Raw genomic sequence first — 72,089 nt, 5'->3', positions numbered from 1 at the left:
ATAGAAATATATTTTTTAAAGAAAATAATCAAAAAAAATATTAATAAATAATCTGCATCGTGAAATTAATCTGCGAATAAGAAAGGAAAATAAATATTTATTTGTATACAATACTATCCTTCAAATTTGAAAGTCTGTATCTGTGAATCATTCCTCCTCTCCCCCCCCCCCAAAATAAACGCCTCATTTTGCATAATATCAGGTGAACTATTTAAAGTCTCATTTGTTTTGCGATATTTGTCGCTTAAAGCAACTCTCATTGAAGTGAAGAATTTTGTTGTTTGCTTTCGACTGGCGTCGATTTGCAACATTTACAATATAAAAAGCATTTATTATTGAATATGCTTTAATAAAATCATTTAAGACTAAAGCGTGTTTTGACTAAAAAAAAAAGGGAATTTATTCCTGCTATTGTATATAATAATACACTTACGGGAGTAAATTTTTTTCGTCCCTGTAGTAAAAAATCTGGGAAAAAGCTCAATTTGATGAGTCATTTCCTCCTCTACTCTCCAAATCTAATTAGTAATACATTTGATATAAATTTGATAATATTTGATTAAAAATTAAAAAAATCTGCAAAATGAGCCGTCGAATAATATGATAACTTAATTAGTTCAGAAGTAAATTTTTCATAGTTGCAAATTTGGAAAAAATATTTTTTTTTCGTTCTTTTTTGAATAAATTTTCTGGAATTCTACTGAATTAAGTGTTGCATACCAAACACTAATGTAAAAATTCCAGAGTCATTTCTTAAAATATTCAAAATTAACAAAAGAAAAAAAAGGATACTCGAGAATGCCTGTAAGTAATTTCCTATAGGTCAAAATTCGAGGATCGAGAATAAGTTCTTTCCTAAAAATGTTTCTTGATATTGATGTTTGATTTTCAGAGAAAAGCGGGAAACTTAACATTTCCGCTTTTTTTTTTATTATTCAACTATTTCTAACGAATTTTTTTTCTATTTCAAGTTTAATTTTCACTCTTGCGTAAAAATTATGAGCCTTTTGCAAAGTTTTGAACACCCTGAGTGCTCAGATTCAGAGTTCTACGCACGAGCGTTTCTTCCTCTTGTTGGGAAGAAAACTGAATATACATTTTGGGCACTTTTTGCCTAGAGATTGAAGCCAAATCTTTTTTCTGGCATTATTTTTTCATTATGATTTTTTGAAGTCTTCTCGAAATCATGGCCCACTCTATTATTCAAAAAGCTGATTGTTAGACCTAGATCTATCAGATATATAGGCCGTCATTATTTCTTGGGTAGCAAGTGTGCACTAAAAAAAAAGATTTTTCAAATTTTTAATTTTTTTTGCGATTTTTAATTCTTTTAAATCTTTCTTCAATGATTAATTTTTTAGTTACCTTAAAATATATCGTAACATTACTTATTAATATCAATGAATTAATTTTCAATGAAATTAATGGGGTTTTTTTCGTATCTTTTTTCTAATTTTTATATATCTTAAATTATTGACTATCTCTATTTATAGTCTTTTTTTATACACTTTTTCTTTCTATATTCTTTTTAAAATGTATTTTTAGTAAATTTGAAAAAAATAATATAAAGACTGTCGAGTCAATTTTAAAACATTATCGTGATATGATGATATGGACGAGATTTTCGACCCTACCTTAAATTTTTTCATTAATACTTGCCTTGATAAAATATTCTCCAAAATACTTTAATCATCAAATGTTAAAAGGCGTCTTACGTTCCCTGCATTCCAAACATTAATATAAGGATCATTAAGATTTCTTCCAAGGAAGTATACAGCATATAATGAAAAAAAAATCTATAAACTTGGAGCTCTCATTTGATTTGCTAATTTCAGTTCAAATAAAAAAAAATCCGAATCGTGCTGATATTCATTTAATAAAAAGAAATTGGAAAGAATTTTAAAATAAATAGAAATGATAGGAAACAATAAGACGAAAACCCACATGTTAATAAAAAATGTCCCCTCTTCTAGATTTTTGCATTAAAGATAAAGGCAGCAGATAGTTTGCTGAAAGATAAATACTTTTCCATGAGCAAAAATTCAAAATAAAAAAGAAACTTCACCCCTTTCTCTAAAAGGGAAAAAGGAAGGTACACAAGAAAAAAAAATGATACCTACTAAGTGAAGATATTTTTATAACGCTTCCCATTTAAAACGTAAAAAAGAAGAAATGCTCTCATCAATTGTATTTTTTCCTACAAATGATCCTTCTTTTGGATTATAAACAACCGAAAGAAAGAAATGAGATAAGCTGTTTTGAATAGGAAGGCAAAAAGGAACTGAAACTCATTATGCTGGTTGGTGGGGAGATTCATTAGACTGGAAATATTCGAAGTTAAATCTTAGTTTTTAAGAATAAATTTTAGATGGCATTTTTCTAAAGAGACATAGTCAACGCAAATAACCTATAATATGTAATTAAATAGAAATTTTAAAACAGCGTATAGCATGATATTCATAAAGAGTACCATTTGCTATTAATTAAGTCATAAATCGACCCATTTTGAACCATGGAAATGTCAAACCGTAAAATTTTGAAATTGCATTTACTTGGATAATGAAACATTAGATAACAAACTCTTTCCGAACATCCGCATAGCATCATTGGGAGTAAGCTTCTCTCCTGTAAAAATGCTTCTCCTTTTTACATCGGATTATGTGACTGCTCATAGTTGTTGTTGTGGTACAAGTGCAATAAAAAAATAAGAAAAAAAAAGGGAGAGAAGAGGGGGGATTAGATTGGGCCGAAAGCATGCAGAACAGCCCTGGCCATATCTTCAGCTTTATCGGAATAATGAATATCCTTGGTGCAGTCAATTTCTGAAGAGGACTGGAAAATAGAACGGCAGCTAAAAATATGCTCCGGATCCAGCTGCACTTCTGGACAGTATCTGCATTCTTCATAGAGTCTGGAACCATCGGGCATGAGCCTCATGCCCCTCAGTTGTCCTGTTCAGAGTCTTGCAATTGTGATTGTGATGTCTCTTGTATAATTTAGATTTGTCAGGGAGAATTTATTTCGATTGGTACAGAGCCTCTGTGACATTGCCACTGCATTAGCATCCAGAGAAGTAGTAGATAGAGGGGTGGAATCCACCGCTTTGGTCGGCCTGATCGTTTCCTTCAATGCCCACGTGGGATAGGATCCACTGCAAGATGCACGACTTTTTCATTGTCACGATAGAGAACAGGATAGTATTAATATTCTGGGAACGCCCTGTCTCTTCATCTTGAGTAGTCTCTAAGGCGGATTTGCAATCTGAGAAGATCAAGATCCCATCTGAAGGAATCTGCGTTGCCTGTGCAAGCAACTTGCTCCGAAGCTTCTTTATCAGCGATGGTTGACAGCTTCTTTGTGAGCGATAGCGAAGCAGTTGTATAAAGCTTCTTTGATAGCGATGAATTCATTTGTGAAGCTAGAGGCAATCTTGCCAGCCGGGACTTCGCGCTTGGAAGTTGTTTTGTTTGGAAAAACAAAAAAGAACCTTGATCCTCCTCTGTCACATGCTGATAGTTTATTAGAAAACCTACCAAAAAGCAAAAGTCACATCGACAAGTATAGGAATCTCTTGCCTTCTTGAATGGATTAATGCTATAAAATGTATCAACTACGATGTGTGATCAAATTTCGGACTTTTTTAATGAAATTGTCTTGGAAATTCTGGACATCCGTTATAAATCATGAGATTTGACCACCAGATCGCCGTGTCTCTTCCAGCAATATTCAGATTATGAGCTAAACGAAACCTCTAGCATTCTTCGAAAACGGAAACTTTAGTGATAGAAAACGGAAAGCTCTTTCATGTCAGTCAAATATTACATTTTGGTCGCTTTCTATTTCCTTTACTATGAAACTTGTCTTCTTTCATTAGGACTTTTAGTTATTACATATTTGAATATAGCGGAAAAGAGTTAAAATTTAGATTCAAATTTTTTACGATGTAAAAATCAAATGAAAATTCAAAAACTTTGAATAGAGGAGATTGAGGCAAGTATAAGTTCACATGACTCAATTTCACCATCTTATGGATCCACACATCTAGACACTAACATCGCGCACAGTGAACTCACGGTAGCCATTTCGTTTGCTTGTTAGTTGATGATGTTTTCACGTTTCTCAATTTAAGATATCCTACACTAAATGGGAATGTATTTGGTTATTCTTCTCCATACATGAATACCTAGACAATGAGCTTTTCACAACCTCAATTTATTTGTATGTTACAAAGACCGGGATGGCCTGGTTGGTAGGACGTTGGATTCGCATTCCGTGGATTATGAGTTCGAACCCCAACGGTCGAAAGCTACCCGTGTATGTAATAACCAGTGGCGGAATAAATCTGCCGTGGCCAAAAAATCCTCCATGTCGAAACAATTCCACTAGGGATAATAGTTCAGCGGTGATCGTTCTCTGATTTAGATCTAAATTACAATCTGTGGGTGAGTGAATGAAATGCATGAATGAAGTCTGCCCCGTAAAGAGGGTTATGCCGCATGCATAACTAAGTTGAACTCTTGACCCGAATTATTGCTACTGAAATAAGAGATTCTCTTTCTGCTTAAAATCCTTGATAATCCTCTATAACAAGTGCCATAAGAAACAACAATATTTTTGTTTTAATTTTTCAAAGAAGGATTTTTACCGTTTCTAATCGAGTCAACATGAGCAGGATAAATTGACGATCTTCTTATCTTGCACTAGGCGCTTTTTATTGTTTTCTATTATAGGGTTTATGTATTTATTTCATGTTAGTTTTTATGTACTTGATACACAAGCTGTCACATGCCATACTCTGAAGCCATAGACCTATAGATAATGTATCGCTACTAATGATAAAGTGTGTGTGCGTTGGCACTCTACAAGTCGGACCATTTGACCTACAGCTATCACATTTGGCGCATGTATAACTTGGAGGGGCAAATGTGCACTTCAGAGCGATATTTTTAGAACTAAAATAGTTAATTAAATATAAAATAAATTTTTGTATTTATTTGCGACAGCTTCCGGAAATATTATTGCAGAAAAATAAATTTTTTACTGTTCCAAATTTTAAAAAATCGTCTTTTTAATGATACTAATTTAATAGTCGTATAAAGTTTTTCCGAATTTCTGAAATTTTTTAAAAACATATTTTTTTTAATTTCAGGCAACTGTCTACATTATTGTCGTGCTCGATGTGCGCTCGATACGGTTTGACGTATGATTCGATAATTTATCGAGATACACACGATTGCCTCATTTGCTGTGTGGAAAATACTCATTTGATTCTTTAAGTACAGTGTATTGTCAATAGGATGCGGTATGTTGTGGATCCATTGTAAAATGTATGTTGAGTTTCCTTTGAATAATTAGCCCTGAGAGGCGTAGTGACGTCTTTTCCTTAACTGGAAAAATTTATACGTCGCTACTGGGAAATAGCATTGCCCTTGCATGGCAAGCACACAAGTTCTTTAACAAAGAAACTTAACAAATTCCTTAACAAAGTAATTTCATCTGTTCCTTAACAAAGTAACTTCAAGATGGATAGAGATCCTTATACAAGGGTATTTATAATAAAAGTGTGTTTGGAAAGTGTGATGGTTTACAGAAGAACGTGTAATCATACGTCATTTTAAGATATGTTTGATCGTTCAACCTGAATCCTCATTCCGTTTGGCTCCGTGACTGTTTGTTGAAAAAGTCGATTGGCTTTGTTAGAACTCAGGAACAGAATTTCTCGTAGGGGCCGCAATATATGTTGGAATTTTATATGAATGACTGTTAGTTTGATATTTCAAAGAAATACTGACGAAAAGGGTAAGTTTAATGCACAATTTGTATTCGCTGACTGTGTAATTGTAATAATCAGTAATATGCCCTCTGAGGGCAAATTTTGTAAAAGAATTTCTTTTAACTAAATATCGGCCACATTTTTTTCTATAAAGATTTTAGCCGACTTTAATAATTTTCATGTGAATAATTACATATGAATATAATACTACTCTATTTCAATATTATTTTGGATGCTATTCATCTAGATTTTAAAAAAAACCGTCAATTATATTTATATACATAAAATTATAAGCCGAAGTATCTATTAGATTGTTGAGTCACGAATATGAAAGGCAATATTTTGAGCTTAATATAAATCCTAAGCAGATGTGTAATTTCAATATTATTTACTATGCAGCAGTATTATAATGTCAAAATATTATTGTACTTTAAAATTGTAGATTAAAACGTGTTTCCTTTAAAATAAGAGTAGTTTCTAAGTTTCATATCCGAAAATTGGAACACAGTTTAAGTAGTAACATACTGTTTAGTTTTGACAAATGTAATATGAACGATACAATTCATAAATTTATTTTTTCGTTCTCTCGCTTTCAAATTGAGAAGAATCATAATTAACGAATTATTCTTATTGTTTATGTTCTACATCTAATGTATTGCTAGTGGAACGCGTAATTTTTTAAAAATTAAAACCGGTGAAGGTAACTCTTTAATAGATAAAGCTATCAAAAGTTTGTTGCCGGGCTTATGTTTCTTTACACTATGGGAAGGTGCAGCTACAAGAACGCTCACATGTAAACCCAGTTAAACTTGTACACTCAGATGACAATAATTGGAATAGGGTCACTCGTCTGGGATCTCAAAGCAATCCGTAATTTCTATAGAAGTGCGATATGCAATTGACTTTTGTTTTTTTGGGAAAAAAATCCGGATCCTCTCATCTAGCTCTAAAAACGACATCACATTAAAAAAATGTCGTCAAAAAATAATGTATCAAAGCATGAAACAATACTTTGTAACATAGGAAAAAGTAAGGAGATCTCGTTTGATAAAATGATTATATTATTAAAAGTTCTTTCCTTCTTATAATCGACGGATAAAGTGTTCGTGAGTTGCATTTTTATGTTAGAGTTTAAACAAAAAAAAAAACACTGGTTACTCAATTATTCAAATAAAAACTCCGTTATTAAAAAAAGATGAATAATTTAAGACATTTAAAGACAAGTCCACATTTCATCCTGATTAGATTACAAAAAAGAATATAATTCTTATATTAATTAGGTGAGACAGGAAAAAATTCACAAAATAAATAAAATATCTGTTTTGAAATTCTTCAACTGAACGTTAATTACTTATTTTGTTTGTGAGTGAAAGTATTTCTTTAATCGAAAATTTACAAGAAAAAACTTTTTCTGGGATGTGTTTTTGAAAAAGTAATTACTGTTCTGTGCACGTTTTTGTTAGGAGAATTGAATTAGTTTTTTATCGCCAGTAAAAAATTGTTATTTTTATTCAATTAAAAGAAAATATCTGAATTTCTTCTTAATAAATTATTTATTATTTAACGAAATCAAGCTACGTTGATTGTTTTTGAAACTCTTTTTCAGAAGACGCAATATAATATCCGATACATTTTGAAACGAACAATCATTTTTGTTTCAAAATTGAAGAAATTCATGTACAATATATATATGAAATTCATGTAGAATATACTATATATATGAAGAAATTCAAATATATAATTCTTGCATGTTCCTATACACAATTAATTCGCATGGTATGGCTGATTAATCACCCACTATATTATTATGAATCTGTAATGTTGCTGCACCGTTACTTACATCATAAGAAAGTTAGTTTTACACTCAGCTTTACTGGATATTGATAGTATGTCGGATCAATGATCGTCCTAGTTGGACGGCCAGTTGGTGACATGGTGACAAACTCGGCGACTTTTGCGGCAAAATGTAAAATTCTAAAATCTGCAAGAATGTTTGCGATAGGACCAACAAGAAGTGAATTACAGTGACCTTTGAGAACTCTCTGTACCCTGATTCGGAACCTATAAAAGGCCCTGATGACCAAGCTGAAGTCAGTCGTATAGTAATTGAGTCACAGTCGTAGTGACGTGCGCTGCAGTCAGCGACGAGTCGTACAGTAAATCAGTATTGAGTCAGCGACTAGTAAGTTGAGTCAGTCCAGCTGTGAGTGGAGCTCAAAAGATTAGAGGGGCTGCGATAGTGACCTGGTAGTTAGATCTCGGCTTCGCAGTCGAGGGTTTCAGGTTCGAGACCCGATTCCACCGAAAAAATGTAAGTGGGTCTAGTACACATTAAATCCGCCGGAACCAAACATCCTCCCCTTTGGTGTGATGTGGAGGCTTAGAGAAGTGGATGTCGTCTCAGGTGTCGTCCTCGTCATCTGACCACGGTTCAAAATTACGAGGTTCGTCCCAAATACTGTTGATTTAAAACAAGATGTTAATATAACTAAAACTAAACCAACTATTAGAGAATTGAGGATTGAGCCATGCACCGAGTCTTGGAGTCAAGTATTGAAGCACTATTGTGTCATGTGTTGAATAGCCAGTCGTATAGTAGTAAGTCGGCAATTGGGACAGTTAAAAGTTAGAGACAGTGGTGGATTTGAGATGTTTGGAGGGACATAAATCACTCTTGAGTGCTTTTGGTTATTCGCTTTGAGTGCTGTAGTAGTTATTTACTACCAATTAGCTGGTTGTGGGCTGTTGTTTAGTGCTAGTGTAAGTCTCGATGATCTTATTTAGTGTCCATAAACGTCGTTATTGCTACAGAAGCCTGTTGACTCTGACGTCTACTGCAGCTAACCCGTTGATGTTATGGAATTTTGTATGGAGAATTTTCCCTAGCAATATGTTGGCTACAGATTTAATGCAAAAATTTACAAGGTAGAATCTGCGATTGGTTAGTATAAGCATTTTTTTTTATCCTATTGAATACTGACAATGACGGCTCGTCGCTTAGATTGCAAAGCTATCAGTGCCCTAAAATTATCTTTGAAAATAACATTCTTATTTTTATAATAATTTGCTTATTTTTACACTCGGGAACATTCAAGGCTCTTTGCTTTTTTCTTTTTTTTTTAAAGTTCATTGATAAAAAAAAAGTGGAAAAAAAACACTAAAACGTGAAAAGAATAAAAGACCGAGCAAGAAAAAGCAGATCGTGCGATCGATGAGCAACGCACTCACGGAGCACACAAATAATTGATTGATTTAAACACAAAAAGCAACCCTTTCTCTGTATTAAGATGTATCACAGCAGTAATTCGACCAGACCCGATTTGAAGTGTAGACAAACGGCCTTTTTTTCACTCCCATTCAAAGTTAGCAAATTCCTCTTCGATTTCTCAGTGCTTTTCTTCTTTCTTCCCTTTTTTTCTGCTTTTTCTTATTGGCTACTTAAGAAATTCAGTTTTGCTTCTTATCTCTTTAATAGTTTATAATTGGTGTGTTTTTTTTTAAATATTCATTCCATTTATTAGAGGCTACTCTTAAAAAACAAAAGTGCATGGATAATTTTTAAAATATATACTCAGGTGAAAATTTTTATAACAAATAATCAAATGTTATTAATTATTGAATGCGGAAAATGATGAAAGTTTTGGTTGTTCATTCAATTTTCATTATTGGATGAACGTTAAAGAGGGGACTGGTCGAAGTCTACAGGGAAACAAACCCGTCTAAAATGCAGATTCATCTTTATTAGAAAGTATGCGAGAAAGTTTTTGGGAGACAACTTCCGCTAGTTTAAAATTGCAATCTCCTGATTGAAACTTTTTGCAACATTATTTATTTCTAAGATGTGGAGAGGCGAGTGCTTGGCGCAAATATTCATTGTAGTTCAATTAAAATATAATATTTCAGTAATAAAAGAAACGAAATAACAGAAAATATCAGCATAAATCCCTTAAAAATTCAAAAATATTTTATTTCAGGAAAAATCAGCCTTGATAGTAAATACAAGGTGATTATAATTAAAGTTCCGCTTTGAAATGGTCATAAAAGGAAAAATACCAGACCAGAAGTTATCAAACTTGGTATTAATTTAAAGGAGGGCGTGGAAATTTCTTTTCCACCAAAAAAATCACCACCAGCGTGGCGCTATATCCAATATTGTTAAACAAAATAGGACATGAAGACAATGTTTTAAAATGTGTTTAATCGTTTCTGAAATGTGTTTTCAAAACATGTTCAATGTGGCATTTATCATTTTCTGAAAGCAAATTAAATCACATTACTGTATTCTCATCAAAGCATATCCCTCAGCGTATTCGTTTTCTGAATGATACATTTGCAAAACACGCCAATCAATGCTATCGCATGCATAATAACATTTAACGAGAAAAGCATGGTCTTGCATGGCTGAGACATTGTCGATTCGTAACGATGAGAAACTCTGACAAACAGGCTCACTTTTATTTGGAAAATCCAATGACATGTAAAGCGCATCCTGCCGTAAGCCAATTACAAGACATTGCAGTTTTATATAACCCCACAAACAGTTTCGTTTAAAAAACGATTAAATACATTTTAAACCGATGTGTACATGTCTTATTTTGTTTAAAAATATTGCATGCAGCGCCATTTCACCTCCCGGTGGTGAGTTTTTGAACTGAAAAAAAATTCTCATGACCTCCTTTAAATTATTACCAAGTTTGATAACTTCTGATCCAATAGTTTTCCTTTTATAACCATTTCAAAGTGGAACTTTAAATATAACCACCCTGTACTTTCAAAAATGAAATTTGTTATAAAAATTTGGGTTTATGAAACAACGCGCCATAATTTAAGACTTATGAAGTTTTTTGTCTCATTAGGTACACCAGCCAAATCAAGAATGTTTTCAAAAGTTTTTTACTGCCTGTGTATTTTGACATCAAAACACACCAATAATGGAACGAATATGTCTAGAATATGTCTAGTAGATATCAAAAGAATATCTGTCTAAAAGTATACAATTTCAGATACCATTCTTCAAAGAGGAGAGTACCCGCCTGTTTCTCCATGAGCACCTCGATTCAATAACTCAAGAACAGAACAAGCTGAAGGAATTCAATGAGGCAAGCATTCTTTATATAAAACATTTTAAAGGGTATCAAATTTTAGATCCAAGTCATCAAAGATCAAATGTTTGTCAATCTGTGTGTGTATTGGAATTCATTGATTTAGAAACTTTATAAATTTAAATAATACCATTCTTATTTGAATATACTCTGATCTCTTTTTAGAAATGAAGGCCGACTTACATGTATAAAAAACTTGTATTTTCGTACTGCTCTCATTTCATAGTATGTGGAGTAAACTGTCTACAAGATATTTCCTATATAATAAAATGATGAATTGAGTGCGATAAATACCTTTTTTTCTTCGCTTATTCCAAAATATGTTTTAGCATTCGTTTTTCTGTTCTGTCTGTTATCTTTTTCATTCTATTTTCATTTAGGGAAATTCTCATAGTATGTTTAGTTATCGTTAATTTGATCGATTCTTTTTCATTTCAATAGCTGTAAAGTAAGTCTGAATTTAAAAATATCTCGAAAATTTCCCATTAAATAACTCAAAAAGTAATTTTAAAACATTTCTTATAAATATGAATATTAAAAGAAATTTTAAATATGGCAAAATATCAAACAACAAAAAATATTTTATAGCTCTTTGCATGACCCCTAATAATGCATCGAGGTTATTATTGTATTTTAAAATTTTGTATATGAAAGTTATCTTGGGGGGGGGGGGGAATATGGCGGATGCTTGCATCAGACTTCAGAGATTTAAGCCCAAAACATATTTTAATAAGTGCGAACTAAAAATATTTCCACTCTATTGTTTTATTCTATTTCAATTCATTCACGAATTTTTTATGAAAAAAAAAATTAATTTTATTTATAATTAAAATATTCTAATTTTATTTTATTAATGTATTAATGCTTTTATTAAGGTACTATACACTCATAATTTCAGAATATATTTATTATACGTAAACAGTACAAACAACAAATGTTTTTTTTAAATATTTTAATGTTATTTACATATTGCTCCATAAGAATTAAAAAATAGTTAGTAAATTAGCATTAGTAATTAATTTTAATTATTAATTAGTAAAATTATTTTAAATTAATCCTTAATATAAATCAAACTCAGGTATAGAATGTTCCTTTTGATATTTTGAAACAGTTCGTTTTAAGATTTGAAGCCAATATGGTTCTTGATGATTTCCAAATTCTTCAAAGCGTTTTTCTCCGAATCCTCGCTTTTCTCCAAAGCCACGTTTTTCTCCGAATCCTCGCTTTTCTCCAAAGCCACGTTTTTCTCCGAATCCTCGCTTTTCTCCAAAGCCACGCTTTTCTCCGAGTCCTCTCTTTTCCCCAAAGCCACGCTTTTCTCCAAATCCTCTCTTTTTTCCAAAGCCACGCTTTTCTCCAAATTCTCGCTTTTCTCCAAAACCTCGCTTTTCCCCAAATCCTCTCTTTTCACCAGAACCACGTTTTTCTCCGAATCCTCTCTTTCCTCCAAAACCTCGCTTTTCTCCAAAGCCCCGCTTTTCTCCGAATCCTCGTTTCTCTCCAAAACCGCGTTTTTCTCCAAATCCTTTCTTTTGCAATGCATTTTGCTCCCCTTCAGCTGCGTCCTCGTCTTCGTCGTCTTGTAAAATGTTACTCAAGAGTGGACTGTCGTCTTGGACGTCATTTTCAGCTCTATGTGCGTAGGAAGGAGGATAATTTTGTTCTGCAAAATCCGATATACTGCCATCTTCTGGTAAGCAAAACACTAGCTGAATTTCCAGCAAAGTTATAACTGCTAAGAAAAGGAATGCCAATTTTGTCATTCTGGAAAAAAATTAAAATAGGTAAAGTTCAATTTTTATGTGCAATCTTGAATAATAATACAAATAATACATACATATTGAATAACAATACATATACTTGAAAGTTTTGTAATTCCCTATCTTTTTTTTTTTTCAAATCTCGTTTAATATTTCTCATTTTAAAAAATAATACAGATACAAAATTTAAAAGAAAAAACTCAAACAATAGAAATAAAAAAAATATCCATTGTTATTCAAAAATTATCCGAAAATTATGTTAGGAATGTAGTGTGGTGAAATTTTCCACCTTTTGCCACGTAAAATTGCATTTGGAAGTCGACAATAACGACATCAGTGAGATGCTGGACTCACATAAATTTAGAGCTGAGCTTCTGAGGACACCTGAATAAATCGCTGATAATGATGCCAGCAGCTTGGATTCGGATCTACCAGAAACGCGAAACAGAATCGAAGGTGCAATGTTGTAAATGATGAGGCTGCAATTTAAAAAAAAAATTTGCAAGAAAAGAAATGTAAGGAATTTTTTTATCCTCTCTACACATAGCACACAGTAATGCAATCATTCATTTTTTCTCTTTTATTTCAGTTAAGTATTTTGGCCATACAACAGATCAAATTGTAAAACGTTTATTCAACGAGCATATTTAAATCATTATCATTATCATCATTCATAATCCCTATCATAAAATTATTTGGTTCCTTCCTTAATAAAATTTAATTCATTAAATTGTCCTACATAATCTGTTCCGACCTGTCACTGTGCTGCCCTCTTGCGGCAAAGGGAAAAAGACTTCTGTGTATCGTGTAGCGTTAGCGAGTGTGTGTGCGGTAGCAAGGCTGCGCCTGCTATGCAATGATGACCAGAATAAAAGGAAAAAGAGTCCAAATTTATTCTTGTGTTGTAATTATTTAATAATGTGAGAGCTATCGACATAAATTTAGTGCTTGTGTAATCATAATCGTTCTTCAAAATCATTTCATTCTTCAAAAGTTTGTTAGATTTTATGGTTTTTAGATTTTATGCTCTTTTTAAGCAAAACCTTTTCAAACATGAAATATTTTGTATCGCTAAGTATAAAATTTTTAATGCAATTTTTCGTTAATAATTTTATATAAAAAACTGACTTTATTTCTAACCACTAATTAATAAACCTTTCTTGCACTTGAAACTTTTTGCCAGTTCCATCAATCATGTAACATCAGGTATTTTCCTGTAATGTTACTTACAATATAAGTGAGGAAAAGAGCAGTCAAAAAAAATTCCGAAATTCATATCATTAAAACAGAAAAATGAAAAAGAAACAGAAAATAAAAAATATGTACACTTACGTATACCCAATAATAAATTTAAATGAGAAAATCTAATATATTTTCATTAATGAAGAAAGTATTTTGAAATACTGATTTCGCAAATTAGAATACCATACAGAAAAGAAAATGAAAGTCAAGAAATTCGTGCATTTGTACAATAAAACATGCTCATATATCAAAACGAAAAAAAACTGTTTGTTCAGTAAAATAAATCACATTATCAGTGTTTGTAAATTATTACATTTTTACATCTGTTGCATCAGCGCACACAAGATGTTTAGGAGTCTTCTCGGATAAAGTGAGATGTAAATAAGACAATCGAAAGCCAATCCGAATGGAATCATGCACCATCTTAACTAATTATAAGAAAAGAGAGTCAAAATACTTTCTTATATAAGGTCAAAATTTGCATTTTAAAAAAAGGTATTTTAAAATATTTTGTGGAATTAAAATCTGAATTAACTTAGCAGTTTTTGTATGTGCCCTCACAGAAATTATTTAATATCCCATAATTAAAAATTTAATGTAAAAGAAATAAAATGCGAGCAAAAACATTCAGTTGGATATCAAAAATTACAAAAACATTTTCCTTCACAAGAATTAACAAAGAAATATTTTCAAGCTATTTTTCATTCTAAATCAAGTTAACATAAAATACTAGAGAAATCAAATTCAAAAACTGATAATTTTACCACTTGTAGATTCTTGTGATATATTATTCGTTTGTTACCTATTTATTAATTTAGTTGATATATAAAAATCGTTTGTATACCTTACATCACACAGAAAGCTTAAAAAAAAAAATTCAAAGACGTGTGAAAAATAATGTAAAAGAAATAAAGTCCTTAAAATAGTAAGATTAAAATTTCAAACTAATCCCGAAAAACTCTTGTTTCTTACTTGTCATACAATGTGTAGAAATGCATAAAACTTACTTCATTGATTTCTTCAAAGTACTTGTAGAAGAAGGTTTGCCACTGTTCTCGGCGAGTATCATTCCCTTATATATATTTGTCCTATACAGCTTCCATTACTGACCTAAATGACTTCCTCGAGGGAATGTCTATTTTTAATCATTTAGCTTTAAACAGAAAAAAAAATCAAATAAGCCATATGAAATGGAAACGCTCTATAGCAATTTCCAGTTAACGAGTTCGAAATCCCTGAGGGAAATCTTCGAGATGCTGCATGTTGCATCTTCCGGATGAAGCAGGACTTTCAGAGTTAAATTCAAAACTAATTATAAGTCAGATACAACCTTTTTTTTTTTTTTTTTTTTTTTTTTTTGCTGTTAAAGGAAATGAAGTAATTTTCAGTCTCTCGTATGCGATGTATAGGAAAAGTATTGTAATCATCAACATATTCGAAGTGAAGAATTTGTATTTCGTCTTCACATTTACATACCCCATTTTTGGCATTATCTCTATCTGACATTGAATACGATAGCTCAGAGACGCTTTGAACTATATGGATGAAATTTGGTCTGCGGGCTTACCAATGGAAATAGATAGATGTAGGTTTCTATCAATTTTAAACGAAATTCATTAACAGGAAATGAAATAAACAGAGGCCGTTCGTGTACGAGGAAATTCTATCATTGCTAAACGCAAAGAGGTAAGTAGATAAAATTTGATATAAATATCATCTGTCTGTCTGTACTTCCGCATGAATGTAGACATGATAATTTATAAATCTTAAATCAATGTTATATGTTATCTCATGGCTTCATAAATGTCTGTTTGCTCTATGTACATTCATCCGTCTATCTGTAACAAAGATAACTCAAAAACCATTAGAGCTAGATGGATGAAATTTAGTAGTTATACCATAGTTCTAGATTTCTACCGAATTTTTACTGCATTCAGAAGAAATCTGTTTGCCCCATCGTTCGAATATAAGTTAACAAACTAACTACAATACAAAAGGAGCTAGATGCATAAAATTCGGTACACATATTTAGCGTCTATAGTGTAAAATTTTGAGCCAAATCCAAAAAGGAGGTGATTGTCTGTCAATGCAGTGCAAAACTCGAAAACGGAATGACTTAAATATATTAAATTTGGTATGTGATTTTATGATTGCAATTTTAGTTTTATGTCAAATTTTGGTATCAACGGACTGGAAAAAATTAAATTTAAAGCACAAATTAACCTTTATTAAGAATATGCGCTAAAGTTTTAAGCAGACCACTCTCGCTGGCACCCCAATATGTTAATTGCTACACCATCATAACGAAGTGTTTAAAAATTATTCATGTCAGTATCATTATCTTTCATCTTCTTCATTCGAAAAAAATATTTCATTGGAAGCTCCATTCGCCAAGCTGTTACTTAAGCAACATATCGTCTACCTGGCACAGCGTGCTTCGTGCCTCCTTGCTTTTCCTTACATTTCAACTTCTTTTAGGTTTTTGAAAGATACAATTATCATCAAAGCTTATTCCCTTTTCAGTGATCAGGTTCTAGTCTTGCATGACAGTTCGAAAATTTTTGTTCTCAAAAGGTAGCGCATGGTTTCTATCATCAGGCGGACTAAACTGAATAAGTCAACACTTTTATAAACCATATACAATAATTTGTATGATTTTATTTTAGTGCCTTGCTATAATTCGTATCCAGACTTAAAATCCTTTGCGCGAACTGAAGGTGCCTCATCAAGGTATATTTATTCCTTGACACTTTTTTCCTCGATTACCGTGTATAGCCGCTTCTATTGAGAGCTTCAAGATTAGCTGCCATTTCTTGCAAGGGCCGCGATGAACTGGTGGTAAAGTTTCGGTTTCGGATCCGAAGAGTTTTAGGTTGGAGACCAGATACCATCGAAGAACCGTCGTGCAAGCGGGTCTGGTGCACGTTAAATCCGCCCGGGTTAAATGTAACCCACTGGTATAGTGTGGAGAAGGGGCTGCCAGCTCAGGTGTCGTTCTCATCATCTGACCGCGGTTCAGAATGACGAGGTCCGTCCCAAAATAGCCCTAGTGTTGAATATAACTAAACCAACTAAACTAAAGCCATTTCTTGGAATTTATATTTAGACATTATTAATTAATTAATTAACGAAGGTACCAATTGGTAAGAAAAAAGAATTGCTTAAAAAAGTTGCCAAGTTCTGTAAATTTCTTTTTCCGTTGATAAAAGAGATGGATATGTGTTTTATTTCATTTCTTTCTAAAGAAAACGAAATGTTTATGGTGAAATCAGGTTCTTAATCTTTTAAATGTTTCAAGACTAGACGTGTTTTCTTTTTAATTAAAGAAAAAGTATTAAAAAAATCTAAGCAATATACCTGATAGTGAGGGAACCCTCAGTTTATTCTCTATGGAACCTATAAAAGGAAACATTGCTTTCCTTTTAACTGATAAACAACAAATTCAGTAACTCTATCTCAAGTATAGAAATAGTAGAACGGAAATGGATCATATCAAAGTAATAAAGAAATAAATAACTGTGCCATCAAAACATTAGGCTGTGACTTATGAGAATTCTTAAAATAAAGATTCTATTCCGATTTTACATAATAAAACAGCAGAAGAACAAAAATATAATTATTTTTTGTTTCAAAATTTCTAAGCTTAATTTTTCAAAACGCATCGATTTAATTCTCTTTTTTTTAATATGCACATTTTTTTCTTTCTTAATTGGTATCAGTTTTGTATCCTAGAATAAATTTTGTGAAATATCATTTCTTTAAATCTTACTAGGTTAACAAATCTTGTTGAATTTCATATAATGACTTGTTTTTACTCTTTTCATTCAAATCTTTCTATTATATTTAGTCTTATCGCCCTTTGTGGTACTTCTTTACTGATAAAAATGTTCAAAATTCTTTTGTACGCCTCGTGTTGTGCGGTTGTAGTGCACAAGAAAAAATTCAAGCTAAGCTTTAAATTTTTTTTATAAAAAATTCATTTCTGTGTAACATTTTATTTTTCACATTACAAAGTTCCAAATAGATACACTTTTGTTTCAGTTTACTCAACAGATATATTCTCATACAAACAAAAATCGTCCATTTCAAATTCCAGAATTTACTTTCATTAGATAATCGTCATTTAACAAAGTCATTTGAGAATTATTTGGGGTAACATGATATAATTCTTCAATCATTGTTGATGGATATTAATAGTACTTTATCCAGCACTTAGTACCGTGATTAAGGTGAGATAATCAGGATACGTACCCGAGTAAAAAAATGTATGTTTTTTTTTTTTCATTATTTTGGCATATGGATTTAATTTCGGAAAAAATAATAAATTAATGCATATATTTCGTTGGGAAAAACAAAAAAGTAGTTCAAAATGTTCACCATATTATTAATAATATTAATTTCCTATGTGAAGAGCTACAATGAAAATAAGAATGTGAATATGTGCATAGGAAAAGATTGTTAATAATGAATATTGTTACGAAATTTTAACTCCACTAAGTCCGTAAAGTCAACGGGTTCGCTTGTTGTGGGTTTATGGTGTGAAAGCAATCAACAGGCCTCAATAACGAACGACGATTTTTAGAAGACAAAGATACGCTAAAAACAAACATGCAATCCAGACGACCACAAGCAACACACAGCAGCATATTACAACAAATAGTAGACTACAAGTAGTAATCAGTAGTAATAACAATCACAGCACACAAAGCGGGCAGACAGAATTCAGCAAGAGGAGGGAATCTTCGTAGCTACACTCTACGGTTTCACCAAATGCCTGAAATTCTCCACTGTCTCCTCGCTTTAGCTGTAACCAGCTGTCGACTCATTACTACAAGACTACTCCTCACACGACTCGATGCTGTTCTGCAATAAAAACCAGGACTCGGCACTTAGCTCAATTCAACAATCGCTTAAACACCACACTATGCTTGCTCGGCACTGGACTGATCCGGCTATTCGCGATTCCACGTTTCAAAACACGGCCCGCTTAACGACTGACTGCAGCTTGATACTATCGGTATTTTATAGTTCCCAGGAGGCGGGCTGAGAAGATTATGGAACAATTAGGCATATCTCGGTTCCTATTGGCTCAATCACTAAAATTCTGGAAATTTCCAGAATTATCTGTTTGACGCCAAATTCGTAGCCAAGTCGCCAAATGATCACCAAGCTCTGGGATCACTGACTCGGCACCTCATTAGCATCCAACAGAACTGATCGTAAAACGATGATTCCAGTGATTGAACTAACCCTTCTAGGAAGCAACATTACAGATTTGTAACAATATTTTTAAAAACACACTGCTTTTTTGAAAAAAAAAATTCATCGCTTTTATTTATAAAATAGATATATATAGTAGATAACATAGATAAAATGGATGACAACATATGGCAGTAATTCTGTTGAAAAATTAGAATGCATTGGGCACACACAAAAAAAGAGTAGGAGAGCTTCTACGAAAATTTAAAAACATTTTCCTGGTGGAAAAGGAAAGCACATCGACAAATTCATCGACAACATTCAAAATATTATGGCATTGCAATTAGAAGTATTGTCGAGAACCTAAGAGAAATGCAAATAGCAGTAATTTCAACCATTTTTTATTGGTGCTCTGGTAAAGACAAACAATGCATGGGAAATGCCAAAAAGGTATAAAAAGTTGTACAAATTCCAGAAAGCAGAAGTTTCTTGAATTAAATTTCAGAATACATCTACAGCTCTTCCTACGTTTGTCATAAGCTCCATAAAAAAACTTCATGGATGTTTATGTTCAGAAATTGTTAAAGTAGTGCCAGCATGGAAAAACGCAGAATTGTTTTAAAAGAAACGCAATGAAACAATTGAAAAACGCAATGAATATTTCAATAATGTTGCGTAGAGCGTTGTCCCAAAAGAGACATTTGTTGAACGGCAAACACTCCATGTAGAAATAAGTTCGGCCATCGTTCTTTTTAATTCTGGTTTTGCTGCTGTATTTGAAAAATGTGGTATGCTGAGAGGACCTAATTTAAATATGTTGTATACTTGCATATATATGATTTAAATATGCTATGTTACCTGATATGTTATCGGAGCCTGGACAGTATGAGGATTGCTCACTCAAAAATACATTAAACACCCAGGGAACATTCCAGAAGAATAAAAAAAAGAACGGAGAGCGAGCAAAAAAAGGAAGAGTTTAAAATTTGAAGTTAAGGACGCTACATCTATAAATCAGAAGAATTTTATTTCCTTCCAAAATTACTCAATATTATTTCGTATTACATTAACAATATAAATATATTGCAGTGTCCCATAAGTTTCTTTCCTATTTCTAATATGAAATGAGTACACAATATTTACTGTTTAAGATATTATTCATTTTGTTATATAAGAACCCTTTTGCTTAGAGAGATGGAAGAACCTTTCTTCCATCTCTCAGGAAGCCTCATTATGCCTTCTTTCCAAAAGGGTTGTGTTTTGGAAAAGAAATAATTCTTGTGGTGCGCTTTTATTTCGCTGGTGGATTTAAAGCGCTTATTGCGAAGATAATTTCTTTAGGACAGAGACAAGTAATAATCAGATGTAGCGACATCTGGAGAGTACGCAGGATGAGGTAAAACATCCAGATGAAACTGTAAGAGCTTCTCTCTTACGATTAATGCAATATGTGGTGTCGCGTTGCCATGATGAAAAACAACGCCTAGTCAGTTCATTAATTCTGGTCGGGTTTTTTTTTTTTTTTTTGCTATGGCAGTTTTTATTTTATCCAGTTGATATCAGTATTTAGTAGGATTTATTGTTTTACCTTGAGGAAGGAGCTCATAGAAAATTATGCCTTTCCAATGTCACCAAATGAACAAAAAAACTGTTTTGGGCTGTAGACTCGGCTTTGCGACAGTTGAGGGCTTTTTATCCTTATACCATGTCGTTTTATATGCAAATTTTCATATAAAATCCAAGTTTCGTCTGCAATGACAAACCTCTTTAAAAAACGCGATGAGAAAGAAACTTTTGGGACACGCTAATATTTACTCCGAAATAATTTTTGGAAAAAGAAACATTCAACTGTAAGAATGATTTTAAAAAAAAATAAAAGATAAAATAAAATAAAAATAAAACAAAAAAAAACCCTTCTAATATTAATATGAAATTTTCTGAATTCGTTTTCTTTTATTCTTGTATCTTGCATATCTTTTTTATCTTATATATATACATTCTTTCTTTTAAAACTGAAACCAATATTAAAATTAAGTAATCTTTCTTTAGTGTTCATGTGTAAATAAAAAGCATTTCATAACAAATTACCCATTTATTAACTTTGTTTAGCTGCACATCAAATCTATTGAAGTAAAAGTAATATTTTAGAGCATAACTCGGATAACTGTTCTAAAAATTGTACTCCTTCTAGAATTTATAAATATGTAGAATATAATGTTTTTGCGGCTGCTAACGCAATTCAAACGTTTTTAGGTATTTTTCTTCATATTTTACAGATTTAAAAACTTTATATTTACTATATTTTTAAAAACTTTAAACATATATATTTAAAAAATCTCATTTTAAAAATATTTAAGATGGTTACCTCGACGGCATGAGAATTGCTAACTCAACGAGACATTCTGAAATATTCTTAAAACGGTCTTGAAAGATAAAATAAGAAACACCAGAAATACAAAAATTTGTAATTTTATATTAAAAAAGGCACCACCTACAAACCTAGAGAGTTTTAATGCCTTCTAAAATTTGTAAACATTATATCGTGTTTTATTAAAACTTTAAATGCATTTTCTGAGAAGCAGTATGTATTACTGTCCACTGTAACAATGATTTCTCAAAAAATTATTCAAGTATTGATATATATTTGTCTGAAATTCTTTATAATATGTATAATGTTTTCTATTGTACTACAGTACCTCTATTGTACTACAGTATTGAATATAAATAACATTTTGAAGTGTTTAGATGTAAACAAGAAACATTTTTCTTGACAAATTACCAGTTTATAACTTTGTTCAACTTTATCTCAAAATTGTTTTGTATTATAAGAAATATTTTAGAGAATAAAGTAGAAAAATGCTATAAAAATATGCTCCTGTAAGTACTTATGCCTATTTTGAACATACTTTTGTCTATAATTGTTGGCGTGAAACAAATTTTTTTATTTTTTTTTTCTTCAAATTTCCCAGTTTTTTTTAAATAAAATTCTAAAAGCTTTATTTTCTAGTGTTTTCAAAGTTTTGAAGCACATGCAATTAAAAAATAACATTAAAAGAAATGTATAATTAATTTTCAAGGAAAAGTCTCCGAATGCAGTCGAATATCTCAAAGAGCTGAAGAGGTCTGCAAAACTTCGTTCGAACCTGTAATTCTTCATCTTCGAAAGCGAGGATATGCATTCACTCAATGTAGAAATCTCATATTCTAGAAACCGTGCTTTCGTTTTAATGAATAAAATATTTATAAAAATTAAAGTAAAATGTTGTCTGTTTGATAGATCACGACCTCGGTATAGCTGAATTTCGAATATAATCGGAGTTGATTCTTCAATTTCCTTTGGGATTTGATATTCGTTTTATCCAGAATTCAACCACGTTTTATTTAATCTTTCTGGATTGCATCTTTTCAAAAAGATTTCACTTTTCCGGACATCCCGTTCGCATTGGTATGCAGTGAAGTTAAGAAAATCCCGTTCTGTTCAGATGTTGGCTTTATTGTATAACCAAAGTTTCAAACGATGAGCTCCGTCTCAAATGAAACCTCGGAATAGCTTTTAATTGAATCTTCTACATTGTCATACCTTTTATTTAATGGAATTTAAAAAATTATAGGTTGGAAAGCTTCCATCATCTTTCAGATAGTTTTTTTTTCACAATACTTATAGTACCTTTGCATTGAGATGACAACTTTTATTTCTGAAGTCAAAAAAAAAATCAACAAAGATAACTTTATAAACAATCATTACCAAGCTGAATTGAAAGTGATTATTTTATTTGAGAGTTTAAAATTCTACTTTAAAACTGCAAAAGAACTATTTTAATTTTCAAATTGCAATTTTGCACATCTGACTGGAGCAAGCGATAAATTTTTGGTGGAGGCGAGTTCAAATATAATTTCAAAATTCTGCCAGAAGACAAAGCTGTGTTCTTACTTTTTAAAGAGGAAACGACTTTTATTCTTTCTTCGTCCAATATCTGATCTACATTATTAAACCTTGAACAGCGGTCTCAGACCATCATAAAAAAGACAGAGCTATAGAATTAATTTAACTAAGCTTAGAAAGGTAAACAGAAGTCTATTAGTCTTGCTGAGTCCAACAATTTTATTCCACGAATATTGAAATGAAAGAAAATGTAAAATTTTAATCTATTGGTAGAACGAATTTTAGAAAAATAGAAAATAATAATAAAAAAATAAGACTAAATTGACGCAATCGCCAGAATAAGAAAAAAATTAAATTTAAAACGTGACTCAAAAAATCAAGATGAGATCAAAAAGAGATTTCTGTATTTTTAAAACATATCTGCCTGGATGCTGTCTGAAAAACACATTTCTTCTCCACACATATGCATAAATATTTTTTGTTTAACAAAAAAATAAAAAAAGGGAGAAAGTAACGAGAAAGTTATTTCACTATAGATAAAATAATAATCATAAATTACATTGAAATGTTTGTTTCTATTATAATTTGGGAAGTAATGATGTCCTTCTAGAGAATTTGATTCTGTAATCTTAAAGGGGAAAAAAGATTTTTTTTAAAACAAAAAATTAACTGCTTCGCAAAACCTATATTTTTCTTTGCATTCCTCTGAGATATTTTAGCAAAAATTATTCAAAATTCATAGATCACTTCGTTTGAAACTTTTCTTACCTAATATGCTCTTTTTAGATTCTAGCGACTTTATATATATATATATATATATATATATATGTGTGGAGTGAAGCTACGTAGATTCCGTCCTTCTGCCGAATTTTGTCTGATCACATTGTGTGCTATGGTTGTTATTACTACCGATTACTACTTGAGCGCTACTATGTGCTGCAGTGTGTTGCCTGTGTTCGTCTCGGCTGTGTATTTGTTGTCCTTATTTTAGTTCAGTAATAAACGACGTCGTTTGTTACTGAAAGGACTGTGTTTCTTCATCGGCCAACAAATCGTAAAAGACCCCGACTGAGTATCCGTAACAATGTATATACATCAAATCACAGAGTATTCCGTAGAGAGCATTCCGTAGTAAAGAAAGCGCTTCGACGAATGAACTCTTCTCTTGGTATTAAAATATTTTGATCCAAACGGATTTGCGGGAAATCTTCTTGGGTAAAATTCGATGAGTGAGGGCATATGGCATTGATAAAAAGAAAATTATGAAATAGAATGCAACAAAAATTGAAAAGTATTTATTCTATTTGTTTGGAATGTTTTTGAATAAATTATTAAATATTTTAAGTGCTTTTATTTCTTATTCCGAATATTTCAAGAAAAGCCTTCATAAAAGACTTCTCAATGGCAACTGTTTTGCTAAAAAATTGATTCTTTATTTAAATGAAATAATAGTTGAAAAAAGTCATTTTCTTAAGTTTGATTGATTCTTACTTTATCTATGCAGTGTGTGTATCTAATATGTATGAAGTTAATTTTGTTTGCATGATCGAATCGTCTGCAACACAATTTTATTGAATTTGAGTGGCATTCTTTGCTGTCAGAGAATATTTGTGTGTGATAGCGATTTACGCTCTTTGAGAAAGCAGACATGCATCTTATGTACTGAACCGTTAATTGTACATGAGTTAATTGTATAGGAGATAGGAATTGTTTAGGTTGTGCCATGAATGTTTCCCCAATAGAACAAAATCAAGTCATGAAATTTTTCCGCGTCAAACCAGCTGTGCTAAAACGGATCATGGTTTTCTAAGAATTGGCAGAAAGGAAACATAATAATGAACATAAAACTAATTTAGGAAATTTTAATTGAGTTAAAACTCAATTTATTAATCCATCAATAACAGTTTTAAACACATACAGCTTATTCTTTTTATGTTGTACAAGTTTAATATTGTTTTGCTTTATTTTATTTTTTGTATTTGTAAAAACAATATTTATGAAATTATACAGTTTAAAGCAAGATCAGAAATTATCTTCCAAATTTCTGTCTCCAATTATAATTTTATTTATGAAATACAATCATCATGTGCAACTTTAACTTTTCCGAACAAGTGCAAAATTAATAATATAGAGTATTAATTTTGTATTTAGTCTTAAATACAATAAAACAATGGTTCAAAAATTAGGAGAATTCGTATTTGTTACTTGTTCTATCTTAAAAGTTTTTAATAATTTTATATTTCAAATATTATGCTTCAAATGTTTTTCCCTCCTGTAGCATTTGATATTTAATGCAATTCATATAAACTTCACCAAAGTAATAAACTGAGAAATCTTTTTAAAATGTTTTGGAAAGATCAATTTGTTGTTTCTGAGCTAGAATTTCTAATGTTATGTACGTATTAATAAGTAATAAAAATAAAATATTAAAACTTAAACCATTAAAGCTAACCATTTTGATTATTCTTGTTTGAAAATAAGGAATTTTTAAGATTTAATAAAGATGGAAGCCAAAGAAAACACTAATTTTATGATAAATTTATTAATGCTTTGAGATTTTATTAATTTTTATTAAAGAAAGAGAAAGCATGGAGATCGTATAGATCTGCTTTTTATTTAAATCTATATACACATCTCAAAATTTCATTCATGAAAGAATTTCATTCTCAATGGAATAGAGCTACGTCATTTCCTAAAAACCTACTGACCAATCGCGTTCCTCGCAGTCAGTTTAGCTTAAGATATCTTCTGCATTGACGTCAATGAAACAATGACGTCATTCACGTTTCGAGCCAGCAGTTTTTATTTTCTATTCAATTCAAAGACCAGAATGCTCTAAAGGATTCAAATTACGAAGACAGTAATTTCCAACCTGGGAAATACGCTCCTTTGGGGTTGAGGTTCATCTAATAAAGTTACATGGGCAGAAACACATGAGGAGGAATGGAAAAAATAAGTAAGTTGAAACATAAGAATAAGATATAGCCAGATGAAATATGTAAATAAACAGATACACAATATAAGCTGCTTTAAATTTTTTTAAATCATGTGTTGTTGTGCAAGAAAGATAAAGCGGAATTTAATGGAATTGGAACTTTCATATTTGGAGTGGAAGTTGAAACAACAAGTAAAATAATATTTTTATAATTAGAAAATTACAATTTCAAGTATTTTGATTGTTGTACTTGTAAAACTTTTCGAATTTAACATATTATTGAGGCGCAATCTAAAAATTCAAAATTTGAATAGTTAAGAAGTTGAAGCAACGAATACAATATTTTTATTATTTTAATGAATTTATAATTCAAGCATTTTGGTTTTATTGTATTTTCGAATTTAACTCAGATTTATGGAATAATTCTTCATTGACGCGCGATTTAGAAACTCAAAATCTGAACAGTTTTGAAGTAGTTCTTGCTATTCCCATGTGATCTGAACCAATGCAAAGCTGTAGGATACGTGACAAAAAAAAAATGAAAACGTTTGTTTGTCAAAACGATTTCTGAGAACCTAAGACAGAGATTTGTTTCTCTCTGCCAAGAGAAGTTTTAGGAGCCAACAATTTTTCATGTGCAAAACTTGCATGGAGACATAACTAGCTAGCAATCGTTTGCTAAGCTAAACGATCAACTCCTTTCTGATAATACTAACTGAGATCACAAGTATATAATTGAAGTCTTAACATCAATCAACAATCCTGGTTCCAACACTGGTTAATTAATCTGCTTTTTTGTTTGTTTGTTTGTTTCGATGCATTTAATATATTGTAAACTTTTCGTTTATATCAAAAGTTGAAACAATCATTCTTGTGTTGAAAGGCATTCTAGGAAATAAATTTTCAGAAAATTTGGTCACGGGTAGATAGTTTTACAATTGGATACTTACTATTAGTTCATCTGTGATGGCTAGATTTAACGCCTACAAGAAAATAAAAAAAAAATGGTAGCCTACATCGTATATTTAAAAGAAAAACAGATTTATCGATTATAAGAAAATAAAAAAATTGTTTGCCTGCATCGTATATTTAAAACAAAGACAGATTTTAATTTCCTGTGAGAAAAGAAAAATTGGAAGATATCCTTTAGCAACATAATATTTGACTTTATTGCATCAGCCATAGCAATCTGTAAATAACAATTTTAACATTGTATTATTTACAGAAATAATAACATCCAAAAAATATTATGATGTGAAAAATACATCTATTAATCTGAAACATTAGTTCGTAATAAACTAAAAAATTCTAAAATATTTTCAAAAATACTATAATAGTTCTACTTTCACGAGAATTATTATTATTATTATTATTATTTGGAATCGATGTACACGGTTCTAGATAAAAAAAAAAAAGCTTCGGTACAAAATTCTGTTTAAAATTAAATTTGAAAAAGGCATTAAAATTAAACTGCTATTTGCATGGAAACGAAATTAATATCACTAAAACGTTAGTATTTTTTCAAATTTGAAATTAATACAAAAAATTTTGCGTAATAATAATATACTCTGAAATTATTGAACTAAAAGTAATATTTCTGTACCATTTACATTAAACCTCAGTTCAAATTTTGAGGCTTTCTTAAAGAATACCTACTACCCACGTTCCATATTTAGAAGTTCTGGATTTAATCATGTTCCTTGTAGAGCTTTCTGAATGGCTTCTTCGTATCAAGTAGTCTACAGAAAGAATGCTAGCCTAAAAAAAAATCATTTCTGTAAAATTTTGTTATTTCACCTCTAACCCGAGAAGAAGTATTTTTTGCAACTGCAATTATAGTGTTGTGTGAAAATTTGATTTAAATCGGTTGGTAAAAAAACCTCGTCTGAAACACAGATTCACCTTTATTTGAGAATATACGAGAAAGTGTTGGGGGGGGGGGGCACTTCTGCACTGGTTTGGATTTTATTTATAATCAAGTACATAGACTAATTGATATAGATTTTTTTTTATTTTATGTGAAACTTTTATAGCCCGTATACATGAAAAATATAAAGCAGATTTCCTATTTGTCACCGGAATGGAACTCGAAATAAATGACCCTGTTGTTTTTATCAGACTGAAAATGAGTGCATCAGCGACCTTCACCGGTAGAGAGTTCCTATTTTATCTGCAAAACTATTTCACTTCATTGAGCTTTTATATGTATGATTTCCTTATCGAATGATGGAAGTCATGAAAAATAACTAAATAAGCAATGAAAAGATGTGACAAAGTGGATATTCCAATAATTTAAAAAAATGCTTTCCTGACTTTTTTTTTTTTTTCTTTTTTGAAACTTTCGCCTGACAAGGTAGTTTGAGTTAAATTATAATGACTGTCCGGGTTGGAAAAACATGGAAATGACAGCATTCGGCAAAAAAAAAAAAAAAAAAAAAAAAAAAAATCAGAGAAAATTATTGCATCATATTATAAAAGTTAATTAATTTCTTTTTCATTTGTGCTTATTTCTTTTTGTCTACCACTTCAATTATAAAATATTTTATATCTCTTAGTTTATGTATTGTTTTTGGCTTTTTTACAAAGTCAAGGAAAAATATATGTAATTTTAGACTTGTTGAAGCAAGGAAATTCGTTCGTTTGCTTAATGTACTTCGGCAAATAGTGTCCGGTGCAATCTGGCGTTTCTAAAAACTTGGCAATGATGGTTGAAGTCTAGGAAGTAAACGAAAACGTACGATGAACACTTTCAATAACGTAAGACCATCAAAAAGCGATTCAACGAAATATGAGGGTTGAGAAGGATCGCTCGTGGAATGGGAATAAATGACCAATCAGTGTGGCGAATGGCAAAAGCAGAGCTTGGGCGGAACCTCCAAAAAGTTCAGCTTCTCACTGAAGAAATTAAACTCTTAAAGCTTCAAAGATGCTGAAAATTTTGGAGACGGGCCGCAAGTCAGCACTGAGAGAGATTTCATTTCATTGATGAGAAGCTCTTTACTGTCTAACAAACTCGTAACTCCTAGAACTAAAGAATCTAGTCTGTAGACACTCCAAGCACTTCAGCAATTGTTAAACATTGCAAAAATCTAAAATCGGTAATGGTTTGGGGAAAAATTTGCGCTAGTGGCAAAACATCCCTAATTTTTGTAAATGAGGGCATTAAAATAAATCAAAAAGTGTAACAGTGGGATATTCTAAAATCTGTTATACTTCCGTGGGTCAAAAAGCACTTCGGCAGTGTAATGTGAACGTTTCAACAGGACCAGGGCTGAAAAGACAGAAGAGTGGTGCAAGGCGCATTTTCCGGACGGATTTCATCTCGAAAGTGGCCACACTATTTCATTCCCATGGATTACAGCGTATGGTTCATTTTGTGGTCCAGGACTTGCACTAACCCATACAAAAGTATAGACTCTCTAAAGCAGTCACTTCTGAGGGAATAGGATCAATTAAAGGTAGAAGACTTACGACCCGTAGCTGAAAATTTCAATAAACGTTTGCGGATCTGCATTGCTGCAAAAGGTGGCCAGTTTGAAACCAATTAAATGTATTTGTTAGTAAACGTCTACTCTTATTATTGTTTGTTATATTTTGTTGATTTATAAATTTATTAAAGTTGATATTTTAATAAAGTTGTATTAAAAATTATTTGTCAGAGTTTTACTGCCGCACCCTGTAATTTGAAGTAAACCTGTTAATTTGAAACCCCTGACGAGGTGGCATGCTTCATCTACAAATTTCTACGCCGAACAAAATAGAAAACATTTTATCTACTACATATATAACATATACCAGAGCCGTATAAAGAACGGATCTTTCTTAGCAATTGGCGACTTTCAAATTTCGAAGTCTTGAAGGCAAATGTTTTACAAAGTAAACGTTGTTTAAAAAAACCCTATTATATCAAAGAGGTTAATGTAAGAGATATATAATAATAATTGAATTAACTCATCTAATTCACAAAAATTGAACGAAGTTTCAAACAGTTGTTTCAGATGCCTTTCTCTATAAAAAGCACTATATAAAATATATAAAATCCGTTCAGGGAGAAATATCAGCTTGGTGAGCTTTTCATATAACTCAGAATTAAATAAATGACATTAGAAAGTTCCTAACGAATAATCTTTCGAAGTGCGTCGCTAACATTTGGCAAAAATATGAAAACTTTATTTTGCAGACGTTTATTTCAACAGACAAGTATTTGTTATTTGAAAGATTATCACTACTAGATGCTTTGTTGAATAAAATCGGTTTCTCCAATTTTGCCTGCTCAGAATGTAATGCATTCTTGTTTAGAGGAAAAGGATTTCTTGTTTTATACTTTTTTATAAATTTCATATATATTTCTTCAATTAATTTAATCACTTATTTTCATCGTGCATTTTGAAAAAAATGAGATTTTATGATGCGAGCGAATTGAATTTTGAATTTCCTCAAACAATGCATAATTAGCCTATGCAAATTAATTTTTACAAATATCCAAGGAATACTTGAAGTATGCGACTGTTTAATTTTCTAAGAATAGTATGCAAGCAAATCAAACACAGGATACGCAACGTCGTAACGAAAACCAAGTTTTGATGCACTAGTTATTTTCAATGTATATGATCGTCACTGATTATTAAAAAGACACTTTACATACTGTGAAAGGCATTCCAGTGAATTTTTTCCTTTAAAAATAGACATTATAAGAATACCAAAGAATGCCTATAAAATTTTAAACCTCTATGAAATAATATAACTTTATTTTGCTTGCTTCCATTATTAAAAAATAATTTATTCTCACCATTTTTCAAGTACTCTGTTTATCCATATTATCTTTATTTAGTTTAGAATAAGAAAAAACCTAAAATAAAGTTATTAATAAATTATTCATTTCAGACGCGAGTTTCCATTTCATTTTCGTTGAATAAAAAAAAATCTTCTCGACAAAAAATAATTAAATGAAGCTAAATGCATCAAAATAAAGCAAACATCCAACGCGATGATTGTTTGAATAAGCGAATGAATGCTTAAATTTTTTTTAGTAAAAAAGTAAAAGAAAGAAAATATCAAGAAATTTCATATTTCATTATTTATTTCTTTATAAAACCGACCTCTTTATGTATTTTAATACTCATTTATTTGCAGCCTGTTAGGCAAAATTAAATACTTTTCACAAACAAAAAATAAGTTTTTATAAACATTTCATTACATATTTAATCTCGGTTTTGCATTTTTAATAGAAATTTCCATTTATTCCTTATTTCTTATCACAACATTTACGACTTTTAAACACTTGCAGATAGAATTCTGTAATCGAATCTTCTTTTCTTTTTTTGCTGTACAAGTGGATAGAAGTTTTGAAAATGTTTTCTTATTTTTATGTATTTAAGAAATGAAATAAAAACTACTGTTTAGCGCTTTCATAAAAGTAAGTTTTAAACACTATTCTTAATAATTTCTCATAAATTTAAATTTATTTACCCCACAAATTAAAATAGCATTAAGGACAAGAATAAAAATTTAGTTTATGAATTTAAATTAGCAATCAGAAAGGGCATTTCAAGGGCAAATAAGTTTTCTGTGATAATCGATTTTCTATAATTATGTGTAATTAAGCTATTTTAATTATGCATTTAGAATGCTAAATTATTTTTAATTAAAAATTCTTAAATTTGCAGATTTTGAAAAAAAAATCATTTTATTTTATGTTAATGTAAAATGTAATTACCTTAAAAAGGGTTAATAGTTTAATTACTTAAAATGTCATTTTCATATTATTTGGTTATCTTGAAATATAATGATTATTTCAAATATTAAACACGCAAAGTTCATTTCAAAAATATTTTTATTGATTGAAATTCCAACTGTCAACAAAAAAAAATTTCATTCTAGCAAAAATTTGCATTTAACGTAATTGTTATTCATCAGTGTGAAATATTATCTTTTTCAACACACTTGACCATTTCATTTCACTTCAATAAGAAAGGTTTTTAATAGCTCATAAAAATATTTCTCAATTAGCTGAATAATGGCTGAATATCTGAAGTAACATGTTGCAATTCCGTCTGTCCATCATCATTATTGAAAGTTGATGTTCTGCAGATTATTTCGGAATGTTTTGAACTAAATCCTCGTTTCTCATTTTTAGCCTCACTTTTCACCAAAGCCTCTCTTTTCTCCAAAACCTCTCTTTTCTCCAAAACCTCTCTTTTCTCCAACACCTCTCTTTTCTCCAAAACCTCTCTTTTCTCCAAATCCTCGTTTTTCTCCAAAACCTCGTTTCTCTCCAAATCCTCTTTTTTCAACGGATTTTTTATTTTGTGTAACGTTTTGGTCCCATTCGATGATATCTACATTTTCACGGCTTTCGTCATCTTGATACATTTGATTCTCAAATGAAATTTCGTTTGGAAAGTTTTTGTCATTCGTCAGTAGATAAGATGGATTTCTATAATGTTTACTATTGTCTGAAGTATCTGTCTGCTCCGGCACGCAGCAGGCTAGCAGAATTTTCAGCAGTGCCATAGAAACCAGGAAAATGGGAACTAATTTTTTCATTCTAAAAAATATAAAAAAAAGGAAGGAATTAGATGAATCTCAAACGAATATTACTCTGAATACTAACAAATACGTATTTATACAAATTCCAAGCTATTTTTAATTAATAAAAAATATTTATTAATTTTTTAAATAATTAAAAATTTCCAATATAATTAATTGCATTCATAAAATCACGTTTTCTTATTAAGAAATAAAGTAACGAATTTTCTAAAATATTATAACATAAGAAGTTGAAATGCAATTATTAAATGAATCATAACTCGTTTCATTGTGGCATTATATATCATAATCTTTTTAAAGCAAATATTAATAATTATTATAATAAATATGCCAAAATATTTCCTAGTTTCATCAGGATAATCATTCCGTATTCAAAAAACAGTTATTTTATAGAAATCAATTTAAAATTTACTTAAAGTTAAATAAAATACTTAAACGTATATGTTCCTGATTAGATTCGTATTAATACCATTGATGTTCATTTTAAAAAGTAAATTTTTCTTCACAAAGAATTAAGAAGAAATCCAGTTTAATCTATTAATGGTATTGTAAAACCTTTAATTAGGCAGTTATCACGATTTCTATTCATTAGACATCAAAATTTTCTTAATTCATCATAGTATCAATTAAATTATTTAATTTTATTTAAAATGTCATTAATTAATTTAAAGTATTTTATCATCAAATTACAGATATATGGAATTTCGCAATATTATTTAAAATTCATAAATTGATGGTGAAATAGCAGAATGCATTCTTTTTTCTTAAGTCCCTTGAAGGTAAGATCTTTAGTACTTTTCGAGAACCTTACAAGCTATTTATCCATATCTTCAATAATTTTTGCTATCCCAGACAGTAATATAAGGAAGCTAAAATGTCTTCCTAGTGATGAGAGAATAGAAAGATATGGAAAGAGAGTTTACTTAATACTGCCCCCTCCGTGGGTTAAGAGGCTTCCAGTAAAGTGATTGGTTCTCGCCTTCTTGCTTTGTAAAGTAATAATTTTGAATTGGTTATTTACATAATGATCGCATACTTCCTATTGAAAGGGTTGCATTGTGATCTTCAATCTTAGTTTTTGACGAATACTACCACGACGATCTGGGTCATTTAGTTAAGCTCGGGTGCCAAAGCAGGGTAGTGATAACTCTTTTGAGAAATAATAATTCCTAATACTTTATAGAAACAATATGTACACAAGACGGCATTCTACTCACAGACAGCATACTATTATATTTATAATACTCTTTTAAAAAGTTAAATATCGATAAATGTTGTAATTCAAAACATTTCTTGGAATACAGATGAATAAAGAAACAAATTGGAACTAGCCTTAATATTTTTATAAAGTCACTTAATTCCATTATTAAACATGCGAAAATATTTAAATTATTGTAAAATATAATGCTGGACAAAGAGAAAATTTTAAAACATGTATGACAGTATCAATATGCTTTTTTTACATCTAAAAACATCCTGGAATACATACTTACTTTGTTTCTCCAACAATGACTCGGATAAAAGAAAATATGCGAGAGCTCTTAGCTGAAGCCATCCTTTTATATACTAAATAAAACGTATTTCCTTTTGAATGAAAAGTCATGACCTTTTACAAAGCAATGCTTACTTTTTCTATCCATTTTTAAACACTGAAGTAGTAAAAGTCTATAGAGATTTGTAAGAAAAGCAGTTTCATAATAAATTCCTTCATGAGTTTAAAATCTCTAAGGGGATCGAAAAATATTACATTGAAATCCTTCTGCAACTAAAAGGAACAAAAGTTTCTAAAATTAAATTGGAAATGAATGCTTAAGCTTTAGAAGAAAATGTTTTCTACATGAAGATGAATTTTTTTTATTTTGGAGGATTGGGATTCAAATTTATTTAATGCGTTTCAACTGCATATATAAATGTGTGTGTGGGGGGGGGGTGTAATTATATATCTTAATCTAATTTTAATACTAATTAATTTCCACTTTTTTTCTTAATTTAACCCATGTTAACTTCATTTTAAATGTTCTCTTATTTCCTGATCCAATTCCTAATTTTTTATTTAATTAAACCTGCACGCGCTCTATAAAAATGCTTACTTTGCTTTTTCACACACATGCTCTGAATAAAGGAATATATATATATGTGTGTGTGTGTGTGTGTGTGTGTGTGTGTGTGTGTGTGTGTGTGTGTGTGTGTGTGTGTGTGTGTGTGTGTGTGTGTGTGTGTGTGTGTGTGTGTGTGTGTGTGTGTGTGTGTGTGTGTGTGTGTGTGTGTGTGTGTGTGTGTGTGTGTGTGTGTGTGTGTGTGTTTTAAAAACTTTGATATAGCACTTTTACAAGAAAGATCTTCGACAGTCAGAATCTTTATAAAAGAAAATCTATAAAAATAAATTTATGCATGAAAAAAATACTGAAACGCTTATTATAATATAATAATAATAATTGCTAATATCCATTGTGAAAATTACAGCACTTAATTGCATTTAAAATTTGTCAATAATTTATATATATTTTTTTACGAAATTGCTCATTTCTAATTAAAGCTTGCTTTATTCTATATAAATATCACTGCAAATTAATTTAATTATTTTAAATAGAAAAAATCAAGATGATCCCTTTTCTAGAGGCATGCAGGCATATTTTGTCCCCTTCGATACATAAATAATTGTGGATAATATACATTAAATATTTGTTAATGAAATCAAGTCATTGATACAAAATACAAAAGAAAATCTTTCTAGAAATGAATTTTACTTAATTACTTCCTAATTCCCTTCCTCAACTATCTTGATTTAGCTTAAATCTGGGAGGAGCACATTAAGCTAAAAGAAATAAAGAGAAATCCGCAATAAATAATTTTTCATCAGCTTTCACGGCAAAAATAATTAGAATCGGCAATTTTTAACAGACAGTTTCCTACTCTTTATAGATTCTAGAATAGCCTTATTAACTACCTCGAGTATACAAGAGGTTTCCTAATGAAATTTTGAACATATAATGAAAAATCGAGCACAGATCATATCATTTAGAGAAGATATTCAGATAATTGAATTATTCACTTTTCTGTCTACGTTAATTAGATAATTAAATCTCATCGAAGTAATTTATTGCTTTGATATAAAACAGCAACTTTTTATATTCAAAATTCATATCAGAGTTTTGTCAAAAAAATGAATAAAATCACACCTTTCTTTTAGTTTTAAAAGAATAAGAGAATTGTCTGTTTTGAGTCTAAATCAAATTGTGAGCAATCGATTGCACAGACCAGATTTTTGCACAGATCATAATGCAATTTCACAAAATACAATCACTTTGAAAACACAAGTTAAAATACTCGTTGAATTTTTAAAAATATAATTCACTGATTCTATTATATAAATGGAGAAACTCTAATTTGATTTAAAAATAATGAAGAAATGCCAATTTCTGGTATCATATTTTAACCTTAAATATCGATATTGATTGCACAAATCCTAGCATGTAATAATATTATTTGCTTGATTATAATAAAGATAATTAAACTGGAATTATTTCGCAATACTCATGAGCAGGTACTACCTGAAAGATTCCCTTCTTCAAATTGTGACCCAAATAATGCAGCATATCCATTCAAACTCAAAATTCATCTAGGGAATAAAACAACTAAAAAAGAAATCTGCTTCATTTTAATATCCATTCAAACTCAAAAATCGTTTATAAAATAAAACAACTAAAAAAAGCAATTTGATTTATTTTAATAAAATTTTGAACGTTTGGAGAAAAAAAATGTAAAAATAAATTTTGTTTATATAAATTCTACACTTTAAAAATTATTTCTTAATTAGAATCTAAATACTAAATATTCTACTACCATTTTCGGTTTTTATTTCCATGAACAAATTCTATGTTCTAAACAGCTTTTATAATAGCATTCATTGCAAAATTATCCAATGATTTATCTTACAAATAACCATTTCCCTTGTCAAAAATGTATAACGAGAGAGTCCACTGAATTTTCAAATACATTTCCAAACTTTTTGCGGAATATTTAAATAGAAATGAAAGGCATTCCGAAGTTTCATATTTGCTTTGACTCTATACTTTCAATGATTTTTTAAACTGCAAATGCGTTGCCATTTGCATTATTTTAAAATTCATGCACATTAATATTTTAAGTATATACTGGGAACGATATGGAAAATGTAACGGAAGCTATCCAGATAGAAATGACCAAAAAAAAACTGAAAGAGAAAATTTCGACCAATGCAAATACTTAAGAGGTCATAAATGTTTGGTAAAAGTGGTGAAGAGTAGTTAATAAAATGCTTTTCTTCAAATACATTTGTATCCCTTATGAAATATAAAGAAATTTAAATAGACTAATAAAAATGTCTTTGCTGTATTCAGTCTTCGCTCATGTTTTATTTTTTAAAGTACAGGGTAGTTATAATTAAAGTTACCCTGCTTAGACCTACGGAGTGTCCACTCTAGTGGAAGGATGTCGAAGAAACTTGATATTTAGGTTGTATGGATCATGGGGAAAAGAAATCTGCGATTAAAAAAAATTAGTTCAAATTTCGGCCGATAGATGGCGGCTTACATGTACGATAAAGGCCGTTATGCAAATTTAGAGTAATTTAAAAAGCCAGTACTCACTGCCTCAAAATCATCCTTTGCCATGTCGGTAGAGAAGAAAGGAAGAGCTTTACAGATAAAATTGTTTTATCAGAACATCATAATTTGTCAGCTGCACGGCGAGAATATCGGCGCTTGAAAGACTTACTAAAAGGGCCTATGTCCAGGCAGGCTTTGAAAAAGATGATTATTAAATTTGAAAAGACTGGAGAATTGGGTGTGATACAAGAAAGAGAAAGGAAACGGATTTCAAATGAAACTGTGGAAGATGTCGCTCTTGATGTGTCGAAAGAGCGTCTGATTCGTAATGTTCTTCATCAAGTGCTCAAGTGGTGACACGTGATTTCTCCCTCCCATGCCCTACAGTTCGAAAAGTTCTTCGACCCATTGTAAAGTGGTATCCATACACATCCATCATGTGCAAGAGCTAAATACTGCAGACCCGGAGAAACGAAATCAATTTGCTAGAATTTTTTAGCCAGAATAGCCGTTGACAATTCATTGCCTTGGGACATTTTGTGGTCGGACGAGGCTCATTTTACCCTAGGCGGAGCAGTTAATACTCAGAACTGTCGCATATGGGGTACTGCAAGTCCTAATGATGTGCATGAACAGTCTCTACATCCTGAATACATTACTGTATGGTGTGGTTGTACTGCTGATTTCATTCTTGGTCCCTTTTTTTTTTTTTTTTGAGAAGAACACGCCTCATGGCATACAAAGGTGTTCCATTACGGGTGCCCGTTACCACGACCTTCTTCAGCAGTAAGACATTCTTGCGTTACAAGAACGAGACTATTTAGGGACTACTGTCTTCATGCAAGATGGTGCACCACCTCACATTGCTCAAGAAGTTTTACAACTGCCTTACTTATATGTCCTTATTTATATTTTATACATAAATGTCATTATATTTATTTTAATTTACTCTTAATATTGTTTTTTTTTTCTTGTAAAAAAGTTCGTATTTTATGAATCGATATTTCGGAAGAGAATGTATTCTGGAAAATTTAGCATTAGGTCTATGGGGTAGAAAAAGATTTACGATCACCCTTAAAACATTTCTTGTAATACACCGTTCTTGTGCGAGTTAGCCTAGATGGAAGCGCAAAGGGCTGCAGGTCGAACGGTCTGTGTTCCAATCCATCTGGGTCCAACCATGTCAGTCGAGATTTTTTTTTTTTTTTTTTTTTTTTTTCAAATTTAGGTTTGCATAATTTCTGCAGATTTGAAAAAAACACATACTCATATTCGAATCCTTGTACGTATTAAAAAAGTGAGTACATGCATTTCTCAAATTTAAGTCTATTGTACTCGGAGCTATTATAACGACATGAAGTACTCAAGAAGGAGGAGTACATTTTACTTATTTTTAAGTTGTTTGTTTGTTTGTTTTGTTTGTTTGTTTCTTATGGCACTTGCCACTGACAAGCCCGCTGTTACGAAGACAGCGATTTAAGCCTGAGGGGGAACGTCTCTTATTTTTTATAGCAGCGCCAACTAGGGCCAAGAGTACGACTTTGCCACTCACGCATCACTCATTCGCTTGCACAACCCCTTTTTACAGGAGGGCACATTCACACATCTCACAGATAGAACAACAGAAGAACAACCATGCCCAAACCGGGACTCGAACCCGGGACGCCCAGATCATGGGGAAGACGCGCTACCCCTATGCCAGGACGCCGGCTATTTTTAAGTATTCTGCTTTAATAGTGAATTTTACTAATTTCAAATGATGAAAACAATTACGATAGTGTTAAGCATCATTTATTACAACAAGTTGAACTTCCATGGCATTTCGAATTACATAAGCGTTGATTCTTCCTACATTTACAGCTCTTGGTATTGCAATTACATCTACCATCATCACATTGGGCTTTGGCCAAGGAATCCCAGCCACTTAGCGAAATGGCCAGCCAAAGTAGAATATACAATATTAATTGTAATTACTTTGAACTTTGGCCAAAACGCGAATAGGCCAGCCAATTCGCGAACTGGTCGAACTTCGGGCTTTGGCCTTAACATATGCTTATATCGTTACAGAACTTACTCCACTAAGCCCGTAAAGTCAACGGGTTCTCTCGTTGTGGGTGTATGGTGTAACACTATCAGCAGGCCTCAATAGCAAACAACAACTTTCATTAACACGTAGACACGTAGAACGAATACACAGCCGAAGACGTACTCACGCAATACACAGCAACACACATAGAACAAACAGCAGATCAAAAGTAGTAAGAGGTATTAAGTAACAACCACAGCACACAAAGAGACGAAACAAAACTTAGAAGGAGGAGAGAATCTACATAGCTACACTCTACGCTCTATTCAAACGTCTGCAATTCTCCGCTGTCTCTTTGGTTTAGCTGCATCCAACTGCCGACTCACTAGTACGCTACAGGTTACTTCTCACACAACTCGATGCTGCTTCTTTAATAAACGCAAAGATTTGGCACACAGCTTAATTCATTAATCGCTTGAGTTCCACTCAACGCTTGAGCTTCGTGGTTGATTCGGTATGCGACTCTATACCAGACGATTGCCTTCGGTTTGGGATACTGGCCTTTTATAGTTTCCGGAGCAGTGCAGAGAAATTTCTCGAACAATCAAGCGTGTCTCAGCTCCTATTCGTTGTATCGTCGAATTTCTTGAAAATTCTAGTATCATCCATTTTGTCGCCAAATTTGTCTCCCAGCCCTGGCATCCGATCAGCATCCAATAGACCTGATCGTAAAACGGTCTTTCCTACGAGGAAACTAATAGTACTGGAAAGTAACATTATAGATTTGTAACAATATATTTCTTCAATTTTCAAAATATGTTTTTTTTTTTTTTTTTTAATGTTTTGGGAAGAAAGTATTTGCGGCACATTGGACGGGCATCAATCTGATAAACATGATGATGTTTACGATACTTCGAGTATATGTGATTGATATACAAAACGATAGAGAACTGTGATGGCTCCATTTTTGGATGAGGGTAAAAATGCACAAGGCGAAGTCTCCGATTCCTAGTGATGTGGCGAGTTGTTACACGAGGTAATGTTCTCTAGTGCTGTCGTTCATTTTCTTCCAGGAACAATACTAAACATTCAAATGGAAACCCTCCGGTTTTCGAACCGAGGTGAATCCTACTGACATTGAGAGAGTGTCTTCCAGTAAGCTCTCTTTTTCCCAATTCGTCAGTCTCTTTTTACTTCTGCATAACGCTTACAAAAAAATATGTTTCTCATTATTTATAGAATTATTTTTTGCTGGGCAATTTTTTATTAATTTTTACATTATGAAAAGTCCATTTTCCTATAATATTATGTACTTATTAAAAGCTGAATACCAATATGTAAAAATCTACAGCTCTTTCTTCAGGTCATTTATTTACTTGCATAGCCTCCCTTTTTTATTTTCCTTTTTTTTTTAATATGACCCAAGGTTTTACTGAAGAATTTTATTGTAATTCCTTGGAAATCGTAAACACTTTCATGATTATTCCTTAACTATTTATACAGCTTGAAAAAACCCGCTTCATCCTGTGTTTGGTTAAATATTTTCTAGTCCTTCATTTTTGCTCATCATTAGTTGCTTATGGAAAATAAAATTACTGCTTCCTAGATCAAAATATATGTGTTTAAAGTTACAAAGCAGCAGGTCAACTGGAATGGAAAATCGTTTCTACACCTTTTCTATTTGAATTCAATCCAGTTGGGGGAATCGGCAGAAACCACCAAATAGTTTATGTCACATAAATTAGTCAACCGATCTAAGATGGCCAAACAAATGGAACAGTATCAGTTTAAAATCCGTGGAAATGGGCTTGCTAAACGATAAATTAATTCATCAAGTATCGAATCAAGGATGGCTCGTTTATATGCAAATTATTCACAGTTCACTGCACGTTTTCATTGTTGTAGTTTATATTGTTTGAACTTAAACCCGATTTCCGGCTCGAAAATTACATATAAAATATTTTTAAACCGTTATCAGTGGTTCTTATTAATCTGTGCTAGCATATTATTCGGATGTACATTGGCAGTTGCAAGAACATGAAAAATGCAATTTCAACTCAAAATGTTTTCAATTTCTTCATTCTCTTTTCTGTTTTTCCCGCCAATAACGTATGCTAGTTGCTGGTATACTATTTTAAATAATGTATCTCCCCCCTATTTCATTGCTTTTATAAAATAAAGTCATTATTTTCTTATAAAAGATATAGGATTTACTTTATATATATATATATATATATATATATATATATATATATATATATATATATATATATATATATATATATATATATATATATATATATATATATATATATATATATAAATGTAGCTGCAGATGAAGAAGGTATCTCTGAAACTACTAATGAAGTAAAATACTTTTTTGAAATAGTTTCATATTCAAGAATCTTGGGTTATTCATAAACTGAATTTCCTTAATTAAAAAAAAACAATAAAAACACAAGTTTGCTGGATTTTAATGGTATTATCGGAATGATGAGGAAGAGAAGGAAAACTTAAGAAATAGAATATTTACAGAATCTCCGAGAAGAGTGTGATACTGAACAAGGAAATAAAAATCTTTTTTCGAAATTGATTACTTGATTGGCTTTTTATTTTCCAATTGAATTATTTATTTCATTAATTTAGAACATTATCAACGAAGAAAAAAACAAATTTCTGGAATTGCCTCCCTCAACTATAAATCACACTGGTTCTCTGTGTACTAACGGTCATACCTTCGAAAAACTCGATCATTTTATATACCTTGGCACAATGATTAATGACAATAATAAACTCAGAGCAGAAATTGACAACAGAATAAAAATGGTTAATAAATATTTCTTTGGGCTAAAGAAACAACTAAGATACAACATAATCAGTCGAAAAACTAAACTAACAATTTATGACTTATTATGCCTGTTCTGCTCTATGCATGTGAAACTTGGGCTCTTAACTTGGACACTCAGCGTTCTCTGAACAAATTTGAGAGAAAGATCCATAGAACTATCTTAGGCCCATTACTAGAGAGAGGATGTTGGCGAACTAGATTCAATTTTGAATTATACAAACTCCATGGGCAACCAAAAATAGCACCGGTTATCAGAAGCAATAGGTTAAGATGTCTAGGCCATATCTGAAGAAGCCCTGAAAATAGCGACCTCCAAATATCCGGTTTCAAAAATCCTATGTCATCCCGGAGAAGAGGAAGACCTCCAGCTATATGGCTGGGTGATGTAGAAATAGACCTGAGTCTTCTGAGGATAAAGAACTGTAGGGGAATTACGGAGGGGGGGGGAGTGAACATGGTTCAGGCTGCCAAGGTCTGGAAGGGGCTGTTGTGCTCATGAAGAAGAAGAAGAATTTGGAACATTTTGAAATGCCGCTGTATGTAGTAACAATACAGCTGAAGAAGAATACAAACGCAGTTTTTCGAATTCTATTTTACTAAGTGTTTTTACAGTGTGGTTCATCAGTTGTAAATTATAAGTGAAACAGAGAGAACAGGCACCATGCAAGTGATACAGAAATTGCCATTTTGGCTTTTCACCTACTTAATTTCCTTCTGGTGTACAAATTATGGATTCAGAATTTAACATTCAAAAACGAAAGTGTAGAGAATAATACATACACCAACAGAATAACATCCATAATCCAATCATTCGTAATCTTCATAGAGTCATACAATCAGATCAGGATCGACGTCAGAATTCTGCGATTGAGTTTCTACTTCAGATAGAATCGAATCCTTTTTTTTCTCTAAGGAATATTATGTGGATAGAAGAAAGTCGTTTTCATTGGAATCAATATAATTGTGATTGGATTTTACTCTTTTTTCAGTTGTTAAACTGAATACGGAATTCCTTAAAATGTAAATTAATTTGTATGATTAGTTACAATTAGATTAATTTCCACTTAGATCACTTGACTTAAGGCCCCATTATTTACGGAATTGCCTACTCTTGAATAAAGCAATTCCAGATGGCTGTTTTAAGCGTCACAAGTGAAAAATTGAATTGAATAGGCACAAATATTGTTTAAATAATGCAACTTAATATAGATATCAAAGGTACTCACTTTGAGCAAATTTTGTAAAAGCTTTAATTAAAGCATTGTTTGGCATTTCAAAAATTAATAAAAGTTGAAAATTCATAATTATTTTCTGATTTCGGCTCTTTTAATGACATGAGTATCACCATCGAAAGTGCTGCGAAAGGCATGTCTATAAGAATCTCTGATAAGGAAAAATTATCTCTGTCGATCCATTTGCCTTTAACTTATCAGCAAATTTTGTAAATATAATCATGAAACTCGAAAGGTTTATAGATTAGTTAATGAGAAGCATTTTATTCTCTACCACAATGGGAATCACATCAAATTTTAATTTGTGTACTTTTTATTACTACCAAAGCGTCTTCATAGAATTGCCTGCCTTATTTAACGAAATTTTGCAGTTGAAAGTATATATTTAATTAAAATATTTGACAAAATAAACAATTTACTCTTTGGAAGGGAGCACTTTACGCATGCAAGGCTCTAAAAAGTTTTTTACCAAATATGTGTAACAAGTTCACTTGTAGAAAACGGAGCAAGCTGTCATTTCAAAAGAATTTTTTGACCATATTTTTTTTTAATGAAAAGATTGAGAGTTCAATGAAGAGAGATCTTCTGAGAAATGAACAAAAGAAAAAAATGAAATGTCAAAAGTATAATTAACTGTTGATATTCATATAAAGAATTTTCCTCATCCGGAAAATAATGAAATATTTTTTTACTGAATTTTGTGTCCTTTTTCAGTGAAAAAAAATTTGTCAACTAGCTTTCATCTTTCATTATTCCACATCAGCATAAATGAATCCATTTGTGCCTGATCAACAACTAAAACAATTAATTCTAGATTTTAACTATGAAGAATCCATTTTTTACTTGGGGGGGGGGGGAACCGAATTCTCTAAAAGATCCTGCACATCGAAGTGCAACTCTCGTGTTATGTTTCAAATAAAGAAACAACAAAGATTTTCAAAGAAATAAAAATTTCCGCATGCCATTTCAAGAAATGAAGAAATACCTTTTTTGTAGTCTTATATAAAAAAATTGCATGCGGTAGAAAATAAATATTTAATCATAATGAAAAGTATAGAAAAAAATGTCTGCTTCTATTGAAAGACATAAACATGCAGCTTTAAAGAATGGAAATGCTTTTGCTGCTTCGTGTGAAGAAGTAAAATGCAATTTCAACTGAAGAATGTTTTTTTTTTTTTTTTTTTTTTGTATTCAGTGAAAGATAAAGGAAATTAGCAAGAGGCACACACAAAAGACTTTTCTTCAAAGAACTTTTCTTAATCACATATTGAATTTAGATCCAAATTCGGGAGTGAATTTTGTTTGATCTGCAATGATATCACTGAGCTTCCCGAAATTCAAATATTACAGCTGGGGATTAAAAACAACCAAAAATAAAAGTAAAGCTTCCAATTAGAGTATAATTCGATTTTTCGTACAATGCATGACCTTTCCAGAAAGAGCTCTTCATTCCAGGTGGATAAAACCTCGTTACAAAGAGAGAGAATTGAAAGCAAATCACCATCGGAAAAATTTCCTAATTGTCTTCCAACGGAACACGGCGTTAAAAGCAATTGAAAATCGAGAAAACTGCCAAAGGGATAAAAAGCAGAAGAAGAAAACAAAGGACGGAACATCGCAGCTCGAGGGCTCATTATGAGTATTATCTGAAACTTTATGGTTTTATTTATTATAATTTTCAAAATTACTAAGGAAGAATTACAAAAAATAAATTGTTTTTTTTTTCTGCAAGGAAAATATAGGCTTGAAATGAATGCTGTAAACAAAATTAGTAATTGAATATTTTTAGAAATAATAGAAATAATATTCCATAATATGAAAAAGAAAATATTATTAGAAAAATTTGGATATAAATAAAAAATAAATGTTTCTCTAATGTATTACAATATATTGTTACATATTACATTTATATAATCTAATATGTAACAATATGTTGTAATGTATTAGGTGTCCTAAAAGTATCTTTCTCATCGTGTTTTTAAAGAGGTTTGTCACTAGAAAAGAAACTTGGATTTTATTTGAAAATATGCATAGGAAATACAACAGGTCATCAACTGTCGCAAAGTCGGGACAACACCCCAACAAAGCTCTTTTGTCTTTTTTGTGGGATTGGAAAATCTTAACTTTCTACGAGATTCTCCCTCAAGGCGAAACAATAAATTCTACGAAATACTGTCATCAACTGGATCAATTAAAAGTTGCCGTAGAAAAAAAAACCTGGCAAATAATCTTATATAGCAAAATAAATAATATCTCAAACAGTAAATATTGTATATTCATTTTATATTAGAAATAAGAAAGAAACTAATGGGACACCTAATAGTTAAAGATAACATTTGGACTTGAAAATGAATTACTTTTCAGCTTTTGCGGTTTGTGATGCAAACTTTGGTTTTCAATACATTGTTGCAAAAAATATTGTAAATCGAATGTGTAATTTATCTTATATAACTAAATATTTTGCAAATGAAAAAAAAATCAATGTAATTAAGCTCAATCTATTCTGATAATGTTAATGGATAAAGACGATTCGGATGCAAGCATAAAAAGATATTTACTTAATTAGAATAATTTTATGAGCTAAGACATATCCAAAAGCGTATAAAATGAGGGATACCATATTGGAGGGTAAATGTCAATGTTGGAGTACTGAACGTGTTGAAAAAATTTTTACAACCAAATTAAGGAGATATTTCCAGTTAATATAAAAAATAGCATTATGCTTTTTTTAAAAGGCAATGAAATATCCTTCTGAAATGTAATTTCAAAGAGAAAACCGTTAGTCCTCTCTCTGTATCTTTTTAAGAAATCTCATTGCCAAATAATATCTGTAGTTCAATCTACATCTACGCTGTTATTTCTTCATTATCTCTATAATTAACAATAAATACAACTCTCACACACGCTGTCTCCCAAACTTCCTGATGCAGAGGACTGGAACTATTTGCAAGATGATTAGAGATCCTATGCTTTATTCTTTATTCAAATGGTTTGAAGAATACCATTCACATGTATCAAACCGTTGCTGATGCAACTGCCATTGCAACAAAATTTTATTAAATTCCGGCTGTACCAGTAGAATTTGTTATTTTCTAAAGAAAAAATAGCATGTAATGCCTATAAGCAAAAAAACAAGGAGATATTCTTTTATATTAAATGCTGGTCAGATTTCATTCTCATAAAATTCCAAACATTAGAACTTGCAAAAGAGCCTTTACTACGAAATTCAAGCAACACCAGCAATTTTAATGTGATCATCGAATTATCTGTAGGATAGGAGATGGGTGCCCCTGGAAGATTCGATTGGCATTGGAGACAGCAAGGTCGGCGCTTGAAACAAGATTATAAGGCGGCGCTCAGAAGGGATTGAATGAATGCGGCTCAGCCAGTATTGCTAAAGGCTTTAAAAGAAGAAAAGGCGAAGCTCTTCGAAGCTCCAAACCATGAGCACGTCATGTAGCTGCAAGCTAGACGAAAATATCACAGCCTTCGCTTTTCGAAAGATATTAGGTTTGATGCTTTTAAGACAGAGACTTATTTCTCAGATTCAGTAAAAAAATAATAAATGCTTCTGCAGTAAAAGAAAATAATCATTTCTGTTGTGTATAAAATTGTGCAATTCCTGAATTCAGTTTAGAAGAAATGATCGCTGACTCTTATTTAAATAAGGCCTTCAAAGATTTTATACATTCTTTTTTATTATTACTGAAAATTCGAAATGATTATTACAAAAACAAACTTTATCAGCTTCTAAAAGAGCTCGGATGAATTCATCAATCCTTATATATGGTGCTCTGAGCATTGATGCATTCACAGAACAACTGCATCAAATGCTTATCACAATATATTCTGAGAATGATCCCAGTTTAATTCCTAACTTTTGCATTTTTCTCAAAACAACTCTATTATCAATATTATTTGATAAGCCTCCTCTAGTACAACCTTTCACATATTTTAAGAATCTTTAAAGTTTTATTCTTTTACTTATATATTAGTCAGGGTAGCTACAAAAATTTTTATATTAATGTCACATCTTCATTATACTATGTTTTTATTTTCACGAAATTTCAATTTTAATTAGGCATTTTAAAGTCAACATAAGCACTTTTTACCAAAAAAGGATATTTTGAAAAATATCATTCAACTAACAGAAATGATTTACAGCATTCTGGTAAGATAATATAGTTCATCTTTTTTATCTCCAATAAACTCGACATAGTCAAGACCCACCTTTTTAACCAGAAATTATTAAGGCTTAGATGGAATTTCATTCTGTTTGAGATGTTGCGTATGAATATGGGAAAAGGAAAATATCATTGGAATCACATAAAAAATTAAAAAATATTCTAGTTCAGTAAAGCTTATAAAATTTTCACTAAACTGATATAATTTTTGAGTGGGAAATGTTTACTAAGATGTGTATGAGAAATAATTTATCAGTCTTGTGCAATTTCAAAGCTGTATTTGAAACAATCCAGTGGGTTATCCCCTCGACTTTCTCTACATATACAAATTGGCACGTTTTGCGTTAAGCTTCGTAACACATTGAATAGAATGCAGTATATATTTCGATCATTTCTGATTATATAGTTTAGTCCAAAATTTGTTACAGATTTATAATTTTAGTGGCGATTGTTCATATCAAATTTTATTTTCTAACATGTTGCGTTTACGAATGATCGCATCCACAAACGCACAAAAGGACAGACCGATAGCCAATCAACTTTTTCACGGAAAACATATGTGTAAAAACATGATTCAAATCTACAACCGCAAAACTATTCCCCGATAACGATAAAGAGGGCGGCGTCCTGACCTAAGGGTAGCGCGTTTTCTCCGTGATTTGGATACGCCGGGTTCGAGCCCTGGTTCCGTCATGGTCGTTCTCTACCTTGTTTTCTGTCTGTTAGGTATGTGAAAGAGCTCTCCTGGAAAAAAGGAATTGTGCAAGTGAGTGTCATCTTCATATGAGCTAAAGTCAGACTTCTGCCCTCGGGTGCTCAGGGGGTTTTACCCTCAGAAGCTACTGCACTCCTCTCTCCCCGATCTCTTGGACTTTGCTTGAGTTGGTGTTCAATCCAAGGGGGATAAGCAACAGCGATAAACTGTCCTCTCGCAACAATCTGGAACCAAAAGAAAAATAACTTCTTTTAAAAACTCTGTGAGGTATGAAATACAAACTCATTAAATTATCGAAGTACTTTTTTTTTCGGTATGAATATTTTGTGTAATTCGAATGCGTGAAAATAAAAATAATTTTTGTTGGACCCGATAGCTTTCACCGAAAAGCCCTTTCAACAAGTGATGGCACGTACACGCCAGCAATAGAAATATGTTCAATAGAGAGTAGCGCTGATAATCTTAAGAATGAAAACTGTAACGGAAATTCAATCACCTCTGTAGACCCACGTCAGCAGAAACGAGTCTTGAGTGACGCTTAAAGGAGAATGAATGTGAGCATAGCTCTGTAGATTCGGGGAAAGTTAATCAGATAAAAGGTGCGATGCTAATGCAAGAATTTTCTGATAAGGTTGAAGTTGCCCGGAAGGTGCTTCGACGAAAACATTTTTATTCTAAGCCCTTATAAAATGAGAGATTTCGGTAGTTTCGTATTTGAATAAAAGGGTCTCCAAATAAGATGCATCTGTAACATTTGTCAAGTAAGGTAAAAGGATTATGTCCGTTATTAATTAAAAACCAAATTTTCAAATTGAATGTCAAAGCAAAACAACAAAATGTAAATCACGTACTTTGTTTAAATCTTGAAAAAAAGGCAAGAGTGTTTAGTAGTTAATCGAAAGCTTCATTGAAAATATGAAGCTGAAGCATATTAGAAATTGATATTTTTTCAAAGTAAACTAGAATTATTTTAAAATTCAATTTATAGTATAGAGATTCATATCTACGAAAATAATGAATAGACTAAAGGAAATATACATTCTGTTGTTATTTCTTAGGGCACTTGTCATAGACAAGCCAACTGACAAAGTCAGCAATTTTAAGCCGAGAGAGCGTCTATTGTTTAAATAGTGCCATCTAAGGCCAAGAGGTACGACTTAACTACTCACGCGTCACAGCCCTTTTTCCGGGTCAGTTTCATTTATACATTTCATTCACTCAATCATAAATCGTAATTTAGACCTGAATCAAAGAGCGATCACCTCTTATCCAGTACCCACTATGGTATTTTCTCGGAGGAGTTTGTGGTCACTACAGATTTATACGTGCACCAGCCATCACACACACTCGGGGTCTGCGGACGGCGGGGTTAGAACTGACCATCCAAGGGATGCGAATCCAACGCCCTACCAACCAGGCTATCCCGGCCCAGCCTCTGCGGTTTTAAACCAAAGCGTTTCTTCTTTTGATATTCTTGCGCAGTACGACACTTTTTACTTTACCTTTTGTATTATAGTAAAGAAAGTAAATTTAAATATCATATCTTAACCTGACTCGTGTTCCAAACTTTTTATGTGGAAATGGCATATTGAATTCCATTTGTGCAAACTGTTGCGTTATTAAGTTCTTTCATTCCCATGGACAAAAATAAGCAAACAGTCTATAGGCAGGCTATGGCTAATTGTGTTCCAAACTTGAGACAGATTTTCAATTCTGGTTGTGAAATTTTATCCATTTTATGATCACTCGTTGAATACTTGTGTCATCGATCACACAAATCAACGTTTCGTAATCAGCCAAATTTCGATCTAAAATTTTATAATATCTGTGTACCGATCCGAAACAGAATTTTTTCATTAAGTTGATGTTATTTTATAATTCGTAAATACACAGCTAAATAGGAATGATTTAGTATTAAAAAAAATTTTCATGACTGTCCAGAAAAGATTTTAGTTACTTATACTTGTTTCATGCTTTTTAAAGATGGAATTATATAATCAATCTTACACGCTTATTTTCCTTTGTGCTAGAGATTTGAAATTTTGCGTACTTATTATTATTACTTATTATATTCTCAATAGCAACACATTATTTTAATATTTTCAGAAGTAACTCAGTTAATGTATTAATCAATTATTTTTTGGATTCTACATCAGTCGCAACACTTGGTAATGCATTTGAGACAATATTGATTTCAAGATTTCATAATATTTATTATAAATAGTGATATATAAAAACAAAACATAGCAAAAATAATAACATTTCTTATAAAGTTATGATAATGGAAAATAATATATTATCAGTTTATATTTTAAATTTAGTTGGTATTTTCATTGAATCATTTACACCTATAGAAATGATTACTTTTCTTGGTATCGTAAAAAAATTATTCAATTATTCCTCTTTCTGAACAGCACGTTGAGGCATTTTCATGATGTGTCTAAAACTATAGAAAAATGTTTTCTCATCAACAAATACCAGTACAATAAAGGCTGTGTTTTCATAATAACGCAAAGTAATGAAAATATTGCAAATGATTGCTCAAATAGAGAAGCGATATCCAATTCAAAAAGTTCAATTTTCCTAAATTATTATTGAATTATTAATATTTTTGTATGGGATAAAATTCTACAAATTCTATCTGATAATATTTACATCATTACAATAGAAAGATCTGTCTATAGATTGAGGAACTAAATTAATCTCGGGATTATGCAGTAAATTCATTATGAAGAATATAGGTTTCGCTCATTATGAAGATATATAGCTTTTGAACAAAATTTCCAGAAGTAAAAAATTTGCCTGAAGATGTAGCTATAGAAAAGGCATTTGTTTATAAATGAAAGAGAAAATTTCAGCTAACGGGTCTAAATGAAAACTAGATGAAGGAAGTAATTTGATATTCTAACACTACAAATACAAATTTGAAGTTCTCTTGGCTTTCTGATACCTCAAATTGAAGGGCATTATTAAAAAATGAAAAATACCTATAGTGGCATTTACTTTGTCTATAGTCTTTAAAATACACGAGTGTTGCTGATTTTTTTTTTATTAAATCGCCAGCAGGTCTCGCTATTAAATATAGCAGAAATTTAAAATTTACAAATATGCAGGAGAAATTCAAACTTTGAAGTTCTATAATTCTATTTTTTAATATTATATAGGTTTTACATGGTTTTTGTTTAATAAATTGTTACCCAAACGTCAAACTCTGCAATACAACAAGTTGCAATTGACAAACTGAAATTTATAAAATTTTATTTAGGATTAACTATTTGATAAAGACTATCATCTAATCCTTCGATTATTACTTATAAAATCGTTAAAAATATTAATTATGATTATGTAATTAATGAATTTGTAGAGCAATATAAGCCATCAAAGAGAAATTAAAATAAAAACTCCATTGTAAACATATGTTTATTTTCCCGCATCTAATTAATTAACTAGTCGAAGTGTTCCTAAATCATTTTTGTATTATAAATTATTCAATACTCCCATTTAATTGTAGGTTTTTAATTAAAAATTCAATTATTCGATGCACGAGTTAGATTCATAATTGTATGCGAAGAAGTTAACAAAAATATAAAGGAGAACCAAATCTAATTTTAAGATTGCTCATTTCACTTCAAGTGATTATATGTAACAATCATCAATCAACAAAACAAACAATCAATTTATTTAGAGATGGCAAACTTTTTTTAAGAACTAAAAATTTCAATACAGCAATTCTTTGTTATGACAACATTAAATCTAACATTTTCTGAAAATCGGCCTTTGAAGTACATTAGATCTCTACTTTCTACAATGAGATTTGCCAAGAACTTTCCACTTAGAAGCGTCTTAAATCCTTTTAACACCTGCAGAATCTTGCGTATGCATTCAATCTTTTCATGCGTCTCTCTGATCTCATTTGAGCACAAACTTTTGAACTAAGACGATGATCGAATTTTCCAGAAAATTTTTCTTTCAAGATCATCCATTTTCGTTCGCTTTGAATCACATTAAATTTGCTCGCAGTTGCACTCGCCTTCTTTAGGAAACGCTACTTTTTAAAAAGAATAAAAAACTTTCTTCCTTCCCCCCCCCCTTCTTTCTTTTTTCATATTTGAATTTCTTTCAAATCTCTCCGCACTCAGCAGGTTGTTGAACAATTATATTGAAATAATTGAAACATGGGAATAGAGTTGTACAAAAATAATATTGATATGTTTCGAATTTTGTTTTAAATTTTGAGTTAGGATAAATTAAAATGTTTTCCATGTGCAGGCGAAACTCACTATTTTATCAGTCAATGCCTTTTAATCTTTCGGTTATATTTGGAAAAATATTCCTTCAAAATTGAATTTTTAGCTTGAACAATTCTTTCTGTTGACGATTTAATTTTGCTTGGATTTAGTTGAAAGAATGTTAATCAAAAAAAGTTCTATTTCTAAATTCTTCACGTTTTGAGAGGAAAACTCCTGTTATCCTTTTTAGAAGGTCTGTACAGATGTTATACCAGCCGGTTTATTGCAATGTATAGAGGAAGGACGGCTCATCTGTCATGTTATCAAATATTTACAGCTTCACTCTCTTTGTGTTATTATTTAAAAACATGTAATAAATTTATCATCTTATAACACAGTATCATGACTTTCATGTAGATTATATTGTTACAAACAAAAATGACCCCTTTGTGAAGGTTCGAAAATGACGACACCCCTCTTCTGATGAGGAGATAAAATGGTTACACATTTCAAAAAGTTTTAACCAAACTTTTATTAATGTACCTTGATAGAGAATATCTCCTTCCTATAAATGGAATCTTTATTTAAAATTTTTTAATCAAAACATAGCCATAAAAACATTAATTGTTCTGCTGACAAAATGTTTCCGGATATTTTTGAAGTATTTTTTTTTTCAGATACACATTTTTATTTTATTTGCATCCATACTGCTAGGTATTGAAGGAATGGCTAAATAAATCTCATTCGCGTTAGTAGAATCACTTAAAATAAATACATATTTGTATTTTTATTGAAATATATAACATTAAATTTTATATTCAAAAAGAAATGTTTTAAACAAATTGGAATAATATATTAGATTTTAACTTTTGTTATTATTTTATGTTCTTTCATATTAGTTACAAAGAATTTCATTATGCTTTTCACTGTGAACGTCCATAATTTTTTTTTTTCTTTTCTTTAAAACACCGATGAAAATGTGATGAAATATTTTTTATTTGCATTACTTTTTCCTGTTTAGTTTTACATATATTTAAGGGTTCAGTATTATAAATATAATTAAATGCCAATTCTTTTCAATTGACTACCATACGACACTACTCATAAGTAATTCGAATTAATTAATTAATTATCCGCTCTAGCTTTTTTACATGCGAAAATATTGTTTAATCATAAAAAGCATACAGTTGTCCAAAATTTCAGAACTTCACTTGATGTTGCCATAACTTAAAAACTGAAAAATATGTAACAAGTTTCTGTCTTTTAAAACATGGGACAGATAAAAAACGAATTGAAAAACGTCATTGTTCTTTATTGTAAAACATCTAAAGGTTTAAAGTCATTGCGCAATTTCTTTTCTAAGTATGCGAAAGTAATATATTCTCGTAAATGTATTTCTTTCCATTTTTTTTCTTGGACATCTGTAAAGAATTTTGATTTTTCCATAAGGTAACAACATTTTATTTACATCAATGCATATATTAAAATTAAAATCACGTTAAAATGTATAAATATTTTTAAAAATTCAATCCAAAATTAAAATAAATATGCAAATTCAACTATATGATCATTCATCTATAAGGTACTCTAAAGTTATTATAATTCTACTTTTAATCACATTTATGATATGTTTTTTTTTTTTAAATTTTAAAAGATATTTTTTCTAACGTTTTATAACGTAGCGATTTTATTTTGATGTCTCCATTTTTAAAATAGTATTATTTTCTTCTTATTAGCACACTAATAAAGGTATGGTTAAAGCAATTTTTAGATTTTTATTAATTTTCAATATTTATTCGCAAAGATACTCTACCGCGATTTAGTAATTTTTCTCAACACCTGAGCCCTGCCTTCTACTTGGCAGTAAGCTATGAAGTACAGTCAATATAAAATAAGAAATCTGAATGGTATCAATCAGAAATATTGGAATCTTTTCATATCACGAGAATTTTATTGAAAAAAAGGGAGACAAAGAATAGATTTCTTGCTCGAATATTGGTAGAAAAACTTACTTCCAATTTCTTCTACCGTCTTTCGAATAAATTAACCATTTTTCAAACTGAAACAAGTATAAAAAATAGATTTAAAATAAATAGATTTTGCGATAATTTTCTTCCTTATCGGTCATTTTTTTTCAATTTTAATCTAAAAATAAAACAGAGCAATGCTTGGTATTCATATTTTCATCCTTCATCGACGATTTATATCCAAATATAACCTTTGATCCTTGTTTGTGAATGATAATGAATTCTAAAATTTCATCTATTTAAATAATATATGTAATGATTTCAATTTGTTTACGATCTAAAAATAATTATTTCCTTAACATTCGAAATCCGGTTTCTTCTGAGTTGTGCAGAATTTTTTTTTTTTTTTTTTTTTTTTTTACAAAGATTATTTTCACATATGATGAACCTAACGCTGTATCAGCACATTTTTTTCCCCTTTGAAACCACGTATATAAGTTCAAAACATTTCCTCACATACTCTACTTTCTACTATCGGCCTGTTGCATGGCGTTTGTCGCATCTTTTGATAAATTATAAAAATTGGACTATTTTCTTAAAATCATGAAAAAAATTATTATAGAACTCAACGTCTGTTTCTTCAAAGAATAATTTACATAGATATATATATTTCATTCCTAAATGATTAGTGCGCTGATAAGTTACATTTAAAAAAGGAATTATTCTTGCTTCTTGAGCAAAAAGATTATTTTATTAAAGATTATTTTAGAAATCTAGGACACAATTGTGAAGGCTAAACATCACTCTCCTCCTGGAATCTTAAAGGTTAAGCATTTCAGTAGTTCAGTAGAAGTACGCTTCAAATGAGCTTCCTAATCATTTGAAAATAAAATTGGGTGATGCTTTATTCAATTTATATCAGAAACGCAAAAATATATACACTAAGAATATCGGGTATTCGATATCAGTTTTTGGACTCGATTAATCATTTCCTCGACCTCATTCGTTTTCATTTGTTCGATGTTATATCAGTCTGTTGCGAATAAAATATTTAGTCAATACGGTCTAGTTCGATATCCAGACTCGGAGACGCTATGAGCATGCGTGATATTTTATAAATATGACTCAGCCCTAGCAATAACGATCATGTACTGCATGTACCTCAGAAGAATTCCTGCAGTTTCCTGTACTAACTACAGCTTTTCTCTCCTCAATCACTATCAAAACCCTTGACCTTCAGAAAGCGAAGCTCCTTTTTCATATATATATATATATATATATATATATATATATATATATATATATATATATATATATATATATATATATATATATATATCAATTACCAATTGCAACGACAGAAAAATATCAGCAACTATTTGAATTGAATATTTATTTGCGGTAAGTAAAACAAAATCAAAATATATGTTAAAAACGAAATATTAAATATTAATAATGTGCATTCGAGGAACGTTCATTCCGGAAAATGCTAATCTTTGTTGAGTCTATGTAAAATCCCTGAATCTAAATTATGTTCAGTTATATTCGATTTTCATAATTACATTTATTTTCAGAAGGCTTTAAGAAAATACTGTGAAGAGATAAATCACGAGAATAAATCAAGAGAATAAACGATACGAATAAATCAAGAGAATCACGAGTAACGAATGAATTCAGCGAAATGTAAGTATTTGTTCAAGGAAAAAGCTTCAGTTTTTAAAAAAAATCTGTGAGTTTACCTCATCAGTCTAAATTGAATAATGAAGAGTTTCAAATCATGAAACCGAACTCCATAGGTGATTATCAGATATCAAACATGCCGTCTTTCAGGGATGACCTTCACTGCAGATTCTGCAGACCAAATGAGAAAATCCATGTGACTAATCGAAATCTACTGCTGCCGACGCAAGTCAGCAAGAATAATAAAATATGAATGCTATCTGAAAATATCAGATAAGTAAATATCAAGCCACTTACTTTTCAATAACACATCAGTCCCTTCTGTATCAGAGGAAAAGAAGAGTCACCTTCATTTGTATGTGAGAATCATGAGGGCCAGTTTCCCTCTAGTGGTATTCTTGTCATTGTTTGCATCGGTATTTTCAGTGGATTTGTGTCCACCACCAGCTCTAATTGAGCCATGTGACTGCATATCTGGTTATAAACCTATCACATACAAATGCAGCAAAATTCTGGACCAGGACACTATTGAAGGTGTATTCTCCAAATCCTTGGACTGGCCCCTAAATGCCCTAATATTCGACCATTCAAGTCTACTTTACGTATCAACACCTCTCATCAATTCTAAGAACGTCGCTACCGTGGCGATCTACCATTCTAGGTTCACTTCTTTATTTACTTCGCCTCCTGACGAGACAAATGTCATAGAAAACATCATTTTGAGGAATACCACGTTCCTAAGAGGTCTGGATTGGAGATTGTTCAAGAATCTGTCTCCAACGATCGTTCAAATACAAGAAGTGATACTGAAAAGAATAGGAAATCCTTTCGTTGAAAATGTGAAGCCTTCAGTTGCACAGCTTACGATGGACAAAGCGAAAATCACGACCCTTCATGACCAAGCGTTTGCAAAATTAACTTCACTAAGGTCTCTGTCATGTGCATATAATTTGATTAAATCTATTAAGCGCTCTATGTTTCCACAAAACACAGCATTGTATTTGATTGATTTCAGGTAAGTGTAAATTTAAACAAAAAAATTTCGTTAAGAAGTTTTATAGGAATTTGATTCTTGGTTTTATCACATCAATGCATTCTACTTGATGATGTCTCCTTTCTTTAAATTTATTCATTGAATCATTCCCTTATTCTGTCAGTTACAGATATTACTAATTACTACTGTCTCAGCTCAACTAATGTAGGAAGAAAACTGCGGAAAAGAGCATATATGAGTGCATACGTATGTTTCCTCGTTTAGAGCATTTGCCTATTTGAGAAGTTCAAGCATCGTATAATATATCCAGTTAATCAAAAACTATTTTTTCAAAGACAGCGCGCTTCTAATTGTACTGTCCCAAAAATAATAATAATCGTCCAATATTTGAGACTTTGTTAATAATGAGGTTCATGGTTCCCTTTTTTTTTTTTTTTTTTTTTTTTTTACAGACCTGTCGGAAGCAAATTTATTGATTTTAATCAAATTATCCTTTTTTTAATCCCATTTACTATTTATTCTTAGCTTGAAACATATCAATATTTATGAATATTATCATTAATAATCTATTTGTTTTCAATAAGGTTAGTGGTATAAACTTCAATTTTTACAATTTTACTTTTCTGTTAGTCACAGTTCTATAATTTCGTTCTTTTACAGAAAATCAACCTTTAATTTTTGAATTCAAATTTGTTTTTATCATATTAGCTATTATTTTAATCATAAAAATATTCATTTATAGTATTTTGAAAAAATTTCTTATGGAATGATATACTATTCCTTGAAATTAAAAAAAATAATAATAAATATTTCTTTTCTAAATGAAGGGAGGTGTGCATTTTTCTAAAGTTAAATAAGTGCTGCGTCTATGAGTGAAATAATTAAGAGTTGAGCCATTAAAGACAGTCTTACGTTTTGATTTCAGAGGCCCATTTCATTTTTTCAATGTTTTATTCATTTAAAAATTGATTATCTTCTTTCTTATCATTTCAATATTGTATGAATAAAAAAAACTTGCTTCAAAATTAAAAAAAATATATTTCTGACAAATAAATATTTTAAGGGGACAGTAGACTCTATTAGACACTTTTTGGAATTATTCAGTCAGTATTATGAAATTTTTTATGCATATTTTTTAAAATATAAATAGTACGTCAAATTTCTTAAAAAACAATTTAAAACGAAATATATTATTTTTTTTAAATTAAAAAGATATATAATTTTTTAGAAATTTAAAATATTTCAGGTTATTCAATTTTCAATTTTTTCTATTATTGTTTTCTTACTATCAAATGTAAATTTATTTGGAACAAAACTACATATGATTTTATAATTCTAATTTAATGTTAACTTTTAAGAAATATTTTTATGCGTACTTACTGAAATTTCATAGGAATTTTATATTTTTTTAACTAAAATTTACTTTTAGATAGCTAAAAAAAATCGAAACATAAAATGCATATCATACTTTTTTTTACTCTTTGACCGAAATTGTTATTGTCAATTTCATTTAATTTCTTCAAAAATTAAGACACCTAAAACATTTTAAAGATATTTAAATCTAATTACAACGTCATTTTGAGAAAAGTCATGAAGATGTATTTTTTTTACTCACTTCCCTTTATTCCCTTTCCTCCCTTTCCTCCCTTCAAGTATTTACTTTATTGAACATTTTATAACAATATTTTAGTTTAATATAAACATACATTTTGGTGATGAAACGATAAAAATAAAATTGCTCTTTTTGCTAATTTCAAAATCTACTTACCCCTTAATACGAAATAAATCGTCTTAAATATGTGTAAACAGTACAAAAGCACTTTAAAAATAAATTTTATATGAATTAAATTCTGTATTAATAATTTCTTTTTATTTATAGAGAAATTTAAAACATTCGAATATCGTTATATGCTTAGTTCAACGACAAACAGAAGATATTAAAAGATACAAATACAAAATTATAAATGCATGAGAAGACCTCAATTTTATATTTTCAAGCAATTGATCAATCAATGAAGATCATTCTTGGTTCGAAATTCTGAGATCTATAGTGGAGGGTGGAGGAAGGAAAAGACGTCGCATTGCAGCAGCATGCAGTTAGATGTATGAGAACGGGTTTAGTTATTTTCATCATGGGACTGTGATGCTACATGGATTGACAACAACTTAACTATAAAATAAAATAGGGTAGCGCCTTTTAGATATAAATCGATGGAAATAATTCAATTGCACACTCTTTTCGCAAACGTGGCGTAACTTGATCACTCGGAGATAATGCTTGAGATAGGCGGTTATAAAATTCTCTCGTCTCCCTTTCGTAAGACTCCACGTAAACTTCATTTTATTGTAAAGAATTTGATAGACGGATATAGAGAAAATTTCTTAATGCATTTACATTTTTGGTCACATAACTGAGTGAAGACCTGCCAGAAGAGGGATGGAATTTAATGTTATGGTATTGGACACAACATTGTTTTGTTAAAGCCTTAATTTATTTTTCAGTCGTGAAAGGTACTACGTTGGCAGTGTCTACGTAATTATATCTCGGGTTAAGGCTCCCGACATTTCACCAGTTTTCCCACCTTATAGTTATGACATTGTATGCGGCAGGGAAAGAGAAAAATGCAAGATGGTTATAATTAAACGTCCCCAATAAACAGCATCCTACAACGTAAACGAATGAACGAATTGCAATGAAATTTGGTATATAGACTATATAAAAGATGTGCTCACGGAATTTCGGAAAAAAAAATTTGTTCCAAAATGTTTACCAGATGGCGCCTTTCCCAGAAAAATATTAAATTTAACACAATAAACGACTAAAGTGGAATACAGAAACAATATTAACAATCCAGAACAAGTATTATGAGTAATAAAATTAAAAAACGGGAAAAGCTGCAAACTCCACAACGCTTCATGTGCGAAGCATAACAACTGATCAGTTACGATCTGCTGTTGAACAAACTGTCCAACGACTTGAAATTTTGCAGGTGAATGAGGGTGGCCACATGGAGCACCTTTCCCTACATCATCCTGGACATGATTAACAACTGCTCCTCTTGTGCAATTTCGTCCTAATCTGTTCTTATTTCTTAAAACGGAACTGTTTTTTTTTTTTCCCTCAAACAGCGTATTGTTATTCTTTCTTTGCCTTTACTTAATGGGGTTCAATGACAAGGTGATTAGAAACTAGACAATAAATGTTAATATTGTTTCTGTATTCAGTTTTGGTCATTTACAAATGGTTCGGTTGTGGTCGTTATGCGTTGTAGGATGCTATTTATAGGGGAAGTTTAACTATAACCATTCTGTATATTGTAAACAAAAGAATGCATGGTATACAAAAGCAACAGAGGAAAAAGCCATCCTTTGGACAGAGAGGAATCAAGTTATAATACTAAAATTATAAAAGAAAACTTGAATCTTTTACTTATTTTTTCAAAAATAATCGATAAAGTCCTTTATTTTATATTAAGCATACTAATGGTATTTTCAAAATAAAAATTCGTAGTACAATGCTAAATAATTTTATGGTAATCTTCTGTTAAGCATCACAAATGATAAATGAATAGAACTGATTAATCCAACTTTATTTTAGAATGCAGTTTGAAGATCAATAAGATGTAAATGATTTATATAATTCTTAAGCAATAAATCTAATATTTCAAACACTGCCATAAATTATATATGATGACCGATAAAAAAATTTCATTTCCCTATAAGACTATATCAGCATCTTTTATTAGGCGCTTGCATGTATTTTGATCATTTTTTCGCTTTAAAAAGGCATTTATTGAGAAAAATTGATACAGTATATATCAATCAAAATACTTTCCATCATTTTCTACAGCTTTTTCAAATTTTCTTCCAGTAAATCTTGCAATTAATTGTCTTCGAATTTTTTTGTCCTCCATGCCTCTTGCCATTTATTCTTTGGTCCTTTTTGTCATTGACATCGAAATCACAACACTGAAATCTTTGAACCAGAACCGTCAATTGGGATATGAGGGAGCAACATCACCGTAAGTTTCTAAAAGTGTCTTATGGGCTTCGGCAGCAGATTTCTTCAAATCAAACAAAAAAAGCAATGAACGTCGAAAACAATTTGGAGCGTTCCATGATTGGGAATTAATTTATACACTGAATAACTCGATAATACTAAATGGAAAATTTTTCAAAATTATAACAGTAAAGTAATACTAAATTGGTAAAACCCAAAACCATTATCGCTCATATGGATGCTTCGCATGTTTATTAATAAATGTCGCTGATCAAAATGCATGCCTAATACTTTTTCAAGGATTAAAGTATTCTGTCTCCAGGCAAAGAAATTATTTGGATGTTATTTATTTTTTTACTACGGCTCATGGAAAGATAGACTGAATGCTTATCAAACGTACTGTACTATGCAAACAATACTATCGCCCTCGGAAAATAAATCCATTCAAATTATTTTATAACTTTATTTCCAATTTATTTCAGTAACATTATTGATGGATTTCAAAAAGAAAACGATTATAACTTATTATCAATTGTTATCATAATATGCATTTAACAATTTAATAAAATTATTTTATATATGAATTTGACATTATGACAAATTTACATAATTATAAACACTATCTATCATTTTTTGTAATCTACAACTCTATTATTATTAGTACTATTTTGAGTTAGATAATCAAAAGTCATGTCTGCAGTATAAACTGAGGGTATCACTTCAACTCAAAGGAGTTTAATTTCTTCCGCTTCTCGGAGAAAGCAAAATTTCTCATATTGGGATCATTGGATATGTAATATCCCTTGGCTATTTTTGTTCATTTGTCAAAAAATAACCATATACTCTAGCCTATACAGTGAAATTCAGGATACATTGTCAAAAATGCGGAATTTAATGAACAGGCCAGTATCCTAATGAATGGATGCCAGGAAATAATCAGAGAAAAAAAAGTCATTTTGCAAAAATGTGCCTTTTTAGGGAATTAATTTTCCATTCACTCAGCACTTCAATGTGTACAGCAAATTCTTCTCTTGCAATATATAATAATTTTTCAGAAATGTTTCTTGTGTAACAATTTAATAACGATTTTGTAAAATTTTTAGATGCATCAAAATTCTTAGAACACAAATGCAAATTTTAAATTTTCATCATTTACTCTTTCCACAGCAAAAACAAAATCGATAATCTACCTGATGACATCTTTTCCAACATGCCGCATCTTACAGATGTATACTTAAAGGACAATAAAATAAAAACGTTCTCATCACCTGTTTGGGAGGGAGTGTTTGACCACCTGCAAGCTGTGTACTTAGACGGTATGTAGAAAATTTGAGTGATTTGCCTAATCACCTTATCATGTTGTTTTTTAAGCAAATTCTTCAAAAATTTTTGATATTTTTTTTTATTTTATATGTGTATTTTCCAATAAACAATCAAAATTTGAAACGCTGAACTGTAAATATCACGCATCATAGGACTGATTACAAGGCGATTCAATGGCAAAATCGACAGTATTTGAAAATCCAAGCCTGCACTTCAAACAAATTCAGTATAAGGCTACTTAGCCGGTGTGCTTTGGGGTAGCGCCTCTTCCTCGGGATCTGGGCGTCCCCGGTTCGGGCATGGTTGCTCTCCCCCTGTGTTCTTTCAATGAAATGCGTGAAAAAGCCGCGCTGTAACAAGCGGTTGTGCGAGCGAGTGTGTGAGTGTCATGTTCATATCAGCTAGGAGTCAGACTTCTGACCTCGAGTGCTCGGGGCCTTTATTCTCAGAAGCTACTGCACCCCCCCCCCCCACACTTTCTTTTGTAACGCGGACACGTCATCATCATCATCAAAAGACTACGCATTCTGATGTGAATTCAAACTTATTAGAATTTCTGGAAATTCAGATGTCAGTTATTTTTCGGGAAAATTTAAAAAAACTTCGAAATTCTTCTGCTATGTTTATTTTTTTTTAAAAAAAAGGAGTGGGGGAAGCAATAAAAAAATTGAAAAAATTGTCTTAGTTTGGAGGAAAAGTCCTGTAAAATCTTCATAATAAAAAGAATCATAAACTCTGTTGCTAGGTAATAGCAACTCTATAATAATAAAATGTTAGTAGAAAACATTAGGTTCAACTTTATGTCTTATTAGCTCAAATGTATAAAGTGATTCAAAATATTGCTACAATTACAAAAAAAAAAAAAAAAAAAAAAAAAACGGAACATAATAAAGAATAAAGTTTTGCGTTCTCTTTACGTACCAAATTATCGCCGTGAGAGTTCCGATCATATAGACTCCATGAAAACGGTAATCTATTTCAGTACCATGTATAGAATTTTTCAGGTAAATTATAGGGAGTTGTTCTCATAATTTATATCTGTAAGTGTTGATGAAATGAGGTGAAATGAGGTCACCCAGGAAATGAGGTGACATGAAGTCATTTTAGAAGATCTATATGACCACATATAGAACTATTCAATCTGTACTTAAAATAATCATCCTATTTATTTTAAATTTTGTATGTGTGTTTTATAAATCAATAGTGACGAAAGAAAGTATGAAAGGTTAATCTTACTTATAAAAAACATATGTGTGTGAGAGTGAGAGAGAGCACCGACAACCTGAGATTATCAAATCTAGCAAAGTTTTAACAAATTTTAGCAGTTTTTCTTTTTTTTTTTTTTTCACAAATTTAAGCAATAGATTCGGTAATATTTATTCGCATGGTTTAAATAGCAGTTTCCTAAGGAAACTGCTATTTAATTCTCCGCGTAGTTTTCACGAGGAATACGTAGAGAATTTACAGTAACACGAAAATTAGAAAATAGATGAACCATTCAGTTATGTTTTTAATAGCTACTATGATGTTAAGGAACTTGACTCCGTTAGGAGAGACCATATGAACAATTAACAGAGAAGTGTAAGACTGTTATAATAACATGGTATTAATGTCAGAGGTAATTTGTTGCTTAGGAAAAAAAACTTTTTTTTAATCATGAAAATTTATATATAAGAGATTGAAAATAAACGCAGTCGACCACCAAAGTTCTCAACAAATAAATTGGCTGCCAAAGGTAGTTAGTAGGGAATGCAAATGACTTCGGATGTGCTTCACGGTGTCTGATATATAATGGACTACCACATGCATGTTGTTTATGGTGGTACAGCAATTATTACGGTTTTGAACAGAACTTTCAGTTTTGCACCCATTCTTTTCTTCCTAGCTTTCATTGTGAGGAAATCATAGCCAGTTTTAACTTCGAATTACCCTGTATGTAAATATACATGTTGGAAATTATCATGAAACTCACAGTTGAAATAGAGACCCAGTATCGGAGATCAAACTCTTATGTTGAAACTGGCACAAAATTCAAAGTTTCATTTTCTAATCAATATTCAAATGTCAATAAAACCGGGTCAATAGATTTGAAGTATCGCCATTTAATGCAGGGGAACACAATACCAATTTTTTATAGAGAGATGAAGCAGTGGTTTTGAAACTAGCAACGAATTCGAGTAATGAATGAGCCTGAAAAGCCCTGAAAATGAATGATAAAGGAAATAGCCGAAGAACCCTTTGTGTGGCCATATCTAAATTAGCTTTGGTTAAATCGTATTCATTCGAGTTGTATATTCATAGATAATGACAAATATTGGGTTGGTGCACAATTATCAGGCGTTTTTATATTATAGGTCGATTGCAGCGTGAAAGCGGTCGAGATGAGCCTGATAGACATCGCTGTTGATGTTGAACGATGTCTATTTGGCTCAACTCTACCGCTTGTCTTTTTTATCTGAACTCCGTCATTGTTGAGGCTCACCGTCGCCGTTCCACCAATAAAAAATCCCTTTAAAGACGATTTCCCAGCGGAGGATTCCACTTCTGTTTCACCAAACATAGCTCATTGCCTTCTTACAGTGCACGTTCTTCGTTATTCCTTTTGGTGAAATTCCTGATGAAACGCAGACCTTTTTTCTTTTGAGATTTTTGAAGAGAAGCCATGATTCATCGCCAGTGACAGTTCTTCAGAAACAGACCCCGCTTGTTTCGTTGAATTCAATCGGTAAAAATGCGGACACGTTCGGCTTTATTGTTGTCGCTGAGTTCGTGGGGAACCCATCCAGCCACTTCCCAAACCTTTCCAAACTTTTTGAGACGACGAGCGATGGTTGAAGGGCTAACATTGAAGTTGTCGGCCAGCATTTGAGTTGTCAAGCTTTCGTCCCCTTCCACGGTTGCCTAAAAGTACCTGGTCATTGAAATTCGAGGATCGATCTCTTTCGGGCTTATCTTCCAAGCTAGTGTCGCCAGATTTGAAATGGGCAAACCATTTTCTGCATCGACTTTCGCTGATTGTGCCCTCACCGAGAGGCTTTCTGATATCGGGAAATGACTGCGCTGCTTTTCATCCCTTCTCAAAGCGGTATGGCATAATATGACGAATATGAGTGTGAGCATCGGCACGCATTTTATAATCTGAAAGTAGAAGAATATTTTCATTAATAAATTTATAAAATATTGTAAATTATTATTAAAATATATCACATCAAAGAAACACCTGATAATTATGCACCAACCCAACAGTATGGATTTGCAATACGTTTTAGCAAGTGCCACAAATACTGCAAATTTTATGACCCGTTTTGCTTTCCCATGCATTTCCATACAATTTGAAACGCATTACACAAAGATTTTACATTCTCCTGATCGGTGCCCTTCCTCTGAATTGCTTTTCTGCATGGGACACCTGGATTCTAATCTTTTGGCGTTTTTAAAATTCGAATCTTATTGTTATATCAAGACTAATACACAATTTAAATCTCTTGCAGATAACCCAATCGTATGCGACTGCAAAGTTAAATGGTATACAACGAAAAGCAGAAGTGTTCGAGTAACTGGAACATGCGAGACACCAGAGACTATGAAAGGATGGAGACTGATACAGCTGTCCGAAGGAGATTTTCATTATTGTTCAAAACGATGAAAATAGTGAACGGAAAGCTGACATTATAATTTGAAAATAGAGACTTTTGAAAGAGACATTTAATAATTATTTAAAAACATTCGAAATTAATTATACTTTAAGAATAAAAAATAAATTCATATGCTACCATGCCTCCTTGATGAATTCTTTATTTTATGAATATATTTTTAATGTAACATTTGTAATACGGCATAAAAATATCTAAGTAAAATGAATCATTTAATAAAAGCCAGTTTGAAGTTAAATTTTATCAGAATATTTTGTTTCACGAGAATATTTTGGATGGATTGCATTCCCGAAACTTCCCCAAGACTTCAACATTGGATAAAAAAGGCATTTCGACAATGGTTTTGGGTTTTACCAATTTCTCAGAACACACTCCAGTCAATTGGGAAACATGCCGTCTTATGATTTAAGATGGTGGCTGAAAATGATGCTATCACATTCAACATGTTTTGTTGTAATAAAATTTGTAAACTTTCGTAAATGTTTGTTCATTGTATAATTCATTAAAAACTGACAAGGGGAGGGCACGAGATTGAAAATCCAGTTCGGGATGAGATTTAGTATAAAATCAAAAAAGTTTGTGCGCCAATTGACTAGCTATTGCGCTTTAATATTTTCGTGAGTATGCTTTTAGAATGTTCACTCACGAAAATATTAAAGCGCAATAGCCAGTCAATTGGTGCACAAACTTTTTGCATAGCTTATATACTAATAAAGTGCCGCCGTTAAGTAGTTAAGTAGTTAAGACACTGGCGTAGCAAACAGGACACCCGAGTTCGATCCTGGGCTAGCATCTTTTTTGCTTTTTCTTATTTGTTTTTTTATTCTAATTTATTTCAAATCAATTTAACAATTTACAAACAGTTTTAATTAATATGTTTTTCATTTTTTAAGCAAAAATAAATATTTACTATCCTAATTCGTGGATTACAATTTAACTTTTAGAAGAATTATAAATATGAATACAATTTTTTTAAATATACAGAATTATTTAAATTAAATTAACAATTTAAAGATAATTTCATTTAATATGATACTGGATTGATTTAATATGATATGGAAAATGAATGCATTTTCTCAAAATAACGCAATTATAATTTTAAAAAAAATTAAGATGTAAATGCGTTTTATTTTTGAAAAATTATTTCAACAAAATTACAGACAGTTTTAATTAATATGCGACTCTTTTACCAATCAAAAATGAAATCTCATCCCGAACTGAATTTTCAACCCTTGTAAGATCTAACAGCGAAGGTTTGCATTAATTTTTTTTTTTTTTTTTTTTTTTTTTTTTTTCCTCGCTCGAAGAAATTCTCGTTCTTTTATTATGTCCTACCCAAACTAACATATCAGCAATTTCGTCTGTAGACATCTTTAAAATAGGATCAGTTGTTCCCTTTTTTATTAATAAACATAGACAAATATCTCATAATATAAGAGAATCTAGACTCGAACTTGGAATAGGACTTATGCGAAATAAACACAAAAGCTGATATTTCTATTTACCAAATTTTCTTATAAATCAACTATAAACCGATTTCTAGTTTGAAATGCCCAATAGATTGTTCAGAATTGCTATAATCTAACGTGAATCAAGACAATCGAGAATAAGTTTCATTAATAATAAAAGTGCCTATTATAGAAATTATAAAAAAAATATGAAAAATAATGTAAGATGCGTCAATAGAATAACAGGCTATTAATCGGATAATTTTGACAATTTTTGAGATTACAATGAATTTATTTCCTCATAAATGTATATCACAACCACCAAGAAAGAAACTTAGACATATATTTTTATTTTGGCGTTTCTATCCTCTCTCGTATATTATTATTAATGTCAAGTTTGGAAAATTTAATTCCCGCAATTGGGTTTCTAATGCGCCAGTGGGCAATCATACAACAAACACCTTTCCACTTTTAATGCTAATAGATATAATAGTATAATGAACATTAAATATAGACGGTTGTTCCATATAAAAGTCTTCATCATAAAAAAGTTTTTTTTTTTTAATTTTAAAACCGTTTTGAAAGTTTTAAATGAAATTTTGATACTTTGTTCAGGCATTGTTTAATATAAAAGTTAAAAAATACGGAAAGAAATTAAATAAGGAATTTGAAAAGTTAATTCTGTAAATATCTTGATTTGTTAAAACAATATGAAATCGCTGGGCATTCAGTTGATCTCGCCAGGCCCGGAATAAGTTTGGCCTAGTGTTGACATACGTGGGCTGGGGGGAAAATATTTAAAGGGACGATGAAATAATTATATATGACATATATTTCGGTTTGTCAGTCCTTACATTCACATTTTAACTGTATTTTTGCTAATAATTGCCTTAAATACTGCTATATTACTTATTTCTTAAATGATTTAATTAAACTATTTGAATAATTAAGATAATATTGATCAGCTACTTTTTGCCCAAGAATATTTTACATTTAATTATTTAAACTTAACTTAACTTTCACTTCAGCATGGCATTTTTTGAAGGTGGGAGGGAAGATATGAATATTGCAGTTTAAAAAACTGGGAAAGGGTCACTGTTTTAATAGTTGTTCTAGGCTCCCTTTTATGCAGATACTTCTCTGCTGTGATATCATTGCAAAGTACAAAAAACTGGCCCACTACTATAAGTTTTTCTCTATTCATATGGTTCATAGATGCTTAAAAATGGCATTTATAGATAAAATGAGGCAATCAAAATCCACATTCGCCTTTCAAATCATTCTTATGAGATAGCTAAATCATTTTATAGTTTTCGAAAAACAATTATAGAAATACATATCCATCAATTCAAATAAGAGTGTATGAAACTTATTATACAAATGCACAGATTTGTAATACGCTTCATACAATTAAGTCTACAATAGATCTCTGGCCCTTTCTGCACAGCAGAAAACTGGACACAATTTTAACTAGGTTGAGAATTGGGCACACTCGATTCACTCATCGACATTTGTTGATGGGTGACCCAACACCCTTTTGCTCAATTTGTAACAGTCCGATGTCTCATTTACACAACGAGTTGCTTTCAAAAAATCCGCATGTAAACTTTTTTAGTTTTCTAAATAACATTGTTTTTTATAATTATACATAAACATTTACCGAGTTTTTTAGTACAGCACCATACCTTACATCATTGTAGCACTTTTTCATGAATCATATTTTTACTCTTTTAGACACTTGGATTTTGTAGACATTCTATGTTTTGATTTTATTATAAGTTGATTCAAATATTTTAATTTCATGAATGCGGCGCAGCTTAGCCAAAGATAGCTTTTGTGCCATAAAAAACAAACTCAACTCAATTTTCATCAAAACAGGTAAATTTTTTGTGATAAATGTAAATGGGCATGAACACATTTCGGAATTATTGAGGTTTTTCATCTTTTGACATTTCAATGACTCAAAATGTGTGAAAATTGTAGTCTTTTTTTTTTATTTTATTTTTTTTTTATTCTATGTAAAAATTCAAGAAAAATTTAAATAACTAATAAATAAAAAGAAATTCTAATGTAAATTTCAGTTTAATATATTAAAGTCTTGACAAGGCCAAAATGAGATACATTTTCGGACTCACTCATGAAGCTCTGAAGGCAAAATTTAAGTGCACTTTTTATACATCAAAAAATGTCATTTTTTTAACATTACGAAACAACTGTAATTTCATCTATCGATATTTTTAACTCTTATGGAACACTTCAGATTCAACTTCATCACCTATTCAGCGAAAAGAATCGCATATATATTTTAAACATTTTTCTGTTTATCTGTGGAAACAAAATTGGACACAGCTTTATGTTGGTATAAAGATCGCATATAAAATTTCGTTTAAATAAATCAAAATTACGAAGTCTTCGGACTTGCATGCTATCATTAGATAGACAGACAGTGAATCCGTTGACGAATTTGGCTTCTGTCGGCATCCTGGCCTAGGGATAGCGCGTCTTTCTTGTGACGTCTTTCTTTCGCCTCCCGGGTTCGAGTCCTGGTTCCTAGCATGGTTGCCCCCCCCCCTGCTTTCTATCTGTGAGGTATGTGAAAGAGCCCTATAAAAAGTGGTAGTGCAAGCGAGTGTGTGAGTGTCATCTTCATTTCAGCTAAAGTCAGACTTCTGTCCTGGAGTGCTTTATTACACCCCTCTCTCCCCATTCTCTTAGGATTTGGTTTGAATTGGTGTTCAATCAAAGGGGTTGAGTAACAACAACAAATTTGGTGTACAATTGGATCAGAAATTTTCAATTCATGTGATGTAACAATGCGTCAAACTTCCTTCATCTAGCCCAAACTGCTGGTTTCGTATGCGTACGAATGAAAAGACAAACAGACCTCCCTCAGGCGAACTTCTTCCAAGATTTCACAGAAAACTACTACTGCAGGGCAAGAATTTCATCTAAATAGAAAATTGCGTTTTCGAGCTGTTGTGTTAATAGAACAGACATAATAAATTTGTTAAAATCTTAAGCACGATTGCAATATTTAATACTTTATTTTTCATATATGAAAATGTAAAATATCGGTACATTTAATTTCCCTGATAAATAGCTTTCCATTTCATCTTTTTAAAATCATATCATGATACATACTCATTTATCAGTCTTTGTGCATATTCATTATTGCTGATTTATACTCAAAGTTTGAAGTAGACTAAAGGTGGGTTCAGACGAGGCTTATTATTGCGCGCAATAGAAGGTCACGCCTACTTCAGGAAAATCACGTGACTGCAACGGGACAATGGCAAATGGTTGTCCCGTCGGGACAACTATTAGCCATTGTCCCATCAACGTTGTCTCAACTGTTCACACGGGGACAATAGAGGGACAACAGTAGAGAGACAACGTTTGCGCGCAATAAAAAGCCTCGTGTGAACCCACCTTAAACGATCCCAAGCAGCAAAGAGAAGTCGCTAAACGATTGGCCAAGCATCGCATCCATCTGATATACGCCGCCCATATTTTGCCAATGTCACCTTTGCATTGGCGCGACATCGGATTCTGACCATATTTTTTTCTGTCGCCTCTGAAGATCGCTTTTTCATCGGGGCGAACTCCTACGGCGACTTAGTGAAAAAGACCGGCTCAAAGCAATCGGCCCATAGTCGCCTCGATGTCGGGAAAGTTGCTTTTCCTAGGCGGCGCTATGCGAACATATTTTAGAAATTTCCCATGAATCACCTGGCGTGTATTGGATTTTGAAATTCAACCAGCAACGAATACTGTCATTTCAAGAAACTTGGTAAGTGTAAAGTTTTTATTATTATATATTTGTAAATAATATATTATTTATTCTAAATAGTGAATAAAAAAGGTTATTTTTGTTGAAGCCGTTCGAACTCGTTGCTTACCTGAAACATGGAGTTGCACGTGATATTATTAGCGTTAGGCTTAAGCGACCATTATCATTTCTTTTCTTGTTTGTATTCTTTTCAAGTGATTTTATTTCTTATCTTTTTTTGTGTGTGTGTTCTTAAATTATTGCAGATATTTTTCCATTTCATTTACAATGCCTTTCCTTTTGTTAACAACAATTTCTAATGAAAAAAGTTTTTAAAAAATATTAAATTGCGTTCTTATGTTTTGGTTTTGCAATAACATTTGTGTTATTATTTTTATTTCGACATAAGGCTAAAAAAATAGATTAGCAGAATATATTTATTGTAAATTTCAAAAAAAAAAAAAAAATCTTTAAAACTTGCAATTATGTAGTTATATTTTAATACTCTTATGTGAATAGTTTATAATTATTTCACCTTTCATAAAATAGTAACATAAATTTTACACCCATTAGTTTATATTATTTTTCTCTATTGTCCTAAACATTATTATAATATTTGCCTATGTAGTTCATTATCAGTTTGAAAACATTATTAAGCTTATGAAGTTCTATAAGACTTTTACTCCTTAATTACATATCTCCAATTGTCAACAAATATTTTATTTGTACTTTTAAAAGAAATGAAAGCTCAATCATTATTCTAATTAAGGAATATGTTTTTTAGGTTCATCAAATCTGCAAAAAGAAGAGTGAACTTGAAGAAAAAGTATATGTATAATTCTTTATATGTATTACCAGCAAAATATGAAATCCAGTATTCTATAGAATGCCCAAGCATTGTATATAATGCCTAAAACAAGCCAGTAATGTATGAAACAATTTGTATTTCATACATTTTCTAAGCATTCTATAGAATGCCAAATGACAACCTG

At 31.1% G+C, this 72,089-nt stretch overlaps 1 protein-coding gene across 1 annotated transcript; it reads left to right on the top strand.

The window, feature by feature from the left end:
- The first annotated feature begins 25,784 nt into the window (after positions 1 to 25,784).
- Positions 25,785 to 65,987, top strand: LOC129976686 (slit homolog 2 protein-like). The gene is made up of 3 exons (XM_056090391.1): positions 25,785 to 25,915; positions 62,072 to 62,220; positions 65,719 to 65,987. Exons 1-3 carry the CDS (start codon positions 25,893 to 25,895, stop codon positions 65,871 to 65,873), a joined length of 327 nt encoding a protein of 108 aa, XP_055946366.1. The 5' UTR covers positions 25,785 to 25,892; the 3' UTR covers positions 65,874 to 65,987.
- The last annotated feature ends 6,102 nt before the right edge of the window (positions 65,988 to 72,089 follow it).

The sequence above is a fragment of the Argiope bruennichi genome, chromosome 7 (assembly GCF_947563725.1).
Source record: "Argiope bruennichi chromosome 7, qqArgBrue1.1, whole genome shotgun sequence".
Lineage (NCBI taxonomy): Eukaryota > Metazoa > Arthropoda > Arachnida > Araneae > Araneidae > Argiope > Argiope bruennichi.
The sequence above is the reverse complement of the archived record's forward strand: the minus strand, read 5'-3'. Positions and strand labels throughout refer to the sequence as shown.

Bases quoted from the DNA above. Each gene is read 5' to 3' on its own strand.
- LOC129976686 (XM_056090391.1), top strand. From the start codon at position 25,893: ATGAGGAGGAATGGAAAAAATAA. The intron at 25,916-62,071 runs GTAAGTTGAAAC...CTCTTTCCACAG, and splicing joins AGGAGGAATGGAAAAAATAA to CAAAAACAAAATCGATAATC. The intron at 62,221-65,718 runs GTATGTAGAAAA...AATCTCTTGCAG, and splicing joins GCAAGCTGTGTACTTAGACG to ATAACCCAATCGTATGCGAC.